Raw genomic sequence first — 72,089 nt, forward strand, 5'->3', positions numbered from 1 at the left:
TAATGAGATAGAAGATCCAAATGTCAAATTGAAATGGCTTAATTATGAGAAAAATACAAAGTGAAAATGTATTGTATTTATGAAACAATATTTTGTAAATTATGTTTATGAATGAATACTTTTTATTTTGTCACTGATTACACTTTATATTACATTTACAATGTATATGAATTGTTGCTATTGATTTATTTGCTTGAGGCTTATTTATGGAAATATTTCTGGACTATTTGCTTGAGGAAAAATAATAGCATTGAAATTATTATTAGTATATCTTCCATAATTATGTCTTAACTTCTCAGCAAGCTCTGGCTCTTGGCGTATAATTTCCTTCACAAAATCCACATGCCCAAGCATACATAATTAATTTATCCTGTTGAAGCACATGAGCCATTCTTTGTGATTAATTAATTACAACTTAATTACTTAATTATTTCTCTTGCATATGTAATTGGTTGACTTTATTCTGGCTGTAATAAATACCATGAGTTGTAAGAATCATTAACCTTCTTATAGGCCTCATATATGCATGATCGTATAGATAATGCTAATAAACGTTCTTCAAATTAAGTTCATTAATTTCATATTTCTGTCTTATATTTATGCTTCCAAATGGATAATTTTCTTGAGAACTTTCAACATACTCAATTATTTCTTGTCCAATATTATTCTAACAACTAAGAAGAATAAGAATAAAGGGACCCTTTATTTATGCTTTCAACCAAGAAGAATAAAGGGACCCTTTATGAAAAAAAAATAAAATTCTAAGAGCTATAAATCTTATATTTGGAGCATTTATGAAAATAATAATAATAATATTTTCAAGGGTCCCTTTATGATGCCGTAATTTTTTTACGGTATCAGTAGTGTGGGAAATATATACCGTTAGATCTAATCAACAGTACATATTATTTATATTAATGAAAATTTTTAATTATTTGAAAATTATGTTAATTGGTTAACAAACCTGTAAAATAGGTAATTTTAAATTTAAAATGAAAAAGAAACAGAGATATAGTCAAATACAATCTCTCTTTATCTCTCACGTTCATGTTTTTATAATTGGATTCTTTAAGATTATCTCTGTCTCCTTATGATTAGATGAAAGAGATTCAATAAATTTCTCTTAATAAATATTTCAGTAGTTTTAATCGTATTTTCAAATTGGAATTTTTTAATAACGTAACAGCTGTATTTTTATTGTATTGTCAATTTATTGCCTTGAGTATTTGCTGCCATGGTTTAAGATCTGTCCTACGCTGCTTAAAATCATTCTATAACGTGCCTAAAGGCACCAGGCGGTTTAGAGGCTCGTGTGGTTCACAGATTACCAACCATAGAGAAAAAGTAAAAGGGGAGAGAACCATGAGGCAAGGTGCACTCACTACTAAAAAAATGACCTTTACTGACACTTAGTTTCTGACACTTTATAAAAAGTATCAGTAATTATGTACATATGCACCATTTTCCGCTTTTAACAAACAAGTATTATAAATTATTGATACTAACGTGATTATGTGATTATGCTATTACAGTGCTAAAAAGAATGCAGGATTAATTAATCCGCAAGGCAACTAGGCAAGTGGATATGTATCTGTTTGATGATAGATTAGTTTTGAGAAATTCATTTATCTTATTTAAAAGATTTTCTTATTTTTCTTAGTTGTTAGAATAACACTGGACAAGAAATAACTGAGTATGTTGAAAATTCTCAAGAAAATTATCCATTTTGGAAGCATAAATATAGGACAGAAATATGAAATTAATGAACTTAATTTGAAGAAAGTTTATTAGCATTATCTATACGATCATCTATGAGGCCTATAAGAAGGTTAATGATTCTTACAATTCATGGTATTTATTACAGCCAAAAAAAAGTCAACTAATTACGTATGCAAGAGAAATAATTAAGTAATTAAGTTGTAATTAATTAATCACAAAGAATGGCTTATTTGCTTTTTAGATTGAAGCCCTTGCTGGGAAGTTCAATTCACTTTATCACATATGATCAAAACCACAGTTTCTAGTGTCGTTTTTTTGGGGTTTTGTTGATTACACGGAAAGTAACTAATTACTACAGCTAAAGCATGCAAAACAATATTAGAAGCAAAATGATTTTTGGATCTGAAGGGGCAATTATTTTTTTTTCAAGTTTGTTATATGTTCTTTTGTGAAGACCTGAAGATTCGAGAGTCAGATTAATAATTTTGTCTCTCTTAGGCTTTATGCGGTGAGAATGAACTTTCTCTCTTTTAATTCTCTGTCATTTTCTCAATGAAGGCAACAAGAGAAAATTCAATCTTTAAAAGTCTCAACATTCAGAATTTGGCCAGTCTAGTTGTCTACTTTGCATCTGCTGGAGTATAATATCGCCAAGAGATTTTTCCATTGCACTTTACGAATTTATATTACTTTGAGGAGGGAATTCAGCTGACTACTAATATCTTACAATTGAAATTTAAATGTCGGTCTTTAAATTCTAAAAATTAAAGGCAAGCCCCATATGAAAATATAGATGTTAAAATCTTCATTTTTGTTTATTGATACTTTATTTGTTAGTATCATTATTTTATAGATATACTTGATGTTACACGATTGACTAAATATTAACATTAAAATGCATATGGAAAGAAAAGATGATGGAGGGCCCCATAAAAGCATAAAAACAAACGGAGAGGGTGAAGCAAACTTTCAAAATTGCAACCATGAGAATTAAAATAGTTTAAGTAAGGTTTTTTTAAAATCATAAATAATGTACAAAAGAAAACTTAATGAAGGATTATTTGAACCCAAATTCTCATTTGAACCAGTATTAAAAAAATTTATTATTAAATTGTCTCTAACATAAGATACTGTTATGGACTTAATAATGCGTATTTCATCTTGAAGTCATCTCTAAATTTGCTTAATGTATACAGAAAAAAAAAATTGTTTCATAGTTATTAATTTTTCTTCAACTCCTCTAGTTGAAAACAGATCAAACTGAGTTGTTAAATATTGGATTTGGTGAAAACTATATCACTAGTCAAGCTATTCTAGATTCAAACAATCAAATCTATTTCATTGAATTCGAACTATATAAGAAAGAGGAAAGCCATGCCATTGAAAAATATTGTGCGCTTTAGTTTAGTTGTTTAATTGATTATTGATTACAACTATAGTTTTATTATTACTTTATTTTTTCATGATATTATATATGTTTTATAGCGGTTTAATGACAATAATGGGCAAAAAAATTAATTCCACTTAATAAGTTGAGGGATTTGGTTTTTGGGTATGAACAGGTTACGGGTTGGATAGATAGAAGAAGAAGAAGGAGAAGAAGAAGAATGGAAGAAAAAAGTTGCAGAAAATCATGAATTAGTTTCAAAGGTATATTAGGTATTAAGATGGATTTATAAAGTATAATATAAACTTTTAAATTTTAACAATGGTTTTAATGAGTAAAGGAATTTTGAAACTAATCCGGTGGATTTAAAATGTACTCATTAAAACTTAATTATTTTTTTTTGTTTTTTGAAAAGACTAAAACTTAATTATTTAAAATTAATATATTAGTGCATAGAATAATGAAGCGATCAAGGTAATTTTTACAGCATAAATAATCCTACTCTTTTATGAAATAGTAACTCTTGGAATTGTCTGATTAGATTATCAGAAGATGTTTGCTTGTGGATGCCAACTGACGTTACAAAGTGATAAATGGATGAACGCACTGTTAACGGGATAATAAGTTGTATATGTAGGATTAACGTGTGTGTAGAAGAAATCTTGCGGTTATAATAGACTTGAAAGGTATAGTCCGTGCACATCTCACTATTTGGTGCGTATGAATTTTAGCAATTGATAAACCGTGAAATCAATCAAATCATTACCGGCTATGACTAACATGATCAGCCATAATTATTTCTTGTCTCCAAAGAATTATTAGTAAACAGTAAAAGGAAGTCTTCAATGTGAAGAATTATCTGTGAATTCTTGTTCCTAAGTTCGATCCATTGTGTACGTGAGATGAAACTAAAAAATTAAAAAAGAAAGAAATTAACAATAAAGAAGAACGATCAAGAAGAAGACGAAGAATAAAAAAAAAAGGGAATTAAGAAATAAAGAAGACGAGGGGTGGAAAATAGTATTGAATGAGAAATGAGAAATATGATTTTCCTTTTTTTATTCTTAATGTAAATTTCACAGCAACAATTAGAGGAACATTCACGGAACAATCTCTGTACCAAGTAAAGCCGACAAATATGGCCCTTGCTTTAGCCATAGGGTTTCCTTCATCCAGATTATGCCTTAATTTTCTCTGATTCCTCTAAGAATTGATTAAAGCAATAATGCATGACAGATATAGTTTTCTCTGCTTAGTAGGGATCAATGCATGCATGAAAAAGTTGAGGACGATAAACGACTAGTCGTTTTAACACCCATACGATGGTTTTAAGCTAAACTATTCGACGATTGTTCTGCTGCAACACATGGGCCAAGATGAAGAATTTATGGTAAATTTAAGTTATGTTGTATTTGGAATATTTGGCGTCGAATTTTTTCCTAATTCCAGATCCATTTGCCCTTGTGACCAAATCTAATCTTGTTAGTTCTTTGAAGGGCTTGTTTTGGCATCATGAATAATTTTCTAAGAAAATTTCATCTCAGGTATTATAGTATTGGGAGATGGTTAAAATAAATAATTTTATCAGTGTAAGTAATTGAATACTAGTGAATTCAAATACAAAGTTTTTCAATTAAAAGTAAAAAACGAAATAAATTAAATCCTATTACACCACTTTCGCAGGTAATCACGGTTGCATTTAGCGTATGCAACAAGCCTTTAAACCCCTAGGCAGCCCTAGTGGACGAGTTTAGTCTCGTGAGGGTTTGTAGCGACGATACCCACAAACATCATCAATCCCTTTAATAATATTTATCTTAATCTTCATTACTACCAAAATGAATGCTCCGTCCTCTCACAAGGGCAACATTATCAGAAACCTCACCACAATTATCACAGAAGCATTGTGCCATTATGCTCATTGCCGAAACTTCATCTAAGAAGGGCTTTTGACAAGCTACCTCAAATTCTTTCAATGTCCTCGTAGAACTTTCACTAGAGTTTGTCTCGTTCTGGTAGCAATAGCTTGTGGTGATATATTTATCAAAATCTTTCATGAACGTTTTGGTATGCTTGGCCTAATAAAATGAAAAAACAAAGAAAAAAATGAAATGAATATATGCTTTAAAAAATGAGTTAACTAAATTAAAATTTTTAAAGACTAATAACTAAATTAAATTTTTTTAAGACTAACCCTTCGCAAGCCTTCGCCGGTCTCATCGTACTCCCCAACTATCGGGTCGCCAATGATCAGACCACCAACATTATGATCATTTATCTGCATATAAAAGTCGTTAGAGAAATACAATCCATAAATTTATTTGCTTAATATATTCTTTGTAATTTTTTTTTTTAACAAATTGAGCTACAATTCATGTTTCTTTTTAAAATTAAATTAACCAAATAGTATTTCTAAATTTTAACACTCAAGTCCTGCTCATTTTAATTTTTTATGTTGATATCATTGTCCATTATTGATCATTATGAAAATTCTAATAGAATGTGGAATTGTCATTTTTACCCTTACAAAGAAACAACTGAAGGTTGAGGATATTTAAACCATAAAAATATTCTTTGTACCACCTTTTAATTAAATAATTTATATTAAAAAATACTCATTCATTAAATTATTTTATGGACGAAGAATAAATCTCTGTAATTTACAACTATTTATTCTTTATCCATGCTATCTTTCATCTTGCACAAAAATAACCATTCGTATAAACTAAAAAAGAAAAATCCTTAGGAAAGGTGTAGTTCAAGAATTTCTAGGGAATATGAATGACAAGTTTATAAATAACAAAATTTTAAGAGCTATAAATCTTATATTTGGAGCATCTATGAAAAAATAACAACATTTTCAAATCAAACCACTACTTAGACCAAAGGACCTATGTTAGGATTATTGTTGATGAAAAAAAATCTGTTTCTGAAATATGATGGTTTCAACCAAAATTATTTTATTAGGTTTGAGTTTATGACAAGTAGAAATTAAAAAAAAAATGGAGGATGAAGTTCAGGAGTGCTAAATTGTTATTTAGGAATAAAGAAAGCAAAGGGACGAAGTTCGGTTTCCATTTAGATGAAGATATTAATATGCAAATAATAAAATTTAATTACATATAATTTAAGAAGTATGGGACATGTTCATTAATAATATCATTGAAAACATTTAATTTACGCATCTACACAGTCACTTTGGTCATAGTTTGTTATTATTGACAAATTAATATATTTTTGTCACATATTATTTTTTTATTGACATATTCAAATAATTTATTTTATATTAAAGAGATATTATGTTATAAAATTTTTGTTATTAAATCATGTTAATTTTTCATGCATTTTGGAATTTGTACGTGAGATTACATTACTGCACATACAATGTCACTCATTCTAATAGTGAAATTAGGTCGATGGATTCAAGTGTAAAAATTTTTGAAACAATCTGGACATACATGTTAAGATTTAGAAACCTTTGACTCTTTTGATTTTTCAGCAAACATCAGGGATGGCAATGTTAGTAACCATGCAAACACATGCATCTAAACCGTTATGCAACCATTTGGTTTGGTCTAATGGTTATATCACTAAATGAAAAACAAGGGGTACCTAACGTGGATTACAAAATAGTTGGACCTTATATAGATGTTAAATTATTGTTTATTTATTTTGAATATCACTTTTACTACTTATTCATAGTTATAATATTATAAACTTACACGTTTTCTGAGTTGCTCCAGATCCTGTGCTTTTGTAGTTTGTGTTATATGTCTGCGACATTGAAAAAAAATAGTGTTACACAAATAATTAATTTATATTTTATCTCTAACTAGTATTTACTATAATGTGAAAAGCAATTATACCCCAATGGTGTCATTTCCACATAATTTTGCTCGAAGTTGGCTAGTGCAAGGCCGATATACTTAGATCCAGGATCAACAGCTATAATATTTTTCTTAAGAGCTTTACATTCTCTCAAAAGATTCTTGGCAATTTTGAGACTCATTGAGGATTTTATTTTAATTAACCAACAAATTTTCTTTTTGCCAAACGATTATGCTTGTTTTGATTTGTGCTCCTTAAATTAGATAGATAATCATGTATTTGATCATGTTTTTTTTTTAAATATAAAAGAAAAAAATCATTCATTGTACATGTATTTGTGCTCCTTGAATTAGGTAGATAATCATGCATCTGATCATGTTTTTTTTTCAAAAATATAAAAGAAAAAAATTATTTATTGCACTTGTATTTGTTTGAGGTTGAATCACGACATAAAACATCTATGCTAATTTTTTTTTTTTTCAACATCCAATTAAAATCCTGGTTCTGCCACTGATTAGAAGACTTGGGTCAATTTTAAATTTTTGCTAGCATGTGAGCGGATTCAAGAGACATTGTGAACTCAAGGAACATCTCTATTCATTCCATCAGCCCATAAATATCACTAAGGACCCAAAAAACCTCAGTACGAGAGCTAGAGACACAATTAATAAGTTCATGAGCCACTACACAATTGGCTTGATCATCACCAGCATGTTCTACCACTTTATTAGATCGGCCTGGATTTGCTCTTGCCGTGCAAACAACAGAATCCCATCTAAAGTTAGATTAATTACATCTTATCCTTCATTAAAAAATAAATAAAATTACATGTTATCCTAGGTTGCAATGTTAGATTTCATAATTAAAGAATAATACTTTTATATTTGAATTATCTTTATTTTCAATTATTTTTTATAATTAATTTTTTAGAGTATGTATTCATAGAATAAGGTACTTTATGTCCCATTTTATTTAATATACTTCTTTCTACTTATGAAATTTTATGGTCATAATAAAATATTAATTTTTAATTTAGCCCAAGATAATATAAAGCTTTGGGTCCGCCCCTGGTTAACTTATTGACTAGCGACTAAATAGACGATGTTTGGGTTGCCTCTCCGATGATTGAAATTTTTTTCTTTTTTTTTTGTGAAAAAAAGAAAATACTCAAATAGTTTTATTTTTAAATTAAATTAAAGAAGTTGTTCTTACTGAAGTACAAGACGCAGTTCCTACGAAATAAAATTAAAGAATGAAGAAGATAGAAATTGTAAAAGCTAGCTGCATACACAGCTTTTGGGCATGTATTAAAGGACAAATTAATCAAGCACGCCACCAAATTGGAACGCATTCGTGATTCACCCGATGGTGAGTTGCATAAAGGAGACTTTGCATAAAAGTACAAACTCATTAATCATTAAGACATGAAGTAGTTGTAATTATTTAATTGTAATAACTTTAATTATCAACTTCTAAAATTTATGGTAACGTTATCAATAAAATTCCGAAGGATGAAAATTGTCAATCAGTCTCATTAATAACGGCAACTTCTTGCTCAATGTCACTCGCTTTCACTCTTAATTTTGAATATTTAAGTAGTTTTCTTATTAATTAAATTGAATAAGTTGTGGTTTGTGTGTAATCACTCGAGTTTCAGCAATAATGAGTAGGGTTAGTGTTGGTATTTGCACAAAATTGTTATAACTACAATTATTAATAGTTGAAGAACACCAAATTTATTTATTGAGTAGTGTTACACATCTCAAAATTTTTATCATAAATGATATGACATTCATCAAATTGATTGGTGAGATATTACAATTAATTTACTTAAATTTGATAAGAAATTATGAAATTTAATGAATGACATGTTATTTAGAATAAACTTTGAGATAATAGGAGTCTATTACCACTCTTATTTTTTTAGACTTGGCTAGGACTGAAAAATGATGTTGAATCGTTAATAGGAAAACCATTCAAGAAAACATAGAACGACGATGCAAGGTATCAAGAATATTAAAAAATATGTTAGAGCCGGTTAGGGATGGCAATTGGCACCGCCCGCGGCGGGTTTGTCATTATCAAAGCCAAACCCACACAAAATTTAAATTACCAAACCCACCTGCAACCCATAGCGGGTTTTAATTTTTTTAAGAAAACCCACCCGCTAAGGATTTTGACAATTACCAAACCCGCATTGGTATCCGGCGGATTTTTTGGGGGATTTTTATATTTAAAATCACAAATGTTGAATATATAAATTTACAATAATAACCTCAAATTCCACATAACATATTCAATTTTAAATTTAACTAATATAAATGAAAAATTAAAATTTCAACATCAATCCAACACAAAATTTTAAATTTTAAGTATAAAATACACAAATCCATTAAAAAAAACGACAAACTAATATCTAAAAATAACAATTACATCTCATATTATCATTCAACACAAGCTCCAAGAAAGATGTTCATTTCATTCACCATCATTAGCACCCATCCAACATGATGCCTACAATAATGATTAAGATTAATATTTTCCAAAAAATAATATTTTTCAAATACTAATCCGAAAAAACTTATATAATGAACTAATTCATGCATTAAGTTAAAGAAAAATAGTCCATACAAAAACATTTTGGTTATTTGGCACTTTGCATTGTTATACACACTACACTTGTTTATACTTTGGTTATTTGGCGCTTTGCATAATTGCATTATTTTCTTTATATATTAAATATTTAAATATTTTTCAATTAAAAATATTTAAAAAATATTGCGGGTCTAGCGGATATCCATGTGGGTATTCGCCGGATATTGGGCTAATACCAAACCCACCCGCATCCAAATGCGGGTTTCAATTTGTAATACCAAACCCACCCGCAACCCACAAAATTATCCGAAGCAGACGGGTTTTGGCGGGTGGATTTGGGCGGGTTTGTAGACACAATTGCCATCCCTAGAGCCAGTTAAATGGAGAAAAATTTTAAATAGTTTTCATAAAGCATATTTTTATTTTTTTATTGAGCATAAAAATTGCATTAATCTCATGACAAAAGAGTATAAAGTTCTACTAAAACATTTTCCAGCCGAACTACAACACTAGTCGTCGAGGCGGAACTACATTCACGCCTAGCAAGGGTTGCCAAGGTTTCAAAATTTATTTTTAAAAAATAATGTGAAAACTAAAAAGTTTTCAAAATGATCCCCAATATATGTTTCAAGGCAACTCTCAATTTTCTTCATATTTTCGCAACCCCTAAATTAAAATCTTAATTCCACCACCGACTAGACGACTTTTGCAAATTCTGCTAGCTTTTGAGTTGATACTTTGCAATTTCAAGAGACAGGTTGAACTCAAAAAGCACTCATTCGTTCCATCAGCAGATGAATATCACTAATGACCTAAACAAACCTCAATACGAAAACCTTCAATCAGCCACTACACAATTGCGCTACTACAGTCATTGAATTCACATGGCAACAACATCCATGGTTGTGCACGTTTTAGCTAGCGTCTTTAATGCGCGCTCAAATTTAAGTTGGCAAAAATACATGATTTTTCTCTAAGCTCTGATTTTAATCTTGTGGGAAGGAGATGAATGAAATACTAATTTTTTTTTTTAAAGGGTGAAAGACCAAAAAAGAAAAAAGCAGTACTTGAAAATTATAAGCTCAAAAGTTGTTTAACTAGCAATTCATTCATTTATTTTTTTAGAAGGAATAATTCATGAGTTTTCAAGTCAGCTTTAACGACAATGAGATGTGAAAATAATTGTTGCATCTTCAGAAAGTAGTCCTCTTATAAGAATGCACACATCCTTTTAAAGTACAGACGTTCAGATTTTATAAGCTCATATTACAATATATTTATGTAATATTCAGAAGTTTCATCGAGAGTTTTTAAGTTACATTTCACTCTTACCCCTCCTCATCATCAAATTAAATGTATACCCTTAGAATTGCACTCGTGACTTCTTGCTTCCATTGCAATGGTTAAGCCAACTATATTCGGGATTTAAATTTACGTGATTATAATACATTCTCGAAATGTAGCGAGACTAAAATGATAATCTAAGCCTGTTAAACTAAAACCAAAACAAATGGTTGATCGTGATTTCTTTTTCATTAGATTTTAATACTAATGTATGCATGGTGTAATGTTTAGACAAAATAGATGGGCGCTTAGTGTTATTTACTTAATTTGATATCTAATTTTGAGAACCACATTGGACTGGTCCCGTTGGATCTGACTGTCCATGTAGTCTATTTTGGTCTAAATAGGGATCAAACTTTGATTGAACTTTGGACTCAAATGTGGAATCAGTTAGGGGTGGGCATGAGTTGGTTTGGGTTAGATTTTAAAACAATCCGAACTAAATTATAAAAATTTGGGCCTGACCTAAACCAACCCAAATATTTTTAACCGAGCCTAAATAATTCATTTGGGTTTTGTTTGAATTTTATAATCAAAATATTTTTTACTTTGATAAATTTAATTATATCAAAATTATAATAATTATTAATTTTATTAATTATTACATTACTATTAAAATATGAAAAAATATAGTGGATAAAAAATTATAAATAATAGATTTTACAATAACTTTATCCTTAAATTAAAGAATATTAGAAAATTAAAATAAAATTTAATTACAAAAATCATTATTTCTCAATAAATGAGAACGTAAACTTTAACAATAAACTTTCACAAACATGATATCAATAAGTAAATTAAAAGAAAGAAAATAAAAATTAGTGGTATTAACCATATTAAAACACAAATTCAAACAATGTCAATACAAATCAAAACAAGATAAGACATCCCAACTCAGATATCAAAGCAATCCATTATAATCATTTCTATCCACAGTACTTTAATTAAAATAACAACCACAAGCTATACATGTAAAGATAGTTGTATTAAGGCTCCGTTTGATACAACTTTTCAAGTAGAGATTTTGATAGTAGAGCTTTTACTTAAAAAAATTTAGATGTTTGGTTGTCAATAAGAGCTTTTATTAAAAATTTATAAAATTACTTTAATAGGCAAGTTTTTTTAAGTTATGTTATGAAAATAATGTCAAATAAGTAGAGAATATTTTAGATATTTTAATATTTAAAAAAAAACTTTTCAACCTCTACTCTCAAAAGCTCAAAATTTGAGATTTTGTTAGTAGAGGCAAAATAGCTTATTTAAACTCTAAAAATTCTATAAAAAAAATAACCAAATAAAAAAAAAAATTATGATAAGAGCTTATGGAATTAAATAAGCACTTATGAACATTACATAAGCCATACCAAATAAACACTAAATAAATAAAATAAAAGAGTAAATGAATAGAATATTTCATGTAACTGAGCAATCTCGAGCTGTTTACGAATATATGTGGAAAGTGTCCTAAGTTTAATATATAAAATGGTTCTGAATAAAGAGAATTTGAAAGACGAATTGAAAGAGCGAGCAGGCACTAAGATTTCCTCATTTCAATCTCATTCAGGTATATTTGATTAGTAAAGTGAAAGACCCCGAGTCCGAGTCCGAGTCCGAGTCCGAGTGTCCAACTAGAAAATTCATTAAATACGCACCTTCTAACCGACTCAATCCCACCACAAGGGACCCACAAAACCCACCCAACCAAACAAAACTGCCTTTTAAGTCTCATTAAGTCTCTGTTCTGTTTTGGTCAATCGAATTCCTCTGTCCTTTCTGCGCAACAAAATCACAAACGATGTTGCGCCATGCCTCTAACCTCGCCTCCAAAGTCAGGTGCACTTCTCCTTCACAGTTTACCAAATTTTTATTTTGTTTACTTTGTTTTCCTTCCACTTCTCTCATTTTGTTTATGTTAGTTAATTTGATTTTGTAGGTTGCTTGATAACAATTTTCAGCCGGTGATGATTCATTCATTCATTTATTAGTGTTTTTTGTTTCCTTTTTTCAAATAATAATAACTAATTCTGGCTTGGCTTATTCAGTTCAATTGATTAATTTCGTTGAGTTAATTTCGTTGAATTTAATTCTGTGTCAGGTTCATTTAACTCGGAGCAGACAGTATACCGCGGCGGAAGTCACTAAAAGATTTTTGGATTGTGAAACATCTTCTGGATTTTCTTAATTAAGAAATTAGATTTGCTGTGAATGGGAATGGAGTTAATTAATGGATACAGATCATCTGATCAAATTCAATTGACATCTATCTTCTGTCTGCAGGCACCAATTCTAAAGTTAAAAGGGAGAATTTTATATGCGGGAGGATGCGGAAGTGCCAGACCAAAGACAAGGGGCTAGAATGGCAATTGATGCACTTGTGGGAAATTTATACAGCACAGCACAACCCATCACATCATTCGAACAAATAGCCCTGGTTTTCTTTCTCACTTTAGACTCTTGCTCAATTTAATGATAATCCACAGAAATATATTTCATTTTGACGCGCTTTTTTTCCCATTTTAAATTGAAGTTTGGAACGGCTGCAGCAAATGGTGACAGAGTGATTGGCGAGCTCATAGCCAAGGCTTTTGAGAAAGGTTGGGGAAACAATCTTCATGTGTTAGCTGTAAGTTGCTTCTTGAATTTTTCATCGTCTTTACTTTTTTCTTATCTGCTGTGCCTCTGATTCGGTTGTTATGTTTCAGAACCTTCCATTTTGTTTCCTCTACTGTTTTATGTTTATTTTCTACTGCCTCACTACTATTGCAGGATCGGAAAACACCACCCAGTATTGAACTTCAGTTGTATTGGGGAATGACCCTAGACAGGGGCTATTTGTCACCTTACTTCATCACCAATCATAAGACGAAAGAATGTGTAAGCATTTTGAGATATCAATAAATTAATTGACGTTTTATGAGAAATTTGTGATTCTATAAAGGATAGATATATTGACAATGAAGTAATTGAGATTGCTTAGTTCTTACCTTGAAGATATAACTTTGGATCAGCCTTGTTATTAATCAACTAGTGATTTCATTTTTACTAGGTTTTACGAGATCCTTATATCATGATCCTTGAGAAAAAGGTTTCGAACTGCGTCTTCTTTGACTTATTGACAGAGATTGGACCAGTTAGAAGATATAATGGCACAGATGTACTGATCATTGCTGAAGATATTGAAAATGATCTCCTAGCAAGTCTTGTCTTAAATGGAGTGGCTACAGCAACCAAGGTGAACTTATACTTGACAGTGTTTTGCTGTTAAGAGATGGCCTACTTGAAGAATCTTCTATCATTCAATTATTCATTTAATTTTACAAAGTGAAGTTTCATATGTCTTCTCATTTTTTGTGGGTTCTGAATTGCTTGAAGGCTTGTGTCATAAAACCTCCTGGATTTGGAGAAAGTAGGAAGGCTAGCCTTCGGGACATTGCCAAATTCACGTATGGGAAGGTTGGTTCATTTGATAAATGCTCCACCTTGCTTTGCATGATTATTATGTGATTTACAAAACAATGTGTTCCTTTCTTTCTCTTTTAGGTCATGACAGGAAAAGATTTTGAATGCGTATCTCTTGGCCATGCTGAGAAGGTGCGAGATATCAGATATCAGTGACTGGTATATAATTTTCTTTGGTGTGAAAAAAAGATTTATTTTACCTAAGTAGAGCACATCATGAGAACGTTCTTCTCATCCTTGTTTCTGGTGGACTTTAATCCTTTCTTCTGGTACAACTTTGGCATAGTAATATATTAATTTTCATTTCCTTGTGTATATTGACAAGAGAGACGAGGTTTTGCTCAAACAATATGTCTTAGCCCTCTTTTATCATTGTAGATTACGGTATCAAAGGATCAGACGGTTATCCTTCTTTGTAAGGCTTGCATAGGACACGAAAAGGTCTGTGTTGTGACATTTCACATGATTTTCCAACAAGTTATCAGAATTTTCAATTGTGTTTATAATTTGAAGCGACTCTGCTTTTCAGTTTATACTGTTTGGCTCTTTTGTGCTTCTTTGGGCTGTTTCTATATTTTTGGACAACTTGCTTACCCTTTTGCTAATTTTCTTTTCTTAAATATGTCTGTTGCAGTTGTTACAGTGGAGATTCACAATGGAAAATTTACAAGATTTCCCTGAAGAGAGCTGTACAAAGCACTCTTATCTCGCTGCTGTTATAAAGGTTTGGTTATTTGGAATTGTAAATTAGTTCTTCAAGAGCTTTGAAACTGACTTGTGCTGGGCATAGAATGAAAGTTCTCAGCCTAACATGACCTATTAGCACGATCCATTTGGGCCAAGTCATGACCAGGTCTAAACTCTAAATCCTGGTTGGCCAGCCAAGAAATTTGAATTTTCTTTTATCTGCTATTAAAAAAGTTGAATAAACTCATTTATAGGGAGGATCAATGATCAGGTCATTTTGGATAAAATGATTTAATTAATTGACTAATTCTTTGGATTCATATTACATTCCCATCTTCATATGATTATAATTGAAGTATAGAGTAGACTGATACCGTACAAATACTTTGATACTTTAAAATGGGAAAAAGAGAAGAAAAACAGTACCAAACAGTCAATTAGACATTATAATATATGTGAAGTTTTGGAACTGGATTTTGGTAGAAGTATATATTCCTTGCTAATAGGAACGTGCCAAAGATGAATTCAATTTGCTTGTTTGGTTACAGTAATTGCATTTAGAAGACATGACTGCATCTTATTCTGTTGTTGCATCATGCTATAAATGAAATTTGGCTCGTTGAGATGAAAGATTGTTGAATTAGAGATGTTAGGTAAGGAAGTATTCTGATTTGAAATGAAACGGGTGCTGTTGTTGTAAGGTCTGTGGAAGTAATAAAGCTGAAGTGCGTGAAAAGAAGGATAGAGTTGCTAATGCCATAAATGCTGTCAAGGCTGCAAAGGAAGGAGTTGGTAAACCTCTTATATTTTTGGCTTTTGTTGGTCTATCTTGTTTGATTGATGCATGACATACAAATGTTATATGTATTCTGATGCATTTGCAGTTAGTGTGATGTCACTTTTATATGCCTGCAAGGAGTTGGATAAATTGCAAACTGCTAACCATGGTCAGAAGATTGGTGTTCAAGCTATCCAATATGCTCTTGAGGTTTTCTTTATTCTTCTTTTTAATTATGTATGTGATATTTCTAAAAGCTCTTATTGTCTATCTGTCTAAAGGCAGAGGGCTGCTAAGATTATTCCTCGTTGAAAGGTGAAAAGTGACATATACTTCACAAAATGCATGCGTGGTTTTCGTTATGGGGCATGAGCCTTATCTTTTATGTATCTCAAGAGTGAATCATGGTAGAGAATATTGGTAACAAAATGTCTAGTTTTTCAGAGCCTTCTGATTGGTTGAGCCTGCATCTGCAGATGCTGGTGAGCGCGATTGCTTATAGCGCTGGAGTTGATGGGTCAGTTGTTAGCAAGCTACTCGAGGGATCCAAGCCTAAACCCCTCGGTAAAGGTTTGCGTCTGTTTCCCCCTTTTTCGAATAATGGAAATTTGAAAAGGAAACGAGTGAAATTCGAGGGTTGGGAATTAAGGTGAGGGTACTTTGATCTACATTTGTGTCAGGTGAAAATGCAGATATGCTTATGCCAGAAATTGTTTTTCCATTGAAAACCATAAGAGCAGTCTTGGTGGAGGCTACAAGGTAACTAGTTATTTAAAACCTTTAAGCTTATGCTAATTTTTTATCTAAGCACATATTAATTCTTTCTTCTTGTGTAGTGAGATGTTAGCAAGACTTTGAAATTGAGGCTCTTAAGGTGGCTCAGCTTGTCTTTCCAAGAATATTTGCAAAGAAAGTTCCAGCTGATACAAGCCTCCAGAGTAAAACAAAGGCGTAATGGAGGCTTCTATCAGCTTTCACTGGGTGCTGTTATGGTTACGGTGATTTATAATCCAAATTCTCATGGCACATTATATTTATTTATTATTTGTTTGAAAAGCATACATTAAGCTTTTTCATAAACTATACACGAACAAGAAACGGAATATATTGGTCATCAGGAGTTGCGCCTTAGATAAATAATACATGGATGCTCCAACTTCTTATATGCAGTTTATTTTTTTTCTTTTTCCCCTTATTTTCCCTTTTCTGTTAGAAGCAAAAATATTCTCGACATCCCATTTCTAATCTATGTATATAATATCCCTCCAATAAAATGTTGCCAGATTATGATTGCTATTACCATTAGCAAGTGGTGAGTGGTAGATTTGTTGTTTTGTTGCAAAATTAATATGTCAACTTTATTGCAAACTTTGCCCTTGAAATCGGAAGTCTCCAACTTCTTATATGCAGTTTATTTTTTTTCTTTTTCCCCTTATTTTCCCTTTTCTATTAGAAGCAAAAATATTCTCGACATCCCATTTCTAATCTATGTATATAATATCCCTCCAATAAAATGTTGCCAGATTATGATTGCTATTACCATTAGCAAGAGGTGAGTGGTAGATTTGTTGTTTTGTTGCAAAATTAATATGTCAACTTTATTGCAAACTTTGCCCTTGAAATCGGAAGTCTTCTATTTTTTTTTTAATTTTTTGAAAAAATAAGAATGGTATTTAAATAAGAAGGGATATCGACGGAATTGAACTGATGGTGTGCTTGTTTATCAGTCACATTCTTGTTTATTTTTCCGAAAATACAATCCATAATAAGAATCAATTTTATAGGACCACTCAAAATGAGAATGTGGAATAAAAATCTCATTTTCTAAACTGGTCTTTTTTTTTACCCTTATTGATATTGAAATTCAAAAATTTCTTTTTCACCCCCATATAAATACATAAAAAAAATCAATTACTTCAATAATTTTATTATTTAAAATTAACATTTATAAAAAATTTTTATAAAAGAATTTTTTTTCTGGAAAACTAGTTTAGCGTAATATTATTAAGAAATATACATACATTTTAGTTTTATTAGTTTAGCTCAATTTTGCTTTTTTTTTTTTTGGAAGTCAGTGTTTTATATTTATTTTAGTGCATGTAATATGTAAAAATAACTTGATTTTACCTATTTTGATAAATTTACGTTATTTTGGATTTAAATATAAAAGGTATTAAAACTCCATTTATATCAGTTTTTTTAATTATTAATAATGTTCTCTTTGAGAAGGATATAAGTCTTCCATCACTTTCATTTTGTGTCACATTATAATTTGTGATACATTTGGCAACTCGCATTACATTGTATTGCAATTGCATTAAAACACTACTCTTATGCTAACTCATGCTTGGTTAAAATTTTTAGTTGCATTGCACTACATTTAAAAGTTGGCTAATATAAGAAAAGGTGTATAAAATAGATTCGCAGGGGAGACGGTGGTAGGGTTTCAGCTGTATTATATTCAAACATTGTTTATATTTTAATTATAATCATATAACTTTTATTATTTAATGAATTATAGGAAATTTAAATTTATTATATATTAATTTATATTTAAATAAAAATTTAATTTAATTAATAATAAAAGATAGTAACACACCTAAATATTTAATAAATAAATGATTATACATTATTTTATTTCATTAAATATAATCATTTTAATTATTTACTTTAAATATGAAAAAAGTATTTTAATTTTATTTTATCATTTATTATTCAATAAAAATTAATTTATAACTTAATATCATATTGTTTTATAAATATAATATAATTTAATTTAATTTATATTATGTAATTATATAGTATTATACTTTTAAATATAATATTAAATTTTACTACATTATAATATGATTATACTATATTCCGATAACTAATATATAGAGATAAATTAGATTATAATATAATATTATTAATATTATAACATAGTATTGTAGTGTTTTATTATTTAATCATAGTATATGATTAAATCATGTTTATTATAAAATTAATATATAAAAATAATTATTTAATACTTAATTTCAATAATTAATAATGGAATCCTAAAATATTAATAAATTTAAATAATATTAATTTAATTTTGGCATCAATATAAAAATAATATTATTATCATAATATTGTCTATGTTGCGCCAAACATAATATTGCAATGTAGATATCCTAATGCAATACATCGTAACACAATACAATTAATGCAAAAAGTGTGCCAAACAAATCCATAAAGCACAAAAATTAAAGAAAGTGAAAGGACAATAAAAACAGGCAAAAAAATAAAAACAGGTCGTATTCTTTAGTCAAGACTCAAGGGTGGAAATTGATACTATTTGCAATTATTAGGTGGAAAATTGATTTTCTTTTTCCCAATGGATATAACATTGATGGATGATACAGATTTTATACAGTTGGCGCAAAATTGAATTAATTTAAATTTTTGTAGCATTTTCTATATTGGAGTAATATTCAAATCAACAGCTGATAATATCTTTAAATTTCAATAACTTTAATTAGCATCATCAACAATCAGTTGAAATGTTATCAATATAATTCCTCGGGAGGAAAATTGTCGGCTAGTCTTATTAGTCAGCACGATTTCTTGAGTCATTATCACTCAGACTCACTCATAAATTTGAATATGTAGGTAGATTTCTAATTAATTAAATTGAATAGTTGTGTTTTGTACCCGTGATCACTTGAATTCCACTAATAATTATTAAAAGTTGAAGAGCATCAAATTTATTTTTTTTTCAAACTTGTCGAGGATTGAAAAACATTGTTGAATCATTAATAGGAAAATCGTTCGAAAAAACGTAGAATGAGGATGCAAGACAGCAAGAATATTAATAAGTATGTTAAAGCCGGCTAAATTAAGAAAATTTTATGTAAAATGTAATAAAAAATATAAAGACATTTTTGAGTAGTCAATTTTAGCTTTCTTTCACAAAATAGTATTATAAAAGACAATTGGTAAAATGTAATAAAAATGGCACGAGAAAAGGTTAGTAGAGGTGATTTTCCTTGTAGTTATTAAAACATATGAAGTAATGGACACACACACATATTCAGTACTTCTATTTACCCCTATTTATTAATAGGTGGGAAATTAAAGTCGTAATTACCATAATGTATTATGAATTGATATGTGAAATATAAATATTAACAAAAGCTAATTTGTAGACTAATAAAGTAAACCATATTTTATGGGCACTAGATACATTAATCTAATGTCAAATGAGATATACCACGTGATATTTCAAACTGTAGTCCAATTTTCAGCATTTGCATATGGTTTTATAAGCTAGTAAACCAATAAAATATACCATGAGAAATCAAAGGCTATTGCATATATTGCACCACTGGATATATATATATATATATACACATATAACTTCCGTTAATCTTCCATGGCCATGCATTAGAATAAAATAATCTAACCGCACAAACTATATCCGATTGATAAATTTTGAAATTATTTTGATTACATGATAATCGAATTATCTTATAACATTAAGGATATGAATTAAGTACTATTTTATCAATTTTGAGTATCGCATTGAGTTTTCAAATTAATTAAATGTTGAAACTCTTTCATGTTTGGCCTGACATTATTACTTAATAAAATTACGAAAAGCCAATAATGAATGGTGAAGGATACATAGTAAAATAAACTTTAAAATGTAATTAAGTATTCCCATGAATTTTGTGTAATTAAACAAAATATGTTATTTAAGTGAAATTGTGAGAATATTTAAAATTGTAGGGGTGGTCACTAAAATTTCTCGGACTTGAGCAAACTACACGATCCCACACGGTTTATTTTAACAAATACAACTTGTTAACCGCTGACTGTTGGTAGAATAAGTTCGTATCAATAAAACACAATTCAAACTCATATTTGCAAGCAGCAAACAATATCTCATCAAGGAACAAATTTGAGTGGAGTTTTTGGTCAATCAATCTAAATAAATTTGAGTAGAGTTTTTTGGCAATTAATCAAGTTTTTGAGTTTTCAAAAAATTTATGTTCAAGGTAAATCTAGGAGCTATCATTACAAGAAAGCAATGGATATTGATCAACAAAGTTAGTACTGTATATATTCTTTGTAATTTGATATTTAGAACTGTTATGATTATTTTGTTGTTGAGTAGAGAGATGGTTATGTGGAGATTTCAGCTATGTAACCATGTAATGACCAATGCTTTAAAATCAAACACTTGTTCGATAATTTGACAAAACAAAAAAAAACATGTAGAAATGTAAGAAAAATGAGCATGTAATGTCTGGCAGTCATGCTTCTAGGGGAAAGAGGCTGAAACAAAGAACTAATACATTTTTTAAGTTGGTTGCTTCAGTGATTCTGAGCAGTCAGCATTCTTTAAGCCATATATTCATATAGAAACCTTCAAATAGAAAACCGTAAAATTCTTTGAACTCCTGAGGAATAAATCTTTCTAGACATATATAGTTTCTAATTTTATTCCTTGTTAATTGATATCAGTTAATTCAAAAACTTCGGGTCTTGTGTGGTTTCAAGATAGTTGTGACCTTTGTGCACTAAGGGCCCGTTTGGGAGTGTGGTGAGGTAGCTGGGTTGTCAAAGCCCAGCTACTAAAGTGTTTGGTAACACTTATACCTGGGTTTTGACAATTTAGCAGATTTGTTTTCCCAGCTGCAAGTTTAATTACTAAATTAGCCTTATATATTATTCCATTTTAATTTTATCAAACAGTCGTGTCAGTGGGAGTTCTATTTCAAATCAATTTTTTTAAACAAACCCTAAACACCCATTCTCATCAGCACGATTCCGACTGTGGGAGTTCCAATTGATGCGATTCCGACACTGGCCACTCTCATACGCCTCTGTCAGTGGTGCGTTTTCCTCTACCCGTTGTTCATTTTTTAGTGCTCCTTTACTCTATTGCAAGCAATTTTTCATTTTCTTCCTTTTCGTTCATAAAATGTTGGGGCTTTTGTTTAGAATAAATTGATGGGTGATGGGTCATGTGTGATTTATTTGCTTGTAACCATTGTTTTTATCGTAGTTTTTATTTTTGTAGTTGCTTTTTGTAGACATGCACAGCCCCTGTTTGATTTGAGTTTCTAGTTCTACAAAACATTAAATAATAAAATGCATGCCTACGTTATGAAATACTATGCTTCAGTAAACAAAGGGAAGTTTGTCAAATTCCGGATTTCAAGTTGATGTTTTGGCACAGTCAAAAGAAGGGGGAAAGTGTTGCAATTGCAATTGTATAGGTCTTATCCAATTTCTTTGGGATGGGCCAAAAGAATAGTACAGGAAATATCAAAGCACGTAGCAAATTTGAGATTGTGAGGCTAAATGCAATTGCAGTTTGTACCTAATGATTGTTTAGTTGAATTTCTTTGTTTCCTAGTCTGGTTTGTCTTTTGTTGCTTTATTGACTTTCTTGTAATTGTTTCTATTCGTGGGCTATGATCATTATTGTTTGCTGGAAAAGTATTTCAAGTAAACTAAGTGTTTGATTAAAAGTATTTCAAGTAAAGTAACAACTAAAGTAACTTGTTCTGGTTTGTCTTTTTTTTTTTAAATTTTTTTAATATCGAATTATTTTTCCTTCCACCATCCATAACAAGATTCTAGTAATTTTATTAACTTCTATGTTCTTATTTTTCCTGTATTGTTGTTTGACAAAGAAATATTTTTTTTTCCTAGGTTTAAGTGTATGAAATTATGTCTAATAGCTCAACTAGTAAGGCTACCTGGAACCCCCAGACTTTAGATGTATTTTGTGACTTATGCATTAAAGAGGTGGATGCCGGACATCGTCCTGGGACTCATTTGACTACCCAAGGATATGAAAATTTGATTAAGGAGGTCATTAGAGAAACTGGATTAGATTACAACAGAACTCAAATGAAAAATAAATGGGATTCTTTTAGAACTGATTGGAAATTGTGGAAGAATTTGATTGGTAAGGAAGCTGGTTTAGGGTGGAATCATAGGTTGAGGACAATTGATGCAAGTGAGGAATGGTGGGAAAAGAAAATAAAGGAAAATCTGCAATTCAGTAGATTTCGGAAAAAATGGTATTGATCCAGAGTTGGAGAAAAAAATAAATTTAAAGTTCATGAACACTGTGGCTACTGGTGAGCATGTTTGGGTTCCCTCATCTGGTTTTCCTTTAGAGAGTAATGACGCATCTGAATCTCTTTGTGTTGAGAGTACTGCTGACTCTGATGAGTATATTGTGTCTGATGATAGTAAGGGAAGCAAAGGTAAAAGAGTGGCCTTAAAAGGGAACAAAGTAGGAGGTGCTGTAAAACTGTCAAGGCAGCTTGATCGTCTCATTGATGCAGTAGAGAAAAGGAACACAACTTCAAACTCTCAAAATGATACAAGTGGGAAAGAGATTTATAAAGCATTGGAAGTGGTTGCTTCTTTACCAAACATTGAGGCTGGGAGTAAAGTGTGGTTATTTGCTAGTCAGTTGTTTACGGACAAAGTGAAAAGGGATTTATTTAATGAGATAGAAGATCCAAATGTCAAATTGAAATGGCTTAATTATGAGAAAAATACAAAGTGAAAATGTATTGTATTTATGAAACAATATTTTGTAAATTATGTTTATGAATGAATACTTTTTATTTTGTCACTGATTACACTTTATATTACATTTACAATGTATATGAATTGTTGCTATTGATTTATTTGCTTGAGGCTTATTTATGGAAATATTTCTGGACTATTTGCTTGAGGAAAAATAATAGCATTGAAATTATTATTAGTATATCTTCCATAATTATGTCTTAACTTCTCAGCAAGCTCTGGCTCTTGGCGTATAATTTCCTTCACAAAATCCACATGCCCAAGCATACATAATTAATTTATCCTGTTGAAGCACATGAGCCATTCTTTGTGATTAATTAATTACAACTTAATTACTTAATTATTTCTCTTGCATATGTAATTGGTTGACTTTATTCTGGCTGTAATAAATACCATGAGTTGTAAGAATCATTAACCTTCTTATAGGCCTCATATATGCATGATCGTATAGATAATGCTAATAAACGTTCTTCAAATTAAGTTCATTAATTTCATATTTCTGTCTTATATTTATGCTTCCAAATGGATAATTTTCTTGAGAACTTTCAACATACTCAATTATTTCTTGTCCAATATTATTCTAACAACTAAGAAGAATAAGAATAAAGGGACCCTTTATTTATGCTTTCAACCAAGAAGAATAAAGGGACCCTTTATGAAAAAAAAATAAAATTCTAAGAGCTATAAATCTTATATTTGGAGCATTTATGAAAATAATAATAATAATATTTTCAAGGGTCCCTTTATGATGCCGTAATTTTTTTACGGTATCAGTAGTGTGGGAAATATATACCGTTAGATCTAATCAACAGTACATATTATTTATATTAATGAAATTTTTTAATTATTTGAAAATTATGTTAATTGGTTAACAAACCTGTAAAATAGGTAATTTTAAATTTAAAATGAAAAAGAAACAGAGATATAGTCAAATACAATCTCTCTTTATCTCTCACGTTCATGTTTTTATAATTGGATTCTTTAAGATTATCTCTGTCTCCTTATGATTAGATGAAAGAGATTCAATAAATTTCTCTTAATAAATATTTCAGTAGTTTTAATCGTATTTTCAAATTGGAATTTTTTAATAACGTAACAGCTGTATTTTTATTGTATTGTCAATTTATTGCCTTGAGTATTTGCTGCCATGGTTTAAGATCTGTCCTACGCTGCTTAAAATCATTCTATAACGTGCCTAAAGGCACCAGGCGGTTTAGAGGCTCGTGTGGTTCACAGATTACCAACCATAGAGAAAAAGTAAATGGGGAGAGAACCATGAGGCAAGGTGCACTCACTACTAAAAAAATGACCTTTACTGACACTTAGTTTCTGACACTTTATAAAAAGTATCAGTAATTATGTACATATGCACCATTTTCCGCTTTTAACAAACAAGTATTATAAATTATTGATACTAACGTGATTATGTGATTATGCTATTACAGTGCTAAAAAGAATGCAGGATTAATTAATCCGCAAGGCAACTAGGCAAGTGGATATGTATCTGTTTGATGATAGATTAGTTTTGAGAAATTCATTTATCTTATTTAAAAGATTTTCTTATTTTTCTTAGTTGTTAGAATAACACTGGACAAGAAATAACTGAGTATGTTGAAAATTCTCAAGAAAATTATCCATTTTGGAAGCATAAATATAGGACAGAAATATGAAATTAATGAACTTAATTTGAAGAAAGTTTATTAGCATTATCTATACGATCATCTATGAGGCCTATAAGAAGGTTAATGATTCTTACAATTCATGGTATTTATTACAGCCAAAAAAAAGTCAACTAATTACGTATGCAAGAGAAATAATTAAGTAATTAAGTTGTAATTAATTAATCACAAAGAATGGCTTATTTGCTTTTTAGATTGAAGCCCTTGCTGGGAAGTTCAATTCACTTTATCACATATGATCAAAACCACAGTTTCTAGTGTCGTTTTTTTGGGGTTTTGTTGATTACACGGAAAGTAACTAATTACTACAGCTAAAGCATGCAAAACAATATTAGAAGCAAAATGATTTTTGGATCTGAAGGGGCAATTATTTTTTTTTCAAGTTTGTTATATGTTCTTTTGTGAAGACCTGAAGATTCGAGAGTCAGATTAATAATTTTGTCTCTCTTAGGCTTTATGCGGTGAGAATGAACTTTCTCTCTTTTAATTCTCTGTCATTTTCTCAATGAAGGCAACAAGAGAAAATTCAATCTTTAAAAGTCTCAACATTCAGAATTTGGCCAGTCTAGTTGTCTACTTTGCATCTGCTGGAGTATAATATCGCCAAGAGATTTTTCCATTGCACTTTACGAATTTATATTACTTTGAGGAGGGAATTCAGCTGACTACTAATATCTTACAATTGAAATTTAAATGTCGGTCTTTAAATTCTAAAAATTAAAGGCAAGCCCCATATGAAAATATAGATGTTAAAATCTTCATTTTTGTTTATTGATACTTTATTTGTTAGTATCATTATTTTATAGATATACTTGATGTTACACGATTGACTAAATATTAACATTAAAATGCAGATGGAAAGAAAAGATGATGGAGGGCCCCATAAAAGCATAAAAACAAACGGAGAGGGTGAAGCAAACTTTCAAAATTGCAACCATGAGAATTAAAATAGTTTAAGTAAGGTTTTTTTAAAATCATAAATAATGTACAAAAGAAAACTTAATGAAGGATTATTTGAACCCAAATTCTCATTTGAACCAGTATTAAAAAAATTTATTATTAAATTGTCTCTAACATAAGATACTGTTATGGACTTAATAATGCGTATTTCATCTTGAAGTCATCTCTAAATTTGCTTAATGTATACAGAAAAAAAAAATTGTTTCATAGTTATTAATTTTTCTTCAACTCCTCTAGTTGAAAACAGATCAAACTGAGTTGTTAAATATTGGATTTGGTGAAAACTATATCACTAGTCAAGCTATTCTAGATTCAAACAATCAAATCTATTTCATTGAATTCGAACTATATAAGAAAGAGGAAAGCCATGCCATTGAAAAATATTGTGCGCTTTAGTTTAGTTGTTTAATTGATTATTGATTACAACTATAATTTTATTATTACTTTATTTTTTCATGATATTATATATGTTTTATAGCGGTTTAATGACAATAATGGGCAAAAAAATTAATTCCACTTAATAAGTTGAGGGATTTGGTTTTTGGGTATGAACAGGTTACGGGTTGGATAGATAGAAGAAGAAGAAGGAGAAGAAGAAGAATGGAAGAAAAAAGTTGCAGAAAATCATGAATTAGTTTCAAAGGTATATTAGGTATTAAGATGGATTTATAAAGTATAATATAAACTTTTAAATTTTAACAATGGTTTTAATGAGTAAAGGAATTTTGAAACTAATCCGGTGGATTTAAAATGTACTCATTAAAACTTAATTATTTTTTTTTGTTTTTTGAAAAGACTAAAACTTAATTATTTAAAATTAATATATTAGTGTATAGAATAATGAAGCGATCAAGGTAATTTTTACAGCATAAATAATCCTACTCTTTTATGAAATAGTAACTCTTGGAATTGTCTGATTAGATTATCAGAAGATGTTTGCTTGTGGATGCCAACTGACGTTACAAAGTGATAAATGGATGAACGCACTGTTAACGGGATAATAAGTTGTATATGTAGGATTAACGTGTGTGTAGAAGAAATCTTGCGGTTATAATAGACTTGAAAGGTATAGTCCGTGCACATCTCACTATTTGGTGCGTATGAATTTTAGCAATTGATAAACCGTGAAATCAATCAAATCATTACCGGCTATGACTAACATGATCAGCCATAATTATTTCTTGTCTCCAAAGAATTATTAGTAAACAGTAAAAGGAAGTCTTCAATGTGAAGAATTATCTGTGAATTCTTGTTCCTAAGTTCGATCCATTGTGTACGTGAGATGAAACTAAAAAATTAAAAAAGAAAGAAATTAACAATAAAGAAGAACGATCAAGAAGAAGACGAAGAATAAAAAAAAAAGGGAATTAAGAAATAAAGAAGACGAGGGGTGGAAAATAGTATTGAATGAGAAATGAGAAATATGATTTTCCTTTTTTTTTTTCTTAATGTAAATTTCACAGCAACAATTAGAGCAACATTCACGGAACAATCTCTGTACCAAGTAAAGCCGACAAATATGGCCCTTGCTTTAGCCATAGGGTTTCCTTCATCCAGATTATGCCTTAATTTTCTCTGATTCCTCTAAGAATTGATTAAAGCAATAATGCATGACAGATATAGTTTTCTCTGCTTAGTAGGGATCAATGCATGCATGAAAAAGTTGAGGACGATAAACGACTAGTCGTTTTAACACCCATACGATGGTTTTAAGCTAAACTATTCGACGATTGTTCTGCTGCAACACATGGGCCAAGATGAAGAATTTATGGTAAATTTAAGTTATGTTGTATTTGGAATATTTGGCGTCGAATTTTTTCCTAATTCCAGATCCATTTGCCCTTGTGACCAAATCTAATCTTGTTAGTTCTTTGAAGGGCTTGTTTTGGCATCATGAATAATTTTCTAAGAAAATTTCATCTCAGGTATTATAGTATTGGGAGATGGTTAAAATAAATAATTTTATCAGTGTAAGTAATTGAATACTAGTGAATTCAAATACAAAGTTTTTCAATTAAAAGTAAAAAACGAAATAAATTAAATCCTATTACACCACTTTCGCAGGTAATCACGGTTGCATTTAGCGTATGCAACAAGCCTTTAAACCCCTAGGCAGCCCTAGTGGACGAGTTTAGTCTCGTGAGGGTTTGTAGCGACGATACCCACAAACATCATCAATCCCTTTAATAATATTTATCTTAATCTTCATTACTACCAAAATGAATGCTCCGTCCTCTCACAAGGGCAACATTATCAGAAACCTCACCACAATTATCACAGAAGCATTGTGCCATTATGCTCATTGCCGAAACTTCATCTAAGAAGGGCTTTTGACAAGCTACCTCAAATTCTTTCAATGTCCTCGTAGAACTTTCACTAGAGTTTGTCTCGTTCTGGTAGCAATAGCTTGTGGTGATATATTTATCAAAATCTTTCATGAACGTTTTGGTATGCTTGGCCTAATAAAATGAAAAAACAAAGAAAAAAATGAAATGAATATATGCTTTAAAAAATGAGTTAACTAAATTAAAATTTTTAAAGACTAATAACTAAATTAAATTTTTTAAGACTAACCCTTCGCAAGCCTTCGCCGGTCTCATCGTACTCCCCAACTATCGGGTCGCCAATGATCAGACCACCAACATTATGATCATTTATCTGCATATAAAAGTCGTTAGAGAAATACAATCCATAAATTTATTTGCTTAATATATTCTTTGTAATTTTTTTTTTTAACAAATTGAGCTACAATTCATGTTTCTTTTTAAAATTAAATTAACCAAATAGTATTTCTAAATTTTAACACTCAAGTCCTGCTCATTTTAATTTTTTATGTTAATATCATTGTCCATTATTGATCATTATGAAAATTCTAATAGAATGTGGAATTGTCATTTTTACCCTTACAAAGAAACAACTGAAGGTTGAGGATATTTAAACCATAAAAATATTCTTTGTACCACCTTTTAATTAAATAATTTATATTAAAAAATACTCATTCATTAAATTATTTTATGGACGAAGAATAAATCTCTGTAATTTACAACTATTTATTCTTTATCCATGCTATCTTTCATCTTGCACAAAAATAACCATTCGTATAAACTAAAAAAGAAAAATCCTTAGGAAAGGTGTAGTTCAAGAATTTCTAGGGAATATGAATGACAAGTTTATAAATAACAAAATTTTAAGAGCTATAAATCTTATATTTGGAGCATCTATGAAAAAATAACAACATTTTCAAATCAAACCACTAATTAGACCAAAGGACCTATGTTAGGATTATTGTTGATGAAAAAAAATCTGTTTCTGAAATATGATGGTTTCAACCAAAATTATTTTATTAGGTTTGAGTTTATGACAAGTAGAAATAAAAAAAAAATGGAGGATGAAGTTCAGGAGTGCTAAATTGTTATTTAGGAATAAAGAAAGCAAAGGGACGAAGTTCGGTTTCCATTTAGATGAAGATATTAATATGCAAATAATAAAATTTAATTACATATAATTTAAGAAGTATGGGACATGTTCATTAATAATATCATTGAAAACATTTAATTTACGCATCTACACAGTCACTTTGGTCATAGTTTGTTATTATTGACAAATTAATATATTTTTGTCACATATTATTTTTTTATTGACATATTCAAATAATTTATTTTATATTAAAGAGATATTATGTTATAAAATTTTTGTTATTAAATCATGTTAATTTTTCATGCATTTTGGAATTTGTACGTGAGATTACATTACTGCACATACAATGTCACTCATTCTAATAGTGAAATTAGGTCGATGGATTCAAGTGTAAAAATTTTTGAAACAATCTGGACATACATGTTAAGATTTAGAAACCTTTGACTCTTTTGATTTTTCAGCAAACATCAGGGATGGCAATGTTAGTAACCATGCAAACACATGCATCTAAACCGTTATGCAACTATTTGGTTTGGTCTAATGGTTATATCACTAAATGAAAAACAAGGGGTACCTAACGTGGATTACAAAATAGTTGGACCTTATATAGATGTTAAATTATTGTTTATTTATTTTGAATATCACTTTTACTACTTATTCATAGTTATAATATTATAAACTTACACGTTTTCTGAGTTGCTCCAGATCCTGTGCTTTTGTAGTTTGTGTTATATGTCTGCGACATTGAAAAAAAATATTGTTACACAAATAATTAATTTATATTTTATCTCTAACTAGTATTTACTATAATGTGAAAAGCAATTATACCCCAATGGTGTCATTTCCACATAATTTTGCTCGAAGTTGGCTAGTGCAAGGCCGATATACTTAGATCCAGGATCAACAGCTATAATATTTTTCTTAAGAGCTTTACATTCTCTCAAAAGATTCTTGGCAATTTTGAGACTCATTGAGGATTTTATTTTAATTAACCAACAAATTTTCTTTTTGCCAAACGATTATGCTTGTTTTGATTTGTGCTCCTTAAATTAGATAGATAATCATGTATTTGATCATGTTTTTTTTTTTTAAATATAAAAGAAAAAAATCTTCATTGTACATGTATTTGTGCTCCTTGAATTAGGTAGATAATCATGCATCTGATCATGTTTTTTTTTCAAAAATATAAAAGAAAAAAATTATTTATTGCACTTGTATTTGTTTGAGGTTGAATCACGACATAAAACATCTATGCTAATTTTTTTTTTTTCAACATCCAATTAAAATCCTGGTTCTGCCACTGATTAGAAGACTTGGGTCAATTTTAAATTTTTGCTAGCATGTGAGCGGATTCAAGAGACATTGTGAACTCAAGGAACATCTCTATTCATTCCATCAGCCCATAAATATCACTAATGACCCAAAAAACCTCAGTACGAGAGCTAGAGACACAATTAATAAGTTCATGAGCCACTACACAATTGGCTTGATCATCACCAGCATGTTCTACCACTTTATTAGATCGGCCTGGATTTGCTCTTGCCGTGCAAACAACAGAATCCCATCTAAAGTTAGATTAATTACATCTTATCCTTCATTAAAAAAAAAATAAAATTACATGTTATCCTAGGTTGCAATGTTAGATTTCATAATTAAAGAATAATACTTTTATATTTGAATTATCTTTATTTTCAATTATTTTTTATAATTAATTTTTTAGAGTATGTATTCATAGAATAAGGTACTTTATGTCCCATTTTATTTAATATACTTCTTTCTACTTATGAAATTTTATGGTCATAATAAAATATTAATTTTTAATTTAGCCCAAGATAATATAAAGCTTTGGGTCCGCCCTTGGTTAACTTATTGACTAGCGACTAAATAGACGATGTTTGGGTTGCCTCTCCGATGATTGAAATTTTTTTCTTTTTTTTTTGTGAAAAAAAGAAAATACTCAAATAGTTTTATTTTTAAATTAAATTAAAGAAGTTGTTCTTACTGAAGTACAAGACGCAGTTCCTACGAAATAAAATTAAAGAACGAAGAAGATAGAAATTGTAAAAGCTAGCTGCATACACAGCTTTTGGGCATGTATTAAAGGACAAATTAATCAAGCACGCCACCAAATTGGAACGCATTCGTGATTCACCCGATGGTGAGTTGCATAAAGGAGACTTTGCATAAAAGTACAAACTCATTAATCATTAAGACATGAAGTAGTTGTAATTATTTAATTGTAATAACTTTAATTATCAACTTCTAAAATTTATGGTAACGTTATCAATAAAATTCCGAAGGATGAAAATTGTCAATCAGTCTCATTAATAACGGCAACTTCTTGCTCAATGTCACTCGCTTTCACTCTTAATTTTGAATATTTAAGTAGTTTTCTTATTAATTAAATTGAATAAGTTGTGGTTTGTGTGTAATCACTCGAGTTTCAGCAATAATGAGTAGGGTTAGTGTTGGTATTTGCACAAAATTGTTATAACTACAATTATTAATAGTTGAAGAACACCAAATTTATTTATTGAGTAGTGTTACACATCTCAAAATTTTTATCATAAATGATATGACATTCATCAAATTGATTGGTGAGATATTACAATTAATTTACTTAAATTTGATAAGAAATTATGAAATTTAATGAATGACATGTTATTTAGAATAAACTTTGAGATAATAGGAGTCTATTACCACTCTTATTTTTTTAGACTTGGCTAGGACTGAAAAATGATGTTGAATCGTTAATAGGAAAATCATTCAAGAAAACATAGAACGACGATGCAAGGTAGCAAGAATATTAAAAAATATGTTAGAGCCGGTTAGGGATGGCAATTGGCACCGCCCGCGGCGGGTTTGTCATTATCAAAGCCAAACCCACACAAAATTTAAATTACCAAACCCACCTGTAACCCATAGCGGGTTTTAATTTTTTTAAGAAAACCCACCCGCTAAGGATTTTGACAATTACCAAACCCGCATTGGTATCCGGCGGATTTTTTGGGGGATTTTTATATTTAAAATCACAAATGTTGAATATATAAATTTACAATAATAACCTCAAATTCCACATAACATATTCAATTTTAAATTTAACTAATATAAATGAAAAATTAAAATTTCAACATCAATCCAACACAAAATTTTAAATTTTAAGTATAAAATACACAAATCCATTAAAAAAAACGACAAACTAATATCTAAAAATAACAATTACATCTCATATTATCATTCAACACAAGCTCCAAGAAAGATGTTCATTTCATTCACCATCATTAGCAACCATCCAACATGATGCCTACAATAATGATTAAGATTAATATTTTCCAAAAAAATAATATTTTTCAAATACTAATCCGAAAAAACTTATATAATGAACTAATTCATGCATTAAGTTAAAGAAAAATAGTCCATACAAAAACATTTTGGTTATTTGGCACTTTGCATTGTTATACACACTAAACTTGTTTATACTTTGGTTATTTGGCGCTTTGCATAATTGCATTATTTTCTTTATATATTAAATATTTAAATATTTTTCAATTAAAAATATTTAAAAAATATTGCGAGTCTAGCGGATATCCATGTGGGTATTCGCCGGATATTGGGCTAATACCAAACCCACCCGCATCCAAATGCGGGTTTCAATTTGTAATACCAAACCCACCCGCAACCCACAAAATTATCCGAATCAGACGGGTTTTGGCAGGTGGATTTGGGCGGGTTTGTAGACACAATTGCCATCCCTAGAGCCAGTTAAATGGAGAAAAATTTTAAATAGTTTTCATAAAGCATATTTTTATTTTTTTATTGAGCATAAAAATTGCATTAATCTCATGACAAAAGAGTATAAAGTTCTACTAAAACATTTTCCAGCCGAACTACAACACTAGTCGTCGAGGCGGAACTACATTCACGCCTAGCAAGGGTTGCCAAGGTTTCAAAATTTATTTTTAAAAAATAATGTGAAAACTAAAAAGTTTTCAAAATGATCCCCAATATATGTTTCAAGGCAACTCTCAATTTTCTTCATATTTTCGCAACCCCTAAATTAAAATCTTAATTCCACCACCGACTAGACGACTTTTGCAAATTCTGCTAGCTTTTGAGTTGATACTTTGCAATTTCAAGAGACAAGTTGAACTCAAAAAGCACTCATTCGTTCCATCAGCAGATGAATATCACTAATGACCTAAACAAACCTCAATACGAAAACCTTCAATCAGCCACTACACAATTGCGCTACTACAGTCATTGAATTCACATGGCAACAACATCCATGGTTGTGCACGTTTTAGCTAGCGTCTTTAATGCGCGCTCAAATTTAAGTTGGCAAAAATACATGATTTTTCTCTAAGCTCTGATTTTAATCTTGTGGGAAGGAGATGAATGAAATACTAATTTTTTTTTTAAAGGGTGAAAGACCAAAAAAGAAAAAAGCAGTACTTGAAAATTATAAGCTCAAAAGTTGTTTAACTAGCAATTCATTCATTTATTTTTTTAGAAGGAATAATTCATGAGTTTTCAAGTCAGCTTTAACGATAATGAGATGTGAAAATAATTGTTGCATCTTCAGAAAGTAGTCCTCTTATAAGAATGCACACATCCTTTTAAAGTACAGACGTTCAGATTTTATAAGCTCATATTACAATATATTTATGTAATATTCAGAAGTTTCATCGAGAGTTTTTAAGTTACATTTCACTCTTACCCCTCCTCATCATCAAATTAAATGTATACCCTTAGAATTGCACTCGTGACTTCTTGCTTCCATTGCAATGGTTAAGCCAACTATATTCGGGATTTAAATTTACGTGATTATAATACATTCTCGAAATGTAGCGAGACTAAAATGATAATCTAAGCCTGTTAAACTAAAACCAAAACAAATGGTTGATCGTGATTTCTTTTTCATTAGATTTTAATACTAATGTATGCATGGTGTAATGTTTAGACAAAATAGATGGGCGCTTAGTGTTATTTACTTAATTTGATATCTAATTTTGAGAACCACATTGGACTGGTCCCGTTGGATCTGACTGTCCATGTAGTCTATTTTGGTCTAAATAGGGATCAAACTTTGATTGAACTTTGGACTCAAATGTGGAATCAGTTAGGGGTGGGCATGAGTTGGTTTGGGTTAGATTTTAAAACAATCCGAACTAAATTATAAAAATTTGGGCCTGACCTAAACCAACCCAAATATTTTTAACCGAGCCTAAATAATTCATTTGGGTTTTGTTTGAATTTTATAATCAAAATATTTTTTACTTTGATAAATTTAATTATATCAAAATTATAATAATTATTAATTTTATTAATTATTACATTACTATTAAAATATGAAAAAATATAGTGGATAAAAAATTATAAATAATAGATTTTACAATAACTTTATCCTTAAATTAAAGAATATTAGAAAATTAAAATAAAATTTAATTACAAAAATCATTATTTCTCAATAAATGAGAACGTAAACTTTAACAATAAACTTTCACAAACATGATATCAATAAGTAAATTAAAAGAAAGAAAATAAAAATTAGTGGTATTAACCATATTAAAACACAAATTCAAACAATGTCAATACAAATCAAAACAAGATAAGACATCCCAACTCAGATATCAAAGCAATCCATTATAATCATTTCTATCCACAGTACTTTAATTAAAATAACAACCACAAGCTATACATGTAAAGATAGTTGTATTAAGGCTCCGTTTGATACAACTTTTCAAGTAGAGATTTTGATAGTAGAGCTTTTACTTAAAAAAATTTAGATGTTTGGTTGTCAATAAGAGCTTTTATTAAAAATTTATAAAATTACTTTAATAGGCAAGTGTTTTTAAGTTGTGTTATGAAAATAATGTCAAATAAGTAGAGAATATTTTAGATATTTTAATATTTAAAAAAAAACTTTTCAACCTCTACTCTCAAAAGCTCAAAATTTGAGATTTTGTTAGTAGAGGCAAAATAGCTTATTTAAACTCTAAAAATTCTATAAAAAAAATAACCAAATAAAAACAAAAATTATGATAAGAGCTTATGGAATTAAATAAGCACTTATGAACATTACATAAGCCATACCAAATAAACACTAAATAAATAAAATAAAAGAGTAAATGAATAGAATATTTCATGTAACTGAGCAATCTCGAGCTGTTTACGAATATATGTGGAAAGTGTCCTAAGTTTAATATATAAAATGGTTCTGAATAAAGAGAATTTGAAAGACGAATTGAAAGAGCGAGCAGGCACTAAGATTTCCTCATTTCAATCTCATTCAGGTATATTTGATTAGTAAAGTGAAAGACCCCGAGTCCGAGTCCGAGTCCGAGTCCGAGTGTCCAACTAGAAAATTCATTAAATACGCACCTTCTAACCGACTCAATCCCACCACAAGGGACCCACAAAACCCACCCAACCAAACAAAACTGCCTTTTAAGTCTCATTAAGTCTCTGTTCTGTTTTGGTCAATCGAATTCCTCTGTCCTTTCTGCGCAACAAAATCACAAACGATGTTGCGCCATGCCTCTAACCTCGCCTCCAAAGTCAGGTGCACTTCTCCTTCACAGTTTACCAAATTTTTATTTTGTTTACTTTGTTTTCCTTCCACTTCTCTCATTTTGTTTATGTTAGTTAATTTGATTTTGTAGGTTGCTTGATAACAATTTTCAGCCGGTGATGATTCATTCATTCATTTATTAGTGTTTTTTGTTTCCTTTTTTCAAATAATAATAACTAATTCTGGCTTGGCTTATTCAGTTCAATTGATTAATTTCGTTGAGTTAATTTCGTTGAATTTAATTCTGTGTCAGGTTCATTTAACTCGGAGCAGACAGTATACCGCGGCGGAAGTCACTAAAAGATTTTTGGATTGTGAAACATCTTCTGGATTTTCTTAATTAAGAAATTAGATTTGCTGTGAATGGGAATGGAGTTAATTAATGGATACAGATCATCTGATCAAATTCAATTGACATCTATCTTCTGTCTGCAGGCACCAATTCTAAAGTTAAAAGGGAGAATTTTATATGCGGGAGGATGCGGAAGTGCCAGACCAAAGACAAGGGGCTAGAATGGCAATTGATGCACTTGTGGGAAATTTATACAGCACAGCACAACCCATCACATCATTCGAACAAATAGCCCTGGTTTTCTTTCTCACTTTAGACTCTTGCTCAATTTAATGATAATCCACAGAAATATATTTCATTTTGACGCGCTTTTTTTCCCATTTTAAATTGAAGTTTGGAACGGCTGCAGCAAATGGTGACAGAGTGATTGGCGAGCTCATAGCCAAGGCTTTTGAGAAAGGTTGGGGAAACAATCTTCATGTGTTAGCTGTAAGTTGCTTCTTGAATTTTTCATCGTCTTTACTTTTTTCTTATCTGCTGTGCCTCTGATTCGGTTGTTATGTTTCAGAACCTTCCATTTTGTTTCCTCTACTGTTTTATGTTTATTTTCTACTGCCTCACTACTATTGCAGGATCGGAAAACACCACCCAGTATTGAACTTCAGTTGTATTGGGGAATGACCCTAGACAGGGGCTATTTGTCACCTTACTTCATCACCAATCATAAGACGAAAGAATGTGTAAGCATTTTGAGATATCAATAAATTAATTGACGTTTTATGAGAAATTTGTGATTCTATAAAGGATAGATATATTGACAATGAAGTAATTGAGATTGCTTAGTTCTTACCTTGAAGATATAACTTTGGATCAGCCTTGTTATTAATCAACTAGTGATTTCATTTTTACTAGGTTTTACGAGATCCTTATATCATGATCCTTGAGAAAAAGGTTTCGAACTGCGTCTTCTTTGACTTATTGACAGAGATTGGACCAGTTAGAAGATATAATGGCACAGATGTACTGATCATTGCTGAAGATATTGAAAATGATCTCCTAGCAAGTCTTGTCTTAAATGGAGTGGCTACAGCAACCAAGGTGAACTTATACTTGACAGTGTTTTGCTGTTAAGAGATGGCCTACTTGAAGAATCTTCTATCATTCAATTATTCATTTAATTTTACAAAGTGAAGTTTCATATGTCTTCTCATTTTTTGTGGGTTCTGAATTGCTTGAAGGCTTGTGTCATAAAACCTCCTGGATTTGGAGAAAGTAGGAAGGCTAGCCTTCGGGACATTGCCAAATTCACGTATGGGAAGGTTGGTTCATTTGATAAATGCTCCACCTTGCTTTGCATGATTATTATGTGATTTACAAAACAATGTGTTCCTTTCTCTCTTTTAGGTCATGACAGGAAAAGATTTTGAATGCGTATCTCTTGGCCATGCTGAGAAGGTGAGAGATATCAGATATCAGTGACTGGTATATAATTTTCTTTGGTGTGAAAAAAAGATTTATTTTACCTAAGTAGAGCACATCATGAGAACGTTCTTCTCATCCTTGTTTCTGGTGGACTTTAATCCTTTCTTCTGGTACAACTTTGGCATAGTAATATATTAATTTTCATTTCCTTGTGTATATTGACAAGAGAGACGAGGTTTTGCTCAAACAATATGTCTTAGCCCTCTTTTATCATTGTAGATTACGGTATCAAAGGATCAGACGGTTATCCTTCTTTGTAAGGCTTGCATAGGACACGAAAAGGTCTGTGTTGTGACATTTCACATGATTTTCCAACAAGTTATCAGAATTTTCAATTGTGTTTATAATTTGAAGCGACTCTGCTTTTCAGTTTATACTGTTTGGCTCTTTTGTGCTTCTTTGGGCTGTTTCTATATTTTTGGACAACTTGCTTACCCTTTTGCTAATTTTCTTTTCTTAAATATGTCTGTTGCAGTTGTTACAGTGGAGATTCACAATGGAAAATTTACAAGATTTCCCTGAAGAGAGCTGTACAAAGCACTCTTATCTCGCTGCTGTTATAAAGGTTTGGTTATTTGGAATTGTAAATTAGTTCTTCAAGAGCTTTGAAACTGACTTGTGCTGGGCATAGAATGAAAGTTCTCAGCCTAACATGACCTATTAGCACGATCCATTTGGGCCAAGTCATGACCAGGTCTAAACTCTAAATCCTGGTTGGCCAGCCAAGAAATTTGAATTTTCTTTTATCTGCTATTAAAAAAGTTGAATAAACTCATTTATAGGGAGGATCAATGATCAGGTCATTTTGGATAAAATGATTTAATTAATTGACTAATTCTTTGGATTCATATTACATTCCCATCTTCATATGATTATAATTGAAGTATAGAGTAGACTGATACCGTACAAATACTTTGATACTTTAAAATGGGAAAAAGAGAAGAAAAACAGTACCAAACAGTCAATTAGACATTATAATATATGTGAAGTTTTGGAACTGGATTTTGGTAGAAGTATATATTCCTTGCTAATAGGAACGTGCCAAAGATGAATTCAATTTGCTTGTTTGGTTACAGTAATTGCATTTAGAAGACATGACTGCATCTTATTCTGTTGTTGCATCATGCTATAAATGAAATTTGGCTCGTTGAGATGAAAGATTGTTGAATTAGAGATGTTAGGTAAGGAAGTATTCTGATTTGAAATGAAACGGGTGCTGTTGTTGTAAGGTCTGTGGAAGTAATAAAGCTGAAGTGCGTGAAAAGAAGGATAGAGTTGCTAATGCCATAAATGCTGTCAAGGCTGCAAAGGAAGGAGTTGGTAAACCTCTTATATTTTTGGCTTTTGTTGGTCTATCTTGTTTGATTGATGCATGACATACAAATGTTATATGTATTCTGATGCATTTGCAGTTAGTGTGATGTCACTTTTATATGCCTGCAAGGAGTTGGATAAATTGCAAACTGCTAACCATGGTCAGAAGATTGGTGTTCAAGCTATCCAATATGCTCTTGAGGTTTTCTTTATTCTTCTTTTTAATTATGTATGTGATATTTCTAAAAGCTCTTATTGTCTATCTGTCTAAAGGCAGAGGGCTGCTAAGATTATTCCTCGTTGAAAGGTGAAAAGTGACATATACTTCACAAAATGCATGCGTGGTTTTCGTTATGGGGCATGAGCCTTATCTTTTATGTATCTCAAGAGTGAATCATGGTAGAGAATATTGGTAACAAAATGTCTAGTTTTTCAGAGCCTTCTGATTGGTTGAGCCTGCATCTGCAGATGCTGGTGAGCGCGATTGCTTATAGCGCTGGAGTTGATGGGTCAGTTGTTAGCAAGCTACTCGAGGGATCCAAGCCTAAACCCCTCGGTAAAGGTTTGCGTCTGTTTCCCCCTTTTTCGAATAATGGAAATTTGAAAAGGAAACGAGTGAAATTCGAGGGTTGGGAATTAAGGTGAGGGTACTTTGATCTACATTTGTGTCAGGTGAAAATGCAGATATGCTTATGCCAGAAATTGTTTTTCCATTGAAAACCATAAGAGCAGTCTTGGTGGAGGCTACAAGGTAACTAGTTATTTAAAACCTTTAAGCTTATGCTAATTTTTTATCTAAGCACATATTAATTCTTTCTTCTTGTGTAGTGAGATGTTAGCAAGACTTTGAAATTGAGGCTCTTAAGGTGGCTCAGCTTGTCTTTCCAAGAATATTTGCAAAGAAAGTTCCAGCTGATACAAGCCTCCAGAGTAAAACAAAGGCGTAATGGAGGCTTCTATCAGCTTTCACTGGGTGCTGTTATGGTTACGGTGATTTATAATCCAAATTCTCATGGCACATTATATTTATTTATTATTTGTTTGAAAAGCATACATTAAGCTTTTTCATAAACTATACACGAACAAGAAACGGAATATATTGGTCATCAGGAGTTGCGCCTTAGATAAATAATACATGGATGCTCCAACTTCTTATATGCAGTTTATTTTTTTTCTTTTTCCCCTTATTTTCCCTTTTCTGTTAGAAGCAAAAATATTCTCGACATCCCATTTCTAATCTATGTATATAATATCCCTCCAATAAAATGTTGCCAGATTATGATTGCTATTACCATTAGCAAGTGGTGAGTGGTAGATTTGTTGTTTTGTTGCAAAATTAATATGTCAACTTTATTGCAAACTTTGCCCTTGAAATCGGAAGTCTCCAACTTCTTATATGCAGTTTATTTTTTTTCTTTTTCCCCTTATTTTCCCTTTTCTATTAGAAGCAAAAATATTCTCGACATCCCATTTCTAATCTATGTATATAATATCCCTCCAATAAAATGTTGCCAGATTATGATTGCTATTACCATTAGCAAGAGGTGAGTGGTAGATTTGTTGTTTTGTTGCAAAATTAATATGTCAACTTTATTGCAAACTTTGCCCTTGAAATCGGAAGTCTTCTATTTTTTTTTTTAATTTTTTGAAAAAATAAGAATGGTATTTAAATAAGAAGGGATATCGACGGAATTGAACTGATGGTGTGCTTGTTTATCAGTCACATTCTTGTTTATTTTTCAGAAAATACAATCCATAATAAGAATCAATTTTATAGGACCACTCAAAATGAGAATGTGGAATAAAAATCTCATTTTCTAAACTGGTCTTTTTTTTTACCCTTATTGATATTGAAATTCAAAAATTTCTTTTTCACCCCCATATAAATACATAAAAAAAATCAATTACTTCAATAATTTTATTATTTAAAATTAACATTTATAAAAAATTATTATAAAAGAATTTTTTTTTCTGGAAAACTAGTTTAGCGTAATATTATTAAGAAATATACATACATTTTAGTTTTATTAGTTTAGCTCAATTTTGCTTTTTTTTTTTTGGAAGTCAGTGTTTTATATTTATTTTAGTGCATGTAATATGTAAAAATAACTTGATTTTACCTATTTTGATAAATTTACGTTATTTTGGATTTAAATATAAAAGGTATTAAAACTCCATTTATATCAGTTTTTTTAATTATTAATAATGTTCTCTTTGAGAAGGATATAAGTCTTCCATCACTTTCATTTTGTGTCACATTATAATTTGTGATACATTTGGCAACTCGCATTACATTGTATTGCAATTGCATTAAAACACTACTCTTATGCTAACTCATGCTTGGTTAAAATTTTTAGTTGCATTTGCACTACATTTAAAAGTTGGCTAATATAAGAAAAGGTGTATAAAATAGATTCGCAGGGGAGACGGTGGTAGGGTTTCAGCTGTATTATATTCAAACATTGTTTATATTTTAATTATAATCATATAACTTTTATTATTTAATGAATTATAGGAAATTTAAATTTATTATATATTAATTTATATTTAAATAAAAATTTAATTTAATTAATAATAAAAGATAGTAACACACCTAAATATTTAATAATAAATGATTATACATTATTTTATTTCATTAAATATAATCATTTTAATTATTTACTTTAAATATGAAAAAAGTATTTTAATTTTATTTTATCATTTATTATTCAATAAAAATTAATTTATAACTTAATATCATATTGTTTTATAAATATAATATAATTTAATTTAATTTATATTATGTAATTATGTAGTATTATACTTTTAAATATAATATTAAATTTTACTACATTATAATATGATTATACTATATTCCGATAACTAATATATAGAGATAAATTAGATTATAATATAATATTATTAATATTAGAACATAGTATTGTAGTGTTTTATTATTTAATCATAGTATATGATTAAATCATGTTTATTATAAAATTAATATATAAAAATAATTATTTAATACTTAATTTCAATAATTAATAATGGAATCCTAAAATATTAATAAATTTAAATAATATTAATTTAATTTTGGCATCAATATAAAAATAATATTATTATCATAATATTGTCTATGTTGCGCCAAACATAATATTGCAATGTAGATATCCTAATGCAATACATCGTAACACAATACAATTAATGCAAAAAGTGTGCCAAACAAATCCATAAAGCACAAAAATTAAAGAAAGTGAAAGGACAATAAAAACAGGCAAAAAAATAAAAACAGGTCGTATTCTTTAGTCAAGACTCAAGGGTGGAAATTGATACTATTTGCAATTATTAGGTGGAAAATTGATTTTCTTTTTCCCAATGGATATAACATTGATGGATGATACAGATTTTATACAGTTGGCGCAAAATTGAATTAATTTAAATTTTTGTAGCATTTTCTATATTGGAGTAATATTCAAATCAACAGCTGATAATATCTTTAAATTTCAATAACTTTAATTAGCATCATCAACAATCAGTTGAAATGTTATCAATATAATTCCTCAGGAGGAAAATTGTCGGCTAGTCTATTAGTCAGCACGATTTCTTGAGTCATATCACTCAGACTCACTCATAAATTTGAATATGTAGGTAGATTCTAATTAATTAAATTGAATAGTTGTGTTTTGTACCCGTGATCACTTGAATTCCACTAATAATTATTAAAAGTTGAAGAGCATCAAATTTATTTTTTTTCAAACTTGTCGAGGATTGAAAAACATTGTTGAATCATTAATAGGAAAATCGTTCGAAAAAAACGTAGAATGAGGATGCAAGACAGCAAGAATATTAATAAGTATGTTAAAGCCGGCTAAATTAAGAAAATTTTATGTAAAATGTAATAAAAAATATAAAGACATTTTTGAGTAGTCAATTTTAGCTTTCTTTCACAAAATAGTATTATAAAAGACAATTGGTAAAATGTAATAAAAATGGCACGAGAAAAGGTTAGTAGAGGTGATTTTCCTTGTAGTTATTAAAACATATGAAGTAATGACACACACACATATTCAGTACTTCTATTTACCCCTATTTATTAATAGGTGGGAAATTAAAGTCGTAATTACCATAATGTATTATGAATTGATATGTGAAATATAAATATTAACAAAAGCTAATTTGTAGACTAATAAAGTAAACAATATTTTATGGGCACTAGATTACATTAAATCTAATGTCAAATGAGATATACCACGTGATATTTCAAACTGTAGTCCAATTTTCAGCATTTGCATATGGTTTTATAAGCTAGTAAACCAATAAAATATACCATGAGAAATCAAAGCTATTGCATATATTGCACCACTGGATATATATATATATATACACATATAACTTCCGTTAATCTTCCATGGCCATGCATTAGAATAAAATAATCTAACCGCACAAACTATACTCCGATTGATAAATTTTGAAATTATTTTGATTACATGATAATCGAATTATCTTATAACATTAAGGGTATGAATAAGTACTATTTTATCAATTTTGAGTATCGCATTGAGTTTTCAAATTAATTAAATGTTGAAACTCTTTCATGTTTGGCCTGACATTATTACTTAATAAAATTACGAAAAAGCCAATAATGAATGGTGAAGGATACATAGTAAAATAAACTTTAAAATGTAATTAAGTATTCCCATGATTTTTGTGTAATTAAACAAAATATGTTATTTAAGTGAAATTGTGAGAGATATTTAAAATTGTAGGGGTGGTCACTAAAATTTCTCGGACTTGAGCAAACTACACGATCCCACACGGTTTATTTTAACAAATAAAACTTGTTAACCGCTGACTGTTGGTAGAATAAGTTCGTATCAATAAAACACAATTCAAACTCATATTTGCAAGCAGCAAACAATATCTCATCAAGGAACAAATTTGAGTGGAGTTTTTGGTCAATCAATCTAAATAAATTTGAGTAGAGTTTTTTGGCAATTAATCAAGTTTTTGCAGTTTTCAAAAAATTATGTTCAAGGTAAATCTAGGAGCTATCATTACATGAAAGCAATGGATATTGATCAATAAAGTTTAGTACTGTATATATTCTTTGTAATTTGATATTTAGAACTGTTATGATTATTTTGTTGTTGAGTAGAGAGATGGTTATGTGGAGATTTTCAGCTATGTAACCATGTAATGACCAATGCTTTAAAATCAAACACTTGTTCGATAATTTGACAAAACAAAAAAAAAAAACATGTAGAAATGTAAGAAAATTGAGCATGTATGTCTGGCAGTCATGCTTCTAGGGGAAAGAGGCTGAAACAAAGAACTAATACATTTTTTAAGTGGTTGCTTCAGTGATTCTGAGCAGTCAGCATTCTTTAAGCCATATATTCATGTAGAAACCTTCAAATAGAAAACCGTAAATTCTTTGAACTCCTGAGGAATAAATCTTTCTAGACATATATAGTTTCTAATTTATTCCTTGTTAATGATATCAGTTAATTCAAAACTTCGGGTCTTGTGTGGTTTCAAGACAGTTGTGACCTTTGTGCACTAAGGGCCCGTTTGGGAGTGTGGTGAGGTAGCTGGGTTGTCAAAGCCCAGCTACTAAAGTGTTTGGTAACACTTATACCTGGGTTTGACAATTTAGCAGATTTGTTTTCCCAGCTGCAAGTTTAATTACTAAATTAGCCTTATATATTATTCCATTTTAATTTTATCAAACAGTCGTGTCAGTGGGGAGTTCTATTTCAAATCAATTTTTTTAAACAAACCCTAAACACCCATTCTCATCAGCACGATTCCGACTGTGGGAGTTCCAATTGATGCGATTCCGACACTGGCCACTCTCATACGCCTCTGTCAGTGGTGCGTTTTCTTCTACCCGTTGTTCATTTTTTAGTGCTCCTTTACTCTATTGCAAGCAATTTTTCATTTTCTTCCTTTTCGTTCATAAAATGTTGGGGCTTTTGTTTAGAATAAATTGATGGGTGATGGGTCATGTGTGATTTATTTGCTTGTAACCATTGTTTTTATCGTAGTTTTTATTTTTGTAGTTGCTTTTTGTAGACATGCACAGCCCCTGTTTGATTTGAGTTTCTAGTTCTACAAAACATTAAATAATAAAATGCATGCCTACGTTATGAAATACTATGCTTCAGTAAACAAAGGGAAGTTTGTCAAATTCCGGATTTCAAGTTGATGTTTTGGCACAGTCAAAAGAAGGGGGAAAGTGTTGCAATTGCAATTGTATAGGTCTTATCCAATTTCTTTGGGATGGGCCAAAAGAATAGTACAGGAAATATCAAAGCACGTAGCAAATTTGAGATTGTGAGGCTAAATGCAATTGCAGTTTGTACCTAATGATTGTTTAGTTGAATTTCTTTGTTTCCTAGTCTGGTTTGTCTTTTGTTGCTTTATTGACTTTCTTGTAATTGTTTCTATTCGTGGGCTATGATCATTATTGTTTGCTGGAAAAGTATTTCAAGTAAACTAAGTGTTTGATTAAAAGTATTTCAAGTAAAGTAACAACTAAAGTAACTTGTTCTGGTTTGTCTTTTTTTTTTTTAAATTTTTTTAATATCGAATTATTTTTCCTTCCACCATCCATAACAAGATTCTAGTAATTTTATTAACTTCTATGTTCTTATTTTTTCCTGTATTGTTGTTTGACAAAGAAATATTATTTTTTCCTAGGTTTATGTGTATGAAATTATGTCTAATAGCTCAACTAGTAAGGCTACCTGGAACCCCCAGACTTTAGATGTATTTTGTGACTTATGCATTAAAGAGGTGGATGCCGGACATCGTCCTGGGGACTCATTTGACTTCCCAAGGATATGAAAATTTGATTAAGGAGTTCATTAGAGAAACTGGATTAGATTACAACAAGAACTCAAATGAAAAATAAATGGGATTCTTTTAGAACTGATTGGAAATTGTGGAAGAATTTGATTGGTAAGGAAGCTGGTTTAGGGTGGAATCATAGGTTGAGGACAATTGATGCAAGTGAGGAATGGTGGGAAAAGAAAATAAAGGAAAATCTGCAATTCAGTAGATTTCGGAAAAATGGTATTGATCCAGAGTTGGAGAAAAAAATAAATTTAATGTTCATGAACACTGTGGCTACTGGTGAGCATGTTTGGGTTCCCTCATCTGGTTTTCCTTTAGAGAGTAATGACGCATCTGAATCTCTTTGTGTTGAGAGTACTGCTGACTCTGATGAGTATATTGTGTCTGATGATAGTAAGGGAAGCAAAGGTAAAAGAGTGGCCTTAAAAGGGAACAAAGTAGGAGGTGCTGTAAAACTGTCAAGGCAGCTTGATCGTCTCATTGATTGCAGTAGAGAAAAGGAACACAACTACAAACTCTCAAAATGATACAAGTGGGAAAGAGATTTATAAAGCATTGGAAGTGGTTGCTTCTTTACCAAACATTGAGGCTGGGAGTAAAGTGTGGTTATTTGCTAGTCAGTTGTTTACGGACAAAGTGAAAAGGGATTTATTTAATGAGATAGAAGATCCAAATGTCAAATTGAAATGGCTTAAGTATGAGAAAAATACAAAGTGAAATGTATTGTATTTATGAAACAATATTTTGTAAATTATGTTTATGAATGAATACTTTTTATTTTGTCACTGATTACACTTTATATATTACATTTACAATGTATATGAATTGTTGCTATTGATTTATTTGCTTGAGGCTTATTTATGGAAATTATTTCTGGACTATTTGCTTGAGGGAAAAATAATAGCATTGAAATTATTATTAGTATATCTTCCATAATTATGTCTTAACTTCTCAGCAAGCTCTGGCTCTTGGCGTATAATTTCCTTCACAAAAATCCACATGCCCAAGCATACATAATTAATTTATCCTGTTAAAGCACATGAGCCATTCTTTGTGATTAATTATTACAACTTAATTACTTAATTATTTCTCTTGCATATGTAATTGGTTGACTTTATTCTGGCTGTAATAATACCATGAGTTGTAAGAATCATTAACCTTCTTATAGGCCTCATATATGCATGATCGTATAGATAATGCTAATAAACGTTCTTCAAATTAAGTTCATTAATTTCATATTTCTGTCTTATATTTATGCTTCCAAATGGATAATTTTCTTGAGAACTTTCAACATACTCAATTATTTCTTGTCCATATTATTCTAACAACTAAGAAGAATAAGAATAAAGGGACCCTTTATTTATGCTTTCAACCAGAAGAATAAAGGGACCCTTTATGAAAAAAAAATAAAATTCTAAGAGCTATAATCTTATATTTGGAGCATTTATGAAAATAATAATAATAATATTTTCAAGGGTCCCTTTATGATGCCGTAATTTTTTTACGGTATCAGTAGTGTGGGAAAATAAATACCGTTAGATCTAATCAACAGTACATATTATTATTATTAATGAAAATTTTTAATTATTTGAAAATTATGTTAATTGGTTAACAAACCTGTAAAATAGGTAATTTTAAATTAAAATGAAAAAGAAACAGAGATATAGTCAAATACAATCTCTCTTTATCTCTCACGTTCATGTTTTTTATAATTGGATTCTTTAAGATTATCTCTGTCTCCTTATGATTAGATGAAAGAGATTCAATAATTTCTCTTAAAAAATATTTCAGTAGTTTTAATCGTATTTTTCAAATTGGAATTTTTTAATAACTAACAGCTGTATATTTATTGTATTGTCAATTTATTGCCTTGAGTATTTGCTGCCATGGTTTAAGATCTGTCCTAACCTGCTTAAAATCATTCTATAACGTGCCTAAAGGCACCAGGCGGTTTAGAGGCTCGTGTGGTTCACAGATTAGCCAACCATAGAGAAAAAGTAAATGGGGAGAGAACCATGAGGCAAGGTGCAACTCACTACTAAAAAAATGACCTTTACTGACACTTAGTTTCTGACACTTTATAAAAAGTATCATTAATTATGTACATATGCACCATTTTCCGCTTTAAACAAACAAGTATTATAAATTATTGATACTAACTGGGATTATGTGATTATGCTATTACAGTGCTAAAAAGAATGCAGGATTAATTAATCCGCAAGGCAACTAGGCAAGTGGATATGTATCTGTTTGATGATAGTTAGTTTTTGAGAAATTCATTTATCTTATTTAAAAGATTTTCTTATTTTTCTTAGTTGTTAGAATAACACTGGACAAGAAATAACTGAGTATGTTGAAAATTCTCAAGAAAATTATCCATTTGGAAGCATAAATATAGGACAGAAATATGAAATTAATGAACTTAATTTGAAGAAAGTTTATTAGCATTATCTATACGATCATCTATGAGGCCTATAAGAAGGTTAATGATTCTTACAATTCATGTATTTATTACAGCCAAAAAAAAGTCAACTAATTACGTATGGCAAGAGAAATAATTAAGTAATTAAGTTGTAATTAATTAATCACAAAGAATGGCTTATTTGCTTTTTAGATTGAAGCCCTTGCTGGGAAGTTCAATTCACTTTATCACATATGATCAAAACCACAGTTTCTAGTGTCGTTTTTTTGGGGTTTTGTTGATTACACGGAAAGTAACTAATTACTACAACTAAAGCATGCAAAACAATATTAGAAGCAAAATGATTTTTGGATCTGAAGGGGCAATTATTTTTTTTCAAGTTTGTTATATGTTCTTTGTGAAGACCTGAAGATTCGAGAGTCAGATTAATAATTTTGTCTCTCTTAGGCTTTATGCTGTGAGAATGAACTTTATCTCTTTTAATTCTCTGTCATTTTCTCAATGAAGGCAACAAGAGAAAATTCAATCTTTAAAAGTCTCAACATTCAGAATTTGGCCAGTCTAGTTGTCTACTTTGCATCTGCTGGAGTATAATATCGCCAAGAGATTTTTCCATTGCACTTTACGAATTTATATTACTTTGAGGAGGGAATTCAGTTGACTACTAATATCTTACAATTGAAATTTAAATGTCGGTCTTTAAATTCTAAAAATTAAAGGCAAGCCCCATATGAAAATATAGATGTTAAAATCTTCATTTTTGTTTATTGATACTTTATTTGTTAGTATCATTATTTTATAGATATACTTGATGTTACACGATTGACTAAATATTAACATTAAAATGCAGATGGAAAGAAAAGATGATGGAGGGCTCCATAAAAGCATAAAAACAAACGGAGAGGGTGAAGCAAACTTTCAAAATTGCAACCATGAGAATTGAAATAGTTTAAGTAAGGTTTTTTTAAAATCATAAATAATGTACAAAAGAAAACTTAATGAAGGATTATTTGAACCCAAATTCTCATTTGAACCAGTATTAAAAAAATTTATTATTAAATTGTCTCTAACATAAGATACTGTTATGGACTTAATAATGCGTATTTCATCTTGAAGTCATCTCTAAATTTGCTTAATGTATACAGAAAAAAAAAAATTGTTTCATAGTTATTAATTTTTCTTCAACTCCTCTAGTTGAAAACAGATCAAACTGAGTTGTTAAATATTGGATTTGGTGAAAACTATATCACTAGTCAAGCTATTCTAGATTCAAACAATCAAATCTATTTCATTGAATTCGAACTATATAAGAAAGAGGAAAGCCATGCCATTGAAAAATATTGTGCGCTTTAGTTTAGTTGTTTAATTGATTATTGATTACAACTATAATTTTATTATTACTTTATTTTTTCATGATATTATATATGTTTTATAGCGGTTTAATGACAATAATGGGCAAAAAAATTAATTCCACTTAATAAGTTGAGGGATTTGGTTTTTGGGTATGAACAGGTTACGGGTTGGATAGATAGAAGAAGAAGAAGGAGAAGAAGAAGAATGGAAGAAAAAAGTTGCAGAAAATCATGAATTAGTTTCAAAGGTATATTAGGTATTAAGATGGATTTATAAAGTATAATATAAACTTTTAAATTTTAACAATGGTTTTAATGAGTAAAGGAATTTTGAAACTAATCCGGTGGATTTAAAATGTACTCATTAAAACTTAATTATTTTTTTTTGTTTTTTGAAAAGACTAAAACTTAATTATTTAAAATTAATATATTAGTGCATAGAATAATGAAGCGATCAAGGTAATTTTTACAGCATAAATAATCCTACTCTTTTATGAAATAGTAACTCTTGGAATTGTCTGATTAGATTATCAGAAGATGTTTGCTTGTGGATGCCAACTGACGTTACAAAGTGATAAATGGATGAACGCACTGTTAACGGGATAATAAGTTGTATATGTAGGATTAACGTGTGTGTAGAAGAAATCTTGCGGTTATAATAGACTTGAAAGGTATAGTCCGTGCACATCTCACTATTTGGTGCGTATGAATTTTAGCAATTGATAAACCGTGAAATCAATCAAATCATTACCGGCTATGACTAACATGATCAGCCATAATTATTTCTTGTCTCCAAAGAATTATTAGTAAACAGTAAAAGGAAGTCTTCAATGTGAAGAATTATCTGTGAATTCTTGTTCCTAAGTTCGATCCATTGTGTACGTGAGATGAAACTAAAAAATTAAAAAAGAAAGAAATTAACAATAAAGAAGAACGATCAAGAAGAAGACGAAGAATAAAAAAAAAAGGGAATTAAGAAATAAAGAAGACGAGGGGTGGAAAATAGTATTGAATGAGAAATGAGAAATATGATTTTCCTTTTTTTTTTTCTTAATGTAAATTTCACAGCAACAATTAGAGCAACATTCACGGAACAATCTCTGTACCAAGTAAAGCCGACAAATATGGCCCTTGCTTTAGCCATAGGGTTTCCTTCATCCAGATTATGCCTTAATTTTCTCTGATTCCTCTAAGAATTGATTAAAGCAATAATGCATGACAGATATAGTTTTCTCTGCTTAGTAGGGATCAATGCATGCATGAAAAAGTTGAGGACGATAAACGACTAGTCGTTTTAACACCCATACGATGGTTTTAAGCTAAACTATTCGACGATTGTTCTGCTGCAACACATGGGCCAAGATGAAGAATTTATGGTAAATTTAAGTTATGTTGTATTTGGAATATTTGGCGTCGAATTTTTTCCTAATTCCAGATCCATTTGCCCTTGTGACCAAATCTAATCGCGCTAGTTCTTTGAGGGAATGCTTTGAGCATCATGAGTAATTTTCTTACAAAATTTCATCTCAGGTATTATAGTATTGGGAGATGGTTAAAATAAATAATTTTATCAGTGTAAGTAATTGAATACTAGTGAATTCAAATACAAAGTTTTTCAATTAAAAGTAAAAAACGAAATAAATTAAATCCTATTACACCACTTTCGCAGGTAATCACGGTTGCATTTAGCGTATGCAACAAGCCTTTAAACCCCTAGGCAGCCCTAGTGGACGAGTTTAGTCTCGTGAGGGTTTGTAGCGACGATACCCACAAACATCATCAATCCCTTTAATAATATTTATCTTAATCTTCATTACTACCAAAATGAATGCTCCGTCCTCTCACAAGGGCAACATTATCAGAAACCTCACCACAATTATCACAGAAGCATTGTGCCATTATGCTCATTGCCGAAACTTCATCTAAGAAGGGCTTTTGACAAGCTACCTCAAATTCTTTCAATGTCCTCGTAGAACTTTCACTAGAGTTTGTCTCGTTCTGGTAGCAATAGCTTGTGGTGATATATTTATCAAAATCTTTCATGAACGTTTTGGTATGCTTGGCCTAATAAAATGAAAAAACAAAGAAAAAAATGAAATGAATATATGCTTTAAAAAATGAGTTAACTAAATTAAAATTTTTAAAGACTAATAACTAAATTAAATTTTTTAAGACTAACCCTTCGCAAGCCTTCGCCGGTCTCATCGTACTCCCCAACTATCGGGTCGCCAATGATCAGACCACCAACATTATGATCATTTATCTGCATATAAAAGTCGTTAGAGAAATACAATCCATAAATTTATTTGCTTAATATATTCTTTGTAATTTTTTTTTTTAACAAATTGAGCTACAATTCATGTTTCTTTTTAAAATTAAATTAACCAAATAGTATTTCTAAATTTTAACACTCAAGTCCTGCTCATTTTAATTTTTTATGTTAATATCATTGTCCATTATTGATCATTATGAAAATTCTAATAGAATGTGGAATTGTCATTTTTACCCTTACAAAGAAACAACTGAAGGTTGAGGATATTTAAACCATAAAAATATTCTTTGTACCACCTTTTAATTAAATAATTTATATTAAAAAATACTCATTCATTAAATTATTTTATGGACGAAGAATAAATCTCTGTAATTTACAACTATTTATTCTTTATCCATGCTATCTTTCATCTTGCACAAAAATAACCATTCGTATAAACTAAAAAAGAAAAATCCTTAGGAAAGGTGTAGTTCAAGAATTTCTAGGGAATATGAATGACAAGTTTATAAATAACAAAATTTTAAGAGCTATAAATCTTATATTTGGAGCATCTATGAAAAAATAACAACATTTTCAAATCAAACCACTAATTAGACCAAAGGACCTATGTTAGGATTATTGTTGATGAAAAAAAATCTGTTTCTGAAATATGATGGTTTCAACCAAAATTATTTTATTAGGTTTGAGTTTATGACAAGTAGAAATAAAAAAAAAATGGAGGATGAAGTTCAGGAGTGCTAAATTGTTATTTAGGAATAAAGAAAGCAAAGGGACGAAGTTCGGTTTCCATTTAGATGAAGATATTAATATGCAAATAATAAAATTTAATTACATATAATTTAAGAAGTATGGGACATGTTCATTAATAATATCATTGAAAACATTTAATTTACGCATCTACACAGTCACTTTGGTCATAGTTTGTTATTATTGACAAATTAATATATTTTTGTCACATATTATTTTTTTATTGACATATTCAAATAATTTATTTTATATTAAAGAGATATTATGTTATAAAATTTTTGTTATTAAATCATGTTAATTTTTCAGGCATTTTGGAATTTGTACGTGAGATTACATTACTGCACATACAATGTCACTCATTCTAATAGTGAAATTAGGTCGATGGATTCAAGTGTAAAAATTTTTGAAACAATCTGGACATACATGTTAAGATTTAGAAACCTTTGACTCTTTTGATTTTTCAGCAAACATCAGGGATGGCAATGTTAGTAACCATGCAAACACATGCATCTAAACCGTTATGCAACTATTTGGTTTGGTCTAATGGTTATATCACTAAATGAAAAACAAGGGGTACCTAACGTGGATTACAAAATAGTTGGACCTTATATAGATGTTAAATTATTGTTTATTTATTTTGAATATCACTTTTACTACTTATTCATAGTTATAATATTATAAACTTACACGTTTTCTGAGTTGCTCCAGATCCTGTGCTTTTGTAGTTTGTGTTATATGTCTGCGACATTGAAAAAAAATATTGTTACACAAATAATTAATTTATATTTTATCTCTAACTAGTATTTACTATAATGTGAAAAGCAATTATACCCCAATGGTGTCATTTCCACATAATTTTGCTCGAAGTTGGCTAGTGCAAGGCCGATATACTTAGATCCAGGATCAACAGCTATAATATTTTTCTTAAGAGCTTTACATTCTCTCAAAAGATTCTTGGCAATTTTGAGACTCATTGAGGATTTTATTTTAATTAACCAACAAATTTTCTTTTTGCCAAACGATTATGCTTGTTTTGATTTGTGCTCCTTAAATTAGATAGATAATCATGTATTTGATCATGTTTTTTTTTTAAATATAAAAGAAAAAAATCATTCATTGTACATGTATTTGTGCTCCTTGAATTAGGTAGATAATCATGCATCTGATCATGTTTTTTTTTCAAAAATATAAAAGAAAAAAATTATTTATTGCACTTGTATTTGTTTGAGGTTGAATCACGACATAAAACATCTATGCTAATTTTTTTTTTTTCAACATCCAATTAAAATCCTGGTTCTGCCACTGATTAGAAGACTTGGGTCAATTTTAAATTTTTGCTAGCATGTGAGCGGATTCAAGAGACATTGTGAACTCAAGGAACATCTCTATTCATTCCATCAGCCCATAAATATCACTAATGACCCAAAAAACCTCAGTACGAGAGCTAGAGACACAATTAATAAGTTCATGAGCCACTACACAATTGGCTTGATCATCACCAGCATGTTCTACCACTTTATTAGATCGGCCTGGATTTGCTCTTGCCGTGCAAACAACAGAATCCCATCTAAAGTTAGATTAATTACATCTTATCCTTCATTAAAAAATAAATAAAATTACATGTTATCCTAGGTTGCAATGTTAGATTTCATAATTAAAGAATAATACTTTTATATTTGAATTATCTTTATTTTCAATTATTTTTTATAATTAATTTTTTAGAGTATGTATTCATAGAATAAGGTACTTTATGTCCCATTTTATTTAATATACTTCTTTCTACTTATGAAATTTTATGGTCATAATAAAATATTAATTTTTAATTTAGCCCAAGATAATATAAAGCTTTGGGTCCGCCCCTGGTTAACTTATTGACTAGCGACTAAATAGACGATGTTTGGGTTGCCTCTCCGATGATTGAAATTTTTTTCTTTTTTTTTTTGTGAAAAAAAGAAAATACTCAAATAGTTTTATTTTTAAATTAAATTAAAGAAGTTGTTCTTACTGAAGTACAAGACGCAGTTCCTACGAAATAAAATTAAAGAATGAAGAAGATAGAAATTGTAAAAGCTAGCTGCATACACAGCTTTTGGGCATGTATTAAAGGACAAATTAATCAAGCACGCCACCAAATTGGAACGCATTCGTGATTCACCCGATGGTGAGTTGCATAAAGGAGACTTTGCATAAAAGTACAAACTCATTAATCATTAAGACATGAAGTAGTTGTAATTATTTAATTGTAATAACTTTAATTATCAACTTCTAAAATTTATGGTAACGTTATCAATAAAATTCCGAAGGATGAAAATTGTCAATCAGTCTCATTAATAACGGCAACTTCTTGCTCAATGTCACTCGCTTTCACTCTTAATTTTGAATATTTAAGTAGTTTTCTTATTAATTAAATTGAATAAGTTGTGGTTTGTGTGTAATCACTCGAGTTTCAGCAATAATGAGTAGGGTTAGTGTTGGTATTTGCACAAAATTGTTATAACTACAATTATTAATAGTTGAAGAACACCAAATTTATTTATTGAGTAGTGTTACACATCTCAAAATTTTTATCATAAATGATATGACATTCATCAAATTGATTGGTGAGATATTACAATTAATTTACTTAAATTTGATAAGAAATTATGAAATTTAATGAATGACATGTTATTTAGAATAAACTTTGAGATAATAGGAGTCTATTACCACTCTTATTTTTTTAGACTTGGCTAGGACTGAAAAATGATGTTGAATCGTTAATAGGAAAATCATTCAAGAAAACATAGAACGACGATGCAAGGTAGCAAGAATATTAAAAAATATGTTAGAGCCGGTTAGGGATGGCAATTGGCACCGCCCGCGGCGGGTTTGTCATTATCAAAGCCAAACCCACACAAAATTTAAATTACCAAACCCACCTGCAACCCATAGCGGGTTTTAATTTTTTTAAGAAAACCCACCCGCTAAGGATTTTGACAATTACCAAACCCGCATTGGTATCCGGCGGATTTTTTGGGGAATTTTTATATTTAAAATCACAAATGTTGAATATATAAATTTACAATAATAACCTCAAATTCCACATAACATATTCAATTTTAAATTTAACTAATATAAATGAAAAATTAAAATTTCAACATCAATCCAACACAAAATTTTAAATTTTAAGTATAAAATACACAAATCCATTAAAAAAAACGACAAACTAATATCTAAAAATAACAATTACATCTCATATTATCATTCAACACAAGCTCCAAGAAAGATGTTCATTTCATTCACCATCATTAGCACCCATCCAACATGATGCCTACAATAATGATTAAGATTAATATTTTCCAAAAAATAATATTTTTCAAATACTAATCCGAAAAAACTTATATAATGAACTAATTCATGCATTAAGTTAAAGAAAAATAGTCCATACAAAAACATTTTGGTTATTTGGCACTTTGCATTGTTATACACACTACACTTGTTTATACTTTGGTTATTTGGCGCTTTGCATAATTGCATTATTTTCTTTATATATTAAATATTTAAATATTTTTCAATTAAAAATATTTAAAAAATATTGCGGGTCTAGCGGATATCCATGTGGGTATTCGCCGGATATTGGGCTAATACCAAACCCACCCGCATCCAAATGCGGGTTTCAATTTGTAATACCAAACCCACCCGCAACCCACAAAATTATCCGAAGCAGACGGGTTTTGGCGGGTGGATTTGGGCGGGTTTGTAGACACAATTGCCATCCCTATAGCCAGTTAAATGGAGAAAAATTTTAAATAGTTTTCATAAAGCATATTTTTATTTTTTTATTGAGCATAAAAATTGCATTAATCTCATGACAAAAGAGTATAAAGTTCTACTAAAACATTTTCCAGCCGAACTACAACACTAGTCGTCGAGGCGGAACTACATTCACGCCTAGCAAGGGTTGCCAAGGTTTCAAAATTTATTTTTAAAAAATAATGTGAAAACTAAAAAGTTTTCAAAATGATCCCCAATATATGTTTCAAGGCAACTCTCAATTTTCTTCATATTTTCGCAACCCCTAAATTAAAATCTTAATTCCACCACCGACTAGACGACTTTTGCAAATTCTGCTAGCTTTTGAGTTGATACTTTGCAATTTCAAGAGACAGGTTGAACTCAAAAAGCACTCATTCGTTCCATCAGCAGATGAATATCACTAATGACCTAAACAAACCTCAATACGAAAACCTTCAATCAGCCACTACACAATTGCGCTACTACAGTCATTGAATTCACATGGCAACAACATCCATGGTTGTGCACGTTTTAGCTAGCGTCTTTAATGCGCGCTCAAATTTAAGTTGGCAAAAATACATGATTTTTCTCTAAGCTCTGATTTTAATCTTGTGGGAAGGAGATGAATGAAATACTAATTTTTTTTTTTAAAGGGTGAAAGACCAAAAAAGAAAAAAGCAGTACTTGAAAATTATAAGCTCAAAAGTTGTTTAACTAGCAATTCATTCATTTATTTTTTTAGAAGGAATAATTCATGAGTTTTCAAGTCAGCTTTAACGACAATGAGATGTGAAAATAATTGTTGCATCTTCAGAAAGTAGTCCTCTTATAAGAATGCACACATCCTTTTAAAGTACAGACGTTCAGATTTTATAAGCTCATATTACAATATATTTATGTAATATTCAGAAGTTTCATCGAGAGTTTTTAAGTTACATTTCACTCTTACCCCTCCTCATCATCAAATTAAATGTATACCCTTAGAATTGCACTCGTGACTTCTTGCTTCCATTGCAATGGTTAAGCCAACTATATTCGGGATTTAAATTTACGTGATTATAATACATTCTCGAAATGTAGCGAGACTAAAATGATAATCTAAGCCTGTTAAACTAAAACCAAAACAAATGGTTGATCGTGATTTCTTTTTCATTAGATTTTAATACTAATGTATGCATGGTGTAATGTTTAGACAAAATAGATGGGCGCTTAGTGTTATTTACTTAATTTGATATCTAATTTTGAGAACCACATTGGACTGGTCCCGTTGGATCTGACTGTCCATGTAGTCTATTTTGGTCTAAATAGGGATCAAACTTTGATTGAACTTTGGACTCAAATGTGGAATCAGTTAGGGGTGGGCATGAGTTGGTTTGGGTTAGATTTTAAAACAATCCGAACTAAATTATAAAAATTTGGGCCTGACCTAAACCAACCCAAATATTTTTAACCGAGCCTAAATAATTCATTTGGGTTTTGTTTGAATTTTATAATCAAAATATTTTTTACTTTGATAAATTTAATTATATCAAAATTATAATAATTATTAATTTTATTAATTATTACATTACTATTAAAATATGAAAAAATATAGTGGATAAAAAATTATAAATAATAGATTTTACAATAACTTTATCCTTAAATTAAAGAATATTAGAAAATTAAAATAAAATTTAATTACAAAAATCATTATTTCTCAATAAATGAGAACGTAAACTTTAACAATAAACTTTCACAAACATGATATCAATAAGTAAATTAAAAGAAAGAAAATAAAAATTAGTGGTATTAACCATATTAAAACACAAATTCAAACAATGTCAATACAAATCAAAACAAGATAAGACATCCCAACTCAGATATCAAAGCAATCCATTATAATCATTTCTATCCACAGTACTTTAATTAAAATAACAACCACAAGCTATACATGTAAAGATAGTTGTATTAAGGCTCCGTTTGATACAACTTTTCAAGTAGAGATTTTGATAGTAGAGCTTTTACTTAAAAAAATTTAGATGTTTGGTTGTCAATAAGAGCTTTTATTAAAAATTTATAAAATTACTTTAATAGGCAAGTTTTTTTAAGTTCTGTTATGAAAATAATGTCAAATAAGTAAAGAATATTTTAGATATTTTAATATTTAAAAAAAAACTTTTCAACCTCTACTCTCAAAAGCTCAAAATTTGAGATTTTGTTAGTAGAGGCAAAATAGCTTATTTAAACTCTAAAAATTCTATAAAAAAAATAACCAAATAAAAACAAAAATTATGATAAGAGCTTATGGAATTAAATAAGCACTTATGAACATTACATAAGCCATACCAAATAAACACTAAATAAATAAAATAAAAGAGTAAATGAATAGAATATTTCATGTAACTGAGCAATCTCGAGCTGTTTACGAATATATGTGGAAAGTGTCCTAAGTTTAATATATAAAATGGTTCTGAATAAAGAGAATTTGAAAGACGAATTGAAAGAGCGAGCAGGCACTAAGATTTCCTCATTTCAATCTCATTCAGGTATATTTGATTAGTAAAGTGAAAGACCCCGAGTCCGAGTCCGAGTCCGAGTCCGAGTCCGAGTGTCCAACTAGAAAATTCATTAAATACGCACCTTCTAACCGACTCAATCCCACCACAAGGGACCCACAAAACCCACCCAACCAAACAAAACTGCCTTTTAAGTCTCATTAAGTCTCTGTTCTGTTTTGGTCAATCGAATTCCTCTGTCCTTTCTGCGCAACAAAATCACAAACGATGTTGCGCCATGCCTCTAACCTCGCCTCCAAAGTCAGGTGCACTTCTCCTTCACAGTTTACCAAATTTTTATTTTGTTTACTTTGTTTTCCTTCCACTTCTCTCATTTTGTTTATGTTAGTTAATTTGATTTTGTAGGTTGCTTGATAACAATTTTCAGCCGGTGATGATTCATTCATTCATTTATTAGTGTTTTTTGTTTCCTTTTTTCAAATAATAATAACTAATTCTGGCTTGGCTTATTCAGTTCAATTGATTAATTTCGTTGAGTTAATTTCGTTGAATTTAATTCTGTGTCAGGTTCATTTAACTCGGAGCAGACAGTATACCGCGGCGGAAGTCACTAAAAGATTTTTGGATTGTGAAACATCTTCTGGATTTTCTTAATTAAGAAATTAGATTTGCTGTGAATGGGAATGGAGTTAATTAATGGATACAGATCATCTGATCAAATTCAATTGACATCTATCTTCTGTCTGCAGGCACCAATTCTAAAGTTAAAAGGGAGAATTTTATATGCGGGAGGATGCGGAAGTGCCAGACCAAAGACAAGGGGCTAGAATGGCAATTGATGCACTTGTGGGAAATTTATACAGCACAGCACAACCCATCACATCATTCGAACAAATAGCCCTGGTTTTCTTTCTCACTTTAGACTCTTGCTCAATTTAATGATAATCCACAGAAATATATTTCATTTTGACGCGCTTTTTTTCCCATTTTAAATTGAAGTTTGGAACGGCTGCAGCAAATGGTGACAGAGTGATTGGCGAGCTCATAGCCAAGGCTTTTGAGAAAGGTTGGGGAAACAATCTTCATGTGTTAGCTGTAAGTTGCTTCTTGAATTTTTCATCGTCTTTACTTTTTTCTTATCTGCTGTGCCTCTGATTCGGTTGTTATGTTTCAGAACCTTCCATTTTGTTTCCTCTACTGTTTTATGTTTATTTTCTACTGCCTCACTACTATTGCAGGATCGGAAAACACCACCCAGTATTGAACTTCAGTTGTATTGGGGAATGACCCTAGACAGGGGCTATTTGTCACCTTACTTCATCACCAATCATAAGACGAAAGAATGTGTAAGCATTTTGAGATATCAATAAATTAATTGACGTTTTATGAGAAATTTGTGATTCTATAAAGGATAGATATATTGACAATGAAGTAATTGAGATTGCTTAGTTCTTACCTTGAAGATATAACTTTGGATCAGCCTTGTTATTAATCAACTAGTGATTTCATTTTTACTAGGTTTTACGAGATCCTTATATCATGATCCTTGAGAAAAAGGTTTCGAACTGCGTCTTCTTTGACTTATTGACAGAGATTGGACCAGTTAGAAGATATAATGGCACAGATGTACTGATCATTGCTGAAGATATTGAAAATGATCTCCTAGCAAGTCTTGTCTTAAATGGAGTGGCTACAGCAACCAAGGTGAACTTATACTTGACAGTGTTTTGCTGTTAAGAGATGGCCTACTTGAAGAATCTTCTATCATTCAATTATTCATTTAATTTTACAAAGTGAAGTTTCATATGTCTTCTCATTTTTTGTGGGTTCTGAATTGCTTGAAGGCTTGTGTCATAAAACCTCCTGGATTTGGAGAAAGTAGGAAGGCTAGCCTTCGGGACATTGCCAAATTCACGTATGGGAAGGTTGGTTCATTTGATAAATGCTCCACCTTGCTTTGCATGATTATTATGTGATTTACAAAACAATGTGTTCCTTTCTTTCTCTTTTAGGTCATGACAGGAAAAGATTTTGAATGCGTATCTCTTGGCCATGCTGAGAAGGTGAGAGATATCAGATATCAGTGACTGGTATATAATTTTCTTTGGTGTGAAAAAAAGATTTATTTTACCTAAGTAGAGCACATCATGAGAACGTTCTTCTCATCCTTGTTTCTGGTGGACTTTAATCCTTTCTTCTGGTACAACTTTGGCATAGTAATATATTAATTTTCATTTCCTTGTGTATATTGACAAGAGAGACGAGGTTTTGCTCAAACAATATGTCTTAGCCCTCTTTTATCATTGTAGATTACGGTATCAAAGGATCAGACGGTTATCCTTCTTTGTAAGGCTTGCATAGGACACGAAAAGGTCTGTGTTGTGACATTTCACATGATTTTCCAACAAGTTATCAGAATTTTCAATTGTGTTTATAATTTGAAGCGACTCTGCTTTTCAGTTTATACTGTTTGGCTCTTTTGTGCTTCTTTGGGCTGTTTCTATATTTTTGGACAACTTGCTTACCCTTTTGCTAATTTTCTTTTCTTAAATATGTCTGTTGCAGTTGTTACAGTGGAGATTCACAATGGAAAATTTACAAGATTTCCCTGAAGAGAGCTGTACAAAGCACTCTTATCTCGCTGCTGTTATAAAGGTTTGGTTATTTGGAATTGTAAATTAGTTCTTCAAGAGCTTTGAAACTGACTTGTGCTGGGCATAGAATGAAAGTTCTCAGCCTAACATGACCTATTAGCACGATCCATTTGGGCCAAGTCATGACCAGGTCTAAACTCTAAATCCTGGTTGGCCAGCCAAGAAATTTGAATTTTCTTTTATCTGCTATTAAAAAAGTTGAATAAACTCATTTATAGGGAGGATCAATGATCAGGTCATTTTGGATAAAATGATTTAATTAATTGACTAATTCTTTGGATTCATATTACATTCCCATCTTCATATGATTATAATTGAAGTATAGAGTAGACTGATACCGTACAAATACTTTGATACTTTAAAATGGGAAAAAGAGAAGAAAAACAGTACCAAACAGTCAATTAGACATTATAATATATGTGAAGTTTTGGAACTGGATTTTGGTAGAAGTATATATTCCTTGCTAATAGGAACGTGCCAAAGATGAATTCAATTTGCTTGTTTGGTTACAGTAATTGCATTTAGAAGACATGACTGCATCTTATTCTGTTGTTGCATCATGCTATAAATGAAATTTGGCTCGTTGAGATGAAAGATTGTTGAATTAGAGATGTTAGGTAAGGAAGTATTCTGATTTGAAATGAAACGGGTGCTGTTGTTGTAAGGTCTGTGGAAGTAATAAAGCTGAAGTGCGTGAAAAGAAGGATAGAGTTGCTAATGCCATAAATGCTGTCAAGGCTGCAAAGGAAGGAGTTGGTAAACCTCTTATATTTTTGGCTTTTGTTGGTCTATCTTGTTTGATTGATGCATGACATACAAATGTTATATGTATTCTGATGCATTTGCAGTTAGTGTGATGTCACTTTTATATGCCTGCAAGGAGTTGGATAAATTGCAAACTGCTAACCATGGTCAGAAGATTGGTGTTCAAGCTATCCAATATGCTCTTGAGGTTTTCTTTATTCTTCTTTTTAATTATGTATGTGATATTTCTAAAAGCTCTTATTGTCTATCTGTCTAAAGGCAGAGGGCTGCTAAGATTATTCCTCGTTGAAAGGTGAAAAGTGACATATACTTCACAAAATGCATGCGTGGTTTTCGTTATGGGGCATGAGCCTTATCTTTTATGTATCTCAAGAGTGAATCATGGTAGAGAATATTGGTAACAAAATGTCTAGTTTTTCAGAGCCTTCTGATTGGTTGAGCCTGCATCTGCAGATGCTGGTGAGCGCGATTGCTTATAGCGCTGGAGTTGATGGGTCAGTTGTTAGCAAGCTACTCGAGGGATCCAAGCCTAAACCCCTCGGTAAAGGTTTGCGTCTGTTTCCCCCTTTTTCGAATAATGGAAATTTGAAAAGGAAACGAGTGAAATTCGAGGGTTGGGAATTAAGGTGAGGGTACTTTGATCTACATTTGTGTCAGGTGAAAATGCAGATATGCTTATGCCAGAAATTGTTTTTCCATTGAAAACCATAAGAGCAGTCTTGGTGGAGGCTACAAGGTAACTAGTTATTTAAAACCTTTAAGCTTATGCTAATTTTTTATCTAAGCACATATTAATTCTTTCTTCTTGTGTAGTGAGATGTTAGCAAGACTTTGAAATTGAGGCTCTTAAGGTGGCTCAGCTTGTCTTTCCAAGAATATTTGCAAAGAAAGTTCCAGCTGATACAAGCCTCCAGAGTAAAACAAAGGCGTAATGGAGGCTTCTATCAGCTTTCACTGGGTGCTGTTATGGTTACGGTGATTTATAATCCAAATTCTCATGGCACATTATATTTATTTATTATTTGTTTGAAAAGCATACATTAAGCTTTTTCATAAACTATACACGAACAAGAAACGGAATATATTGGTCATCAGGAGTTGCGCCTTAGATAAATAATACATGGATGCTCCAACTTCTTATATGCAGTTTATTTTTTTTCTTTTTCCCCTTATTTTCCCTTTTCTGTTAGAAGCAAAAATATTCTCGACATCCCATTTCTAATCTATGTATATAATATCCCTCCAATAAAATGTTGCCAGATTATGATTGCTATTACCATTAGCAAGAGGTGAGTGGTAGATTTGTTGTTTTGTTGCAAAATTAATATGTCAACTTTATTGCAAACTTTGCCCTTGAAATCGGAAGTCTTCTATTTTTTTTTTAATTTTTTGAAAAAATAAGAATGGTATTTAAATAAGAAGGGATATCGACGGAATTGAACTGATGGTGTGCTTGTTTATCAGTCACATTCTTGTTTATTTTTCAGAAAATACAATCCATAATAAGAATCAATTTTATAGGACCACTCAAAATGAGAATGTGGAATAAAAATCTCATTTTCTAAACTGGTCTTTTTTTTTACCCTTATTGATATTGAAATTCAAAAATTTCTTTTTCACCCCCATATAAATACATAAAAAAAATCAATTACTTCAATAATTTTATTATTTAAAATTAACATTTATAAAAAATTATTATAAAAGAATTTTTTTTTCTGGAAAACTAGTTTAGCGTAATATTATTAAGAAATATACATACATTTTAGTTTTATTAGTTTAGCTCAATTTTGCTTTTTTTTTTTTTGGAAGTCAGTGTTTTATATTTATTTTAGTGCATGTAATATGTAAAAATAACTTGATTTTACCTATTTTGATAAATTTACGTTATTTTGGATTTAAATATAAAAGGTATTAAAACTCCATTTATATCAGTTTTTTTAATTATTAATAATGTTCTCTTTGAGAAGGATATAAGTCTTCCATCACTTTCATTTTGTGTCACATTATAATTTGTGATACATTTGGCAACTCGCATTACATTGTATTGCAATTGCATTAAAACACTACTCTTATGCTAACTCATGCTTGGTTAAAATTTTTAGTTGCATTGCACTACATTTAAAAGTTGGCTAATATAAGAAAAGGTGTATAAAATAGATTCGCAGGGGAGACGGTGGTAGGGTTTCAGCTGTATTATATTCAAACATTGTTTATATTTTAATTATAATCATATAACTTTTATTATTTAATGAATTATAGGAAATTTAAATTTATTATATATTAATTTATATTTAAATAAAAATTTAATTTAATTAATAATAAAAGATAGTAACACACCTAAATATTTAATTAATAAATGATTATACATTATTTTATTTCATTAAATATAATCATTTTAATTATTTACTTTAAATATGAAAAAAGTATTTTAATTTTATTTTATCATTTATTATTCAATAAAAATTAATTTATAACTTAATATCATATTGTTTTATAAATATAATATAATTTAATTTAATTTATATTATGTAATTATATAGTATTATACTTTTAAATATAATATTAAATTTTACTACATTATAATATGATTATACTATATTCCCATTACTAATATATAGAGATAAATTAGATTATAATATAATATTATTAATATTATAACATAGTATTGTAGTGTTTTATTATTTAATCATAGTATATGATTAAATCATGTTTATTATAAAATTAATATATAAAAATAATTATTTAATACTTAATTTCAATAATTAATAATGGAATCCTAAAATATTAATAAATTTAAATAATATTAATTTAATTTTGGCATCAATATAAAAATAATATTATTATCATAATATTGTCTATGTTGCGCCAAACATAATATTGCAATGTAGATATCCTAATGCAATACATCGTAACACAATACAATTAATGCAAAAAGTGTGCCAAACAAATCCATAAAGCACAAAAATTAAAGAAAGTGAAAGGACAATAAAAACAGGCAAAAAAATAAAAACAGGTCGTATTCTTTAGTCAAGACTCAAGGGTGGAAATTGATACTATTTGCAATTATTAGGTGGAAAATTGATTTTCTTTTTCCCAATGGATATAACATTGATGGATGATACAGATTTTATACAGTTGGCGCAAAATTGAATTAATTTAAATTTTTGTAGCATTTTCTATATTGGAGTAATATTCAAATCAACAGCTGATAATATCTTTAAATTTCAATAACTTTAATTAGCATCATCAACAATCAGTTGAAATGTTATCAATATAATTCCTCGGGAGGAAAATTGTCGGCTAGTCTTATTAGTCAGCACGATTTCTTGAGTCATTATCACTCAGACTCACTCATAAATTTGAATATGTAGGTAGATTTCTAATTAATTAAATTGAATAGTTGTGTTTTGTACCCGTGATCACTTGAATTCCACTAATAATTATTAAAAGTTGAAGAGCATCAAATTTATTTTTTTTTCAAACTTGTCGAGGATTGAAAAACATTGTTGAATCATTAATAGGAAAATCGTTCGAAAAAACGTAGAATGAGGATGCAAGACAGCAAGAATATTAATAAGTATGTTAAAGCCGGCTAAATTAAGAAAATTTTATGTAAAATGTAATAAAAAATATAAAGACATTTTTGAGTAGTCAATTTTAGCTTTCTTTCACAAAATAGTATTATAAAAGACAATTGGTAAAATGTAATAAAAATGGCACGAGAAAAGGTTAGTAGAGGTGATTTTCCTTGTAGTTATTAAAACATATGAAGTAATGGACACACACACATATTCAGTACTTCTATTTACCCCTATTTATTAATAGGTGGGAAATTAAAGTCGTAATTACCATAATGTATTATGAATTGATATGTGAAATATAAATATTAACAAAAGCTAATTTGTAGACTAATAAAGTAAACCATATTTTATGGGCACTAGATACATTAATCTAATGTCAAATGAGATATACCACGTGATATTTCAAACTGTAGTCCAATTTTCAGCATTTGCATATGGTTTTATAAGCTAGTAAACCAATAAAATATACCATGAGAAATCAAAGGCTATTGCATATATTGCACCACTGGATATATATATATATATACACATATAACTTCCGTTAATCTTCCATGGCCATGCATTAGAATAAAATAATCTAACCGTACAAACTATATCCGATTGATAAATTTTGAAATTATTTTGATTACATGATAATCGAATTATCTTATAACATTAAGGATATGAATTAAGTACTATTTTATCAATTTTGAGTATCGCATTGAGTTTTCAAATTAATTAAATGTTGAAACTCTTTCATGTTTGGCCTGACATTATTACTTAATAAAATTACGAAAAGCCAATAATGAATGGTGAAGGATACATAGTAAAATAAACTTTAAAATGTAATTAAGTATTCCCATGAATTTTGTGTAATTAAACAAAATATGTTATTTAAGTGAAATTGTGAGAATATTTAAAATTGTAGGGGTGGTCACTAAAATTTCTCGGACTTGAGCAAACTACACGATCCCACACGGTTTATTTTAACAAATACAACTTGTTAACCGCTTACTGTTGGTAGAATAAGTTCGTATCAATAAAACACAATTCAAACTCATATTTGCAAGCAGCAAACAATATCTCATCAAGGAACAAATTTGAGTGGAGTTTTTGGTCAATCAATCTAAATAAATTTGAGTAGAGTTTTTTGGCAATTAAACAAGTTTTTGAGTTTTCAAAAAATTTATGTTCAAGGTAAATCTAGGAGCTATCATTACAAGAAAGCAATGGATATTGATCAACAAAGTTAGTACTGTATATATTCTTTGTAATTTGATATTTAGAACTGTTATGATTATTTTGTTGTTGAGTAGAGAGATGGTTATGTGGAGATTTCAGCTATGTAACCATGTAATGACCAATGCTTTAAAATCAAACACTTGTTCGATAATTTGACAAAACAAAAAAAAACATGTAGAAATGTAAGAAAAATGAGCATGTAATGTCTGGCAGTCATGCTTCTAGGGGAAAGAGGCTGAAACAAAGAACTAATACATTTTTTAAGTTGGTTGCTTCAGTGATTCTGAGCAGTCAGCATTCTTTAAGCCATATATTCATGTAGAAACCTTCAAATAGAAAACCATAAAATTCTTTGAACTCCTGAGGAATAAATCTTTCTAGACATATATAGTTTCTAATTTTATTCCTTGTTAATTGATATCAGTTAATTCAAAAACTTCGGGTCTTGTGTGGTTTCAAGACAGTTGTGACCTTTGTGCACTAAGGGCCCGTTTGGGAGTGTGGTGAGGTAGCTGGGTTGTCAAAGCCCAGCTACTAAAGTGTTTGGTAACACTTATACCTGGGTTTTGACAATTTAGCAGATTTGTTTTCCCAGCTGCAAGTTTAATTACTAAATTAGCCTTATATATTATTCCATTTTAATTTTATCAAACAGTCGTGTCAGTGGGAGTTCTATTTCAAATCAATTTTTTTAAACAAACCCTAAACACCCATTCTCATCAGCACGATTCCGACTGTGGGAGTTCCAATTGATGCGATTCCGACACTGGCCACTCTCATACGCCTCTGTCAGTGGTGCGTTTTCCTCTACCCGTTGTTCATTTTTTAGTGCTCCTTTACTCTATTGCAAGCAATTTTTCATTTTCTTCCTTTTCGTTCATAAAATGTTGGGGCTTTTGTTTAGAATAAATTGATGGGTGATGGGTCATGTGTGATTTATTTGCTTGTAACCATTGTTTTTATCGTAGTTTTTATTTTTGTAGTTGCTTTTTGTAGACATGCACAGCCCCTGTTTGATTTGAGTTTCTAGTTCTACAAAACATTAAATAATAAAATGCATGCCTACGTTATGAAATACTATGCTTCAGTAAACAAAGGGAAGTTTGTCAAATTCCGGATTTCAAGTTGATGTTTTGGCACAGTCAAAAGAAGGGGGAAAGTGTTGCAATTGCAATTGTATAGGTCTTATCCAATTTCTTTGGGATGGGCCAAAAGAATAGTACAGGAAATATCAAAGCACGTAGCAAATTTGAGATTGTGAGGCTAAATGCAATTGCAGTTTGTACCTAATGATTGTTTAGTTGAATTTCTTTGTTTCCTAGTCTGGTTTGTCTTTTGTTGCTTTATTGACTTTCTTGTAATTGTTTCTATTCGTGGGCTATGATCATTATTGTTTGCTGGAAAAGTATTTCAAGTAAACTAAGTGTTTGATTAAAAGTATTTCAAGTAAAGTAACAACTAAAGTAACTTGTTCTGGTTTGTCTTTTTTTTTTTAAATTTTTTTAATATCGAATTATTTTTCCTTCCACCATCCATAACAAGATTCTAGTAATTTTATTAACTTCTATGTTCTTATTTTTCCTGTATTGTTGTTTGACAAAGAAATATTTTTTTTTCCTAGGTTTAAGTGTATGAAATTATGTCTAATAGCTCAACTAGTAAGGCTACCTGGAACCCCCAGACTTTAGATGTATTTTGTGACTTATGCATTAAAGAGGTGGATGCCGGACATCGTCCTGGGACTCATTTGACTACCCAAGGATATGAAAATTTGATTAAGGAGGTCATTAGAGAAACTGGATTAGATTACAACAGAACTCAAATGAAAAATAAATGGGATTCTTTTAGAACTGATTGGAAATTGTGGAAGAATTTGATTGGTAAGGAAGCTGGTTTAGGGTGGAATCATAGGTTGAGGACAATTGATGCAAGTGAGGAATGGTGGGAAAAGAAAATAAAGGAAAATCTGCAATTCAGTAGATTTCGGAAAAATGGTATTGATCCAGAGTTGGAGAAAAAAATAAATTTAATGTTCATGAACACTGTGGCTACTGGTGAGCATGTTTGGGTTCCCTCATCTGGTTTTCCTTTAGAGAGTAATGACGCATCTGAATCTCTTTGTGTTGAGAGTACTGCTGACTCTGATGAGTATATTGTGTCTGATGATAGTAAGGGAAGCAAAGGTAAAAGAGTGGCCTTAAAAGGGAACAAAGTAGGAGGTGCTGTAAAACTGTCAAGGCAGCTTGATCGTCTCATTGATGCAGTAGAGAAAAGGAACACAACTTCAAACTCTCAAAATGATACAAGTGGGAAAGAGATTTATAAAGCATTGGAAGTGGTTGCTTCTTTACCAAACATTGAGGCTGGGAGTAAAGTGTGGTTATTTGCTAGTCAGTTGTTTACGGACAAAGTGAAAAGGGATTTATTTAATGAGATAGAAGATCCAAATGTCAAATTGAAATGGCTTAATTATGAGAAAAATACAAAGTGAAAATGTATTGTATTTATGAAACAATATTTTGTAAATTATGTTTATGAATGAATACTTTTTATTTTGTCACTGATTACACTTTATATTACATTTACAATGTATATGAATTGTTGCTATTGATTTATTTGCTTGAGGCTTATTTATGGAAATATTTCTGGACTATTTGCTTGAGGAAAAATAATAGCATTGAAATTATTATTAGTATATCTTCCATAATTATGTCTTAACTTCTCAGCAAGCTCTGGCTCTTGGCGTATAATTTCCTTCACAAAATCCACATGCCCAAGCATACATAATTAATTTATCCTGTTGAAGCACATGAGCCATTCTTTGTGATTAATTAATTACAACTTAATTACTTAATTATTTCTCTTGCATATGTAATTGGTTGACTTTATTCTGGCTGTAATAAATACCATGAGTTGTAAGAATCATTAACCTTCTTATAGGCCTCATATATGCATGATCGTATAGATAATGCTAATAAACGTTCTTCAAATTAAGTTCATTAATTTCATATTTCTGTCTTATATTTATGCTTCCAAATGGATAATTTTCTTGAGAACTTTCAACATACTCAATTATTTCTTGTCCAATATTATTCTAACAACTAAGAAGAATAAGAATAAAGGGACCCTTTATTTATGCTTTCAACCAAGAAGAATAAAGGGACCCTTTATGAAAAAAAAATAAAATTCTAAGAGCTATAAATCTTATATTTGGAGCATTTATGAAAATAATAATAATAATATTTTCAAGGGTCCCTTTATGATGCCGTAATTTTTTTACGGTATCAGTAGTGTGGGAAATATATACCGTTAGATCTAATCAACAGTACATATTATTTATATTAATGAAAATTTTTAATTATTTGAAAATTATGTTAATTGGTTAACAAACCTGTAAAATAGGTAATTTTAAATTTAAAATGAAAAAGAAACAGAGATATAGTCAAATACAATCTCTCTTTATCTCTCACGTTCATGTTTTTATAATTGGATTCTTTAAGATTATCTCTGTCTCCTTATGATTAGATGAAAGAGATTCAATAAATTTCTCTTAATAAATATTTCAGTAGTTTTAATCGTATTTTCAAATTGGAATTTTTTAATAACGTAACAGCTGTATTTTTATTGTATTGTCAATTTATTGCCTTGAGTATTTGCTGCCATGGTTTAAGATCTGTCCTACGCTGCTTAAAATCATTCTATAACGTGCCTAAAGGCACCAGGCGGTTTAGAGGCTCGTGTGGTTCACAGATTACCAACCATAGAGAAAAAGTAAATGGGGAGAGAACCATGAGGCAAGGTGCACTCACTACTAAAAAAATGACCTTTACTGACACTTAGTTTCTGACACTTTATAAAAAGTATCAGTAATTATGTACATATGCACCATTTTCCGCTTTTAACAAACAAGTATTATAAATTATTGATACTAACGTGATTATGTGATTATGCTATTACAGTGCTAAAAAGAATGCAGGATTAATTAATCCGCAAGGCAACTAGGCAAGTGGATATGTATCTGTTTGATGATAGATTAGTTTTGAGAAATTCATTTATCTTATTTAAAAGATTTTCTTATTTTTCTTAGTTGTTAGAATAACACTGGACAAGAAATAACTGAGTATGTTGAAAATTCTCAAGAAAATTATCCATTTTGGAAGCATAAATATAGGACAGAAATATGAAATTAATGAACTTAATTTGAAGAAAGTTTATTAGCATTATCTATACGATCATCTATGAGGCCTATAAGAAGGTTAATGATTCTTACAATTCATGGTATTTATTACAGCCAAAAAAAAGTCAACTAATTACGTATGCAAGAGAAATAATTAAGTAATTAAGTTGTAATTAATTAATCACAAAGAATGGCTTATTTGCTTTTTAGATTGAAGCCCTTGCTGGGAAGTTCAATTCACTTTATCACATATGATCAAAACCACAGTTTCTAGTGTCGTTTTTTTGGGGTTTTGTTGATTACACGGAAAGTAACTAATTACTACAGCTAAAGCATGCAAAACAATATTAGAAGCAAAATGATTTTTGGATCTGAAGGGGCAATTATTTTTTTTTCAAGTTTGTTATATGTTCTTTTGTGAAGACCTGAAGATTCGAGAGTCAGATTAATAATTTTGTCTCTCTTAGGCTTTATGCGGTGAGAATGAACTTTCTCTCTTTTAATTCTCTGTCATTTTCTCAATGAAGGCAACAAGAGAAAATTCAATCTTTAAAAGTCTCAACATTCAGAATTTGGCCAGTCTAGTTGTCTACTTTGCATCTGCTGGAGTATAATATCGCCAAGAGATTTTTCCATTGCACTTTACGAATTTATATTACTTTGAGGAGGGAATTCAGCTGACTACTAATATCTTACAATTGAAAT

General features: G+C 30.1%; 5 protein-coding genes across 11 annotated transcripts; all 5 read left to right on the plus strand.

The window, feature by feature from the left end:
* Nucleotides 1–12,615: 12,615 nt before the first annotated feature.
* LOC127899763 (chaperonin CPN60-2, mitochondrial-like) lies at nt 12,616–16,962 on the plus strand. 3 transcript variants are annotated; one of them, XM_052433819.1, is made up of 16 exons: nt 12,644–12,706; nt 12,807–12,831; nt 12,969–13,029; nt 13,151–13,304; nt 13,401–13,496; nt 13,640–13,747; nt 13,920–14,105; nt 14,246–14,326; nt 14,414–14,464; nt 14,711–14,773; nt 14,967–15,056; nt 15,721–15,811; nt 15,904–16,007; nt 16,274–16,367; nt 16,478–16,556; nt 16,634–16,962. In XM_052433819.1, the coding sequence occupies exons 4-16, from the start codon at nt 13,185–13,187 to the stop codon at nt 16,653–16,655; spliced, it is 1,185 nt and encodes a 394-aa protein (XP_052289779.1). In that variant the 5' UTR covers nt 12,644–12,706; nt 12,807–12,831; nt 12,969–13,029; nt 13,151–13,184; the 3' UTR covers nt 16,656–16,962. The 3 variants fall into 3 exon arrangements, with proteins under 3 accessions (XP_052289785.1, XP_052289779.1, XP_052289776.1); XM_052433825.1 differs by lacking the exon at nt 12,807–12,831 and having other exon boundaries at nt 12,616–12,706; XM_052433816.1 differs by having other exon boundaries at nt 12,649–12,706; nt 12,790–12,831; nt 12,969–13,304.
* Nucleotides 16,963–35,905: 18,943 nt separating this feature from the next.
* Nucleotides 35,906–40,250, plus strand: LOC127899767 (chaperonin CPN60-2, mitochondrial-like). 3 transcript variants are annotated; one of them, XM_052433828.1, is made up of 16 exons: nt 35,934–35,996; nt 36,097–36,121; nt 36,259–36,319; nt 36,441–36,594; nt 36,691–36,786; nt 36,930–37,037; nt 37,210–37,395; nt 37,536–37,616; nt 37,702–37,752; nt 37,999–38,061; nt 38,255–38,344; nt 39,009–39,099; nt 39,192–39,295; nt 39,562–39,655; nt 39,766–39,844; nt 39,922–40,250. In XM_052433828.1, exons 4-16 carry the CDS (start codon nt 36,475–36,477, stop codon nt 39,941–39,943), a joined length of 1,185 nt encoding a protein of 394 aa, XP_052289788.1. In that variant the 5' UTR covers nt 35,934–35,996; nt 36,097–36,121; nt 36,259–36,319; nt 36,441–36,474; the 3' UTR covers nt 39,944–40,250. The 3 variants fall into 3 exon arrangements, with proteins under 3 accessions (XP_052289790.1, XP_052289788.1, XP_052289787.1); XM_052433830.1 differs by lacking the exon at nt 36,097–36,121 and having other exon boundaries at nt 35,906–35,996; XM_052433827.1 differs by having other exon boundaries at nt 35,939–35,996; nt 36,080–36,121; nt 36,259–36,594.
* Nucleotides 40,251–45,974: 5,724 nt separating this feature from the next.
* On the plus strand, nt 45,975–46,454 carry LOC127900303 (L10-interacting MYB domain-containing protein-like). Its single transcript, XM_052434929.1, has one exon. The coding sequence runs from the start codon at nt 45,975–45,977 to the stop codon at nt 46,452–46,454; it is 480 nt and encodes a 159-aa protein (XP_052290889.1).
* A 12,745-nt stretch (nt 46,455–59,199) lies between these two features.
* On the plus strand, nt 59,200–63,547 carry LOC127899769 (chaperonin CPN60-2, mitochondrial-like). Of its 3 annotated transcripts, XM_052433836.1 has the most exons (16): nt 59,222–59,291; nt 59,392–59,416; nt 59,554–59,614; nt 59,736–59,889; nt 59,986–60,081; nt 60,225–60,332; nt 60,505–60,690; nt 60,831–60,911; nt 60,999–61,049; nt 61,296–61,358; nt 61,552–61,641; nt 62,306–62,396; nt 62,489–62,592; nt 62,859–62,952; nt 63,063–63,141; nt 63,219–63,547. In XM_052433836.1, the coding sequence occupies exons 4-16, from the start codon at nt 59,770–59,772 to the stop codon at nt 63,238–63,240; spliced, it is 1,185 nt and encodes a 394-aa protein (XP_052289796.1). In that variant the 5' UTR covers nt 59,222–59,291; nt 59,392–59,416; nt 59,554–59,614; nt 59,736–59,769; the 3' UTR covers nt 63,241–63,547. The 3 variants fall into 3 exon arrangements, with proteins under 3 accessions (XP_052289797.1, XP_052289796.1, XP_052289793.1); XM_052433837.1 differs by lacking the exon at nt 59,392–59,416 and having other exon boundaries at nt 59,200–59,291; XM_052433833.1 differs by having other exon boundaries at nt 59,239–59,291; nt 59,375–59,416; nt 59,554–59,889.
* A 5,299-nt stretch (nt 63,548–68,846) lies between these two features.
* LOC127900304 (L10-interacting MYB domain-containing protein-like) lies at nt 68,847–69,698 on the plus strand. The gene has a single exon (XM_052434930.1). The coding sequence runs from the start codon at nt 68,847–68,849 to the stop codon at nt 69,696–69,698; it is 852 nt and encodes a 283-aa protein (XP_052290890.1).
* Nucleotides 69,699–72,089: the final 2,391 nt, after the last annotated feature.

The sequence above is a fragment of the Citrus sinensis genome, chromosome 2 (assembly GCF_022201045.2).
Source record: "Citrus sinensis cultivar Valencia sweet orange chromosome 2, DVS_A1.0, whole genome shotgun sequence".
NCBI classification, from domain to species: Eukaryota; Viridiplantae; Streptophyta; class Magnoliopsida; order Sapindales; family Rutaceae; genus Citrus; species Citrus sinensis.

What these genes read in the sequence shown, in the direction of transcription:
- LOC127899763 (XM_052433825.1), top strand. Translation starts at nt 13,185, where the DNA reads ATGCGGGAGGATGCGGAAGTGCCAGACCAAAGACAAGGGGCTAGAATG. An exon ending in CCAAATTCACGTATGGGAAG is followed by an intron (nt 14,327 to 14,413) that starts GTTGGTTCATTT and finishes TTTCTCTTTTAG; the next exon opens with GTCATGACAGGAAAAGATTT. An exon ending in CTATCCAATATGCTCTTGAG is followed by an intron (nt 16,008 to 16,273) that starts GTTTTCTTTATT and finishes CTGCATCTGCAG; the next exon opens with ATGCTGGTGAGCGCGATTGC.
- LOC127899767 (XM_052433830.1), top strand. Translation starts at nt 36,475, where the DNA reads ATGCGGGAGGATGCGGAAGTGCCAGACCAAAGACAAGGGGCTAGAATG. An exon ending in CCAAATTCACGTATGGGAAG is followed by an intron (nt 37,617 to 37,701) that starts GTTGGTTCATTT and finishes TCTCTCTTTTAG; the next exon opens with GTCATGACAGGAAAAGATTT. An exon ending in ATCTCGCTGCTGTTATAAAG is followed by an intron (nt 38,345 to 39,008) that starts GTTTGGTTATTT and finishes TGTTGTTGTAAG; the next exon opens with GTCTGTGGAAGTAATAAAGC.
- LOC127900303 (XM_052434929.1), top strand. Translation starts at nt 45,975, where the DNA reads ATGAAAAATAAATGGGATTCTTTTAGAACTGATTGGAAATTGTGGAAG.
- LOC127899769 (XM_052433837.1), top strand. Translation starts at nt 59,770, where the DNA reads ATGCGGGAGGATGCGGAAGTGCCAGACCAAAGACAAGGGGCTAGAATG. An exon ending in ATCATAAGACGAAAGAATGT is followed by an intron (nt 60,333 to 60,504) that starts GTAAGCATTTTG and finishes CATTTTTACTAG; the next exon opens with GTTTTACGAGATCCTTATAT. An exon ending in GGCTGCAAAGGAAGGAGTTG is followed by an intron (nt 62,397 to 62,488) that starts GTAAACCTCTTA and finishes ATGCATTTGCAG; the next exon opens with TTAGTGTGATGTCACTTTTA.
- LOC127900304 (XM_052434930.1), top strand. Translation starts at nt 68,847, where the DNA reads ATGTCTAATAGCTCAACTAGTAAGGCTACCTGGAACCCCCAGACTTTA.